We start from the raw sequence: 72089 nt of genomic DNA, 5'->3' as shown, positions 1-72089 counted from the left end.
ACAGACATCAAACCAACGAGCAACGCGCCTGGAAATCAGGGACATCCCGGCAGGACGCTCTGGTCCCACATCTGCATTTACAAAATTGGAATGTTATGAATACGTATATTTAAAAAACAATAAAAAGCATCAAAACATTAAAATTGTTTTCTTTTTACCTTCATCATCAAAATCCTCCCCCTCTGGGAGTGGCATATCCAAATCCCCGCAGAGATCGGTACCGCTGTAAGGCCAATCCTCTACTATGATCAGTTGTTGTCGTAGCCATGAGAAAAAGGCGGGCTTATAGGACATCTGTTGGCCCCCGGTGACCCTAGGCATTAACTCGCTCCAACAAACCATCCGTGGGTCTCTTAGCATCGACGGATCCACCTCAGCCAGCTGGTATTGGAACAACAGAACCCACTCCAAGAAGAAGGTCACTAGCACAGACCCGAAGCAAAACTACTTCAAGTTTCCCGCCTTAGCTTTTGATAGTTGGCGCTTGATGTTGATTTTCATAGGTTCCGCCCAGTTAAAGATAGTGGGCTCCGTGCAGTCAATAGCATACTAAAACTTCGACTTGTTGTTCTCATGCGCTGCTTGGGACATAACCACTCTGTTGATGGTTAACTGTAACACTCTCAACACAAGATCTTGAACGGTCATAATCTCGATCTTGCCACTTTTAGATTTGAGAGCTTCTAAAAAATGTTCCATAAATAGCATGTTCACGCTTTCCCTAATCAACCTCGACCCATATAGATTGACTGGCTCCCCTCTCCCGGACAGATCTATGATGAAATAAATTTCTGAAGTTTCCAACTCCAGCTCTTGGTCACCAATGATGAAAATTTCCCGATTCACGTCCTAGAGACTGATTAGGTACCGTAGAAACTTGGGTTGAGCCCGTAGACTTGGTGTAAGAAAGAATTTGAGGAGCCCACAGTTCCTCAAAGCCTCTAAGAAATTTGGGTCAGCTATTGCTTGCGTTCTTTCCATTCCACCATTTTTCACAATTTTCTTCCTGCAAAAACCATAAAATTAAGTCAATGATCATCTTTGGCCGGAAAAATTTGGATTCAAACGATCAAATTGAGCAAAAAACATGAATATTCTTTGCTCACGGCACTGGCGCAACTGTTTTAAAAATAGTGGTGCCGATAGCGCGCTTGGTAGTTTTCCTAACCCCCGATCGGCGCGGAACCATTCCCGGAAATTGCGTCGACCGAGGGCAAAAAAGTTTTGCCAAAACCTCCCCATGAAATCAAAAAAATGGATAAAAACAAGTAAAAACAATATGAAAATGGAGCTTAAGGTCTTGACTCTTACCTGCAGCTGACGACTCGGTGAATGACCTCACGGATCTCCCGCAAGATGCTCCGGAAAAATTAGGACACAAGTGGGTAAAAAGCTCTTCACACAAAGGTAAAATGGTAAATGGTAAAAAATAATTACTTTTGCCCCATTCTATTCATTTTTTCATGAAATATTAGGGTTTTTGAGTATTTTTTGACCTATTTTTCCTTAGAACTAGATAATGCATTTACCTTTCTTGTACAACGACAGGTGACGGATTGTCGATGATGGTACTAGAGTCGCGTTTGAGCTCCTTTCTCGGCTCGTAAAACTCAAATGAAAATATCGCCGAGTATTTTTCCCTTTTTGACTCGTAAAAGAGAATAAAAGGGGGTCTACTTTCCAGCTCTTTTCCGACTCTTTAAAACATGAAAATATTGTCGATCTCTTATCATTTTGAACTCTTTAAAGGCTGCGAAACGTCGTTCACCCAGTATACGTTTACCCCTTTTTCGCGCTGTGATGAACTATTTATGAAAAAGGTACTCCTTGACTGAAATGGTCAAGCGGTTCTCTCAAGTATTGTTTTCTACCTTTTCGGGCTCGAGAGACACAAATGTACAAAAAGGGACCATGTCGAGTTTTCTTTTTCCGTGTCTTTTTCAAACTCTCTAAACATGAAAAAGATATCGAGTTACACCTTTGTCGAACTCGTTAAAACATTTAACGACATCAGATTTGTCACCATGACGAACGTGAGCTTCTCCTTCCTAGGGCTCATTAAACTTACCAGGTCGGAATCGTCTGAAGGATGAACTTACAGTGCAAGCACATGCTATCCCATTCAAGCTTGCGATAAAAAATAACTGGGGTACCTACCAGAAATGGTGGGGGAAAATTGGAAATTCTATCAGTTGTGTTGGTAACTCACTCTTGAACATGACACTCTCTGTTTCGTGTCGGGTTGGGATATCCTCACTTCATCATTGACTTTCCTGGGTTGGGTCGTTCACTTTGCCTTCCATTTGATCTCTGCCACGTCATCATGACCACCGATCCCATGGATCCAAAAGCTGCCAAACTCCGGAATTTTGTCACCGATATGTTCAAGAGTTAGTCCCTCTGCAGTTACACTTACTCCTGATTCTCTGTATCATTTGAAATAATTTTCATCCCTTTGTCTCATGTCGATGATGTGGGATACATCATGGCCCTCCTTCGACACAGTCACTTCCTGTCGACTTCAACTCATTATCCAGGTTGTGATTTACACCGAAAAATCTCTCATAAAAAGTGTAGAAATTCTCTACAAATCTGACTCTGATACCATGTAGAAAATCTGATGTAGGTTAACCCGATAATGCAATATAAATCAAAGCAGAATACTATAACCTACTTCTACTATCAATTTGCGGAAGCTTAAAGATTGAGCTAAACAATATAACTAGAAGAAGAAGAATCAATCGCACAATACACATGAAAATACTTTGGGGAAAGCCTCAGCTAAAAACCCCACTATCTATATTATCATACAAGGTGGAAATACATAGGAATTATACAAAGCCTTAGCTCTCACAGCTAGCCAACTGTCAGTACAATCCTCATAGATGCTCACAGGAAATCTTGGATTCTCTCCAGCCTTCCTCTCTACCCTCCAAGCTCCTATTTCCTTGCGTTATTCCTTGTGGATGATCTTCACCTCACCAAGTGGAAAACCTCTCACACACACTGTCAAAACTGCGCAATCCTCAAGGAATGATTCCTTGACTACATGCATGAATTTTCTTTATAAGAAAACACATGCAATTGATAGTACATTGTCCTTGACTTTAATCCTAACTGGGTCTTTCTCAGAATAGACATGCATGAGTTTTTGATGAGGGAATCTTCAATTAACTGGAGTAGCACTAGTTGAGTGCATGCATACATCAACTGACTGTTAACTCACCATTAGTTTCTCAAACAGTTTGGAACTAATTTAACTGGACTTAACTCAGTAAACCGAGTTAACTAATTACAACTCAAATATAACTCAATCTTATCTCCTTAATTTAAGGGATAACTCTTGCATGACTTTAGAAAGACTTCTAACTTGAATTTCTCCAACTAATTAATTTAAAACAAATTAATTAATTATTTCCAAGTAGCTATTAAGATTAAATTCGATTTTAATTCACAATTTAATTCAAGGAAAAATTAAATTGGAATATTATTGTTGCCATATTTCAACACTCCCTCTCAATAAGAAAGGAATTATCTGCCACCTCGATCCTGTCTTTATGGAACTCAAATTTACACTTTGACAATGCCTTTGTCAAAATGTCAGCATCTTGCTCCTCTGTCGAAATATATTGCAGCAACATGATCCTCCTCGCTACACAGTCTCTGAGATGACGATACTGGATGTCGATGTGCTTGGACCTATCATGAAATATTAGATTCTCAGAGAGTTTGATACAACTTCGATTATCACAATAGATCACAGTTGGATCCATCCTCTGATCAAACAAACCAACTAGGATTTTCCGCATCTAGATGGCCTCACATGCTGCCTGACTTGCGGCCATGTATTCTGCCTCTGCCAAGTTAAGTGCAACCGACCTCTATTTCCCACTGTACCAAGAAACTGCTGTTGAACCAAGGTTGAAAATCCCTCTTGATGTGCTCTTCCGATCTGATGGACTCCCTCCCCAATCTGCATCAGTGAAGCCCTGTAGCTTCACTCCCTCTGTCCGTCTGTACCATAATCCATATTAAGATGTGCCTTTGAGGTATCTCAATACATGCTTTGCCACCTTCCAAAACATCTTGGTAGGCTGAACCATCGCTTGACTCAGCTGGTTCACCGCATAGCACAAATATGGTTGTGTGTTCACTAAGTACATCAGTGAACCCACAAGCTGCCTGTACACAGTAGCCTCTACCACTTCTCTTGAAGTAGCATCCTCCTTCCTCTAGTTACCTACTAGAGGAGTCTGCATGGGCTTGCACTTCTCCATGTGGAATCTCCTGAGTATCTCATTGGCATACTTGCCCTGAGACACAAACAACTCCCTATCCTTCTGCCACACTTCCATGCCAAGGAAGTAATGCATGAGACCCATGTCTTTCATCTCGAATTCTCTTGCAAGGTCCTCCTTGCAAGACATGATCAACTGATCATCACCAGTCAATATGAGATCATCAACATAAAGTACTATGATCAACAACTTAGCTTTCACCTCGATGTGGTACAGGTTCGCATCCGCTTCACTCTTTGTGAAGCCCAACTCGATGAAGTAGTTGTCTATCCTGGTGTACCAAGCACGGGTGCTTGCTTCAGCCCGTACAAATCTCTCTTGAGTCAAGACACATGCGACTCATGATCGAAAGTCTCAAAACCTTCTGGCTGCTCTATGTACACCTCTTCCTCAATCGCACCATTGAGGAATGCAGTCTTCACATCCATTTGATGGATCTTCCAACCCATCTGTGCTGATAGTGCCAACATAGATCTGATATATGAGTACCTTGCGACAGGAGCAAAAGTCTCATCATAGTCAATCCCCTCGACCTGTGAAAAGCCACGGGCAACAAATCTTGCCTTATGCTTCTCCACACTACCATCAACAACTTTCTTTACCTTGTAAAGCCAACGGGAACTCACAACTGACTTTTTCTCCGATCTCAGAACCACGTCCCAAACACTGTTACGAACTATGGAGTCATACTCCTCCACCATAGCATCAACCCAAATCGGCTGCTACACTACTTCCTCAAAGGAAGATGGCTCGGTCTCAACACATTCCCCAACAAGGGCCATGTATCCAGTGTACCTCTCAGGTGACCTCCTCTGTCTGTGCTGAGAATATGGTGCTCCCACATTCTCTCTCGCATCCTCCAACAATTTGTCAGCTTCTCTTGTGCGCTTTCGTCCATCTCTAGAAGACTCTGCTTGAGTGGATGTCTCCACTCCTGGAACCTCTACATGTGGCTACTCCACATCAGTCTGAGGCTCCTCCTCCTTAGGAACCAACAGTTCCTCCACAGCCTGTAGTTGGAGCTCCCTCTCAAGGGAAACTCACATGGCCTTCTGCTCATCAAACTTGAGATCTTTGCGAACCACTGTCCTCCGACTGGTAGGCAAGTACACCCGATAGTTGTGAGGTGTATCAGTGTACCCCACAAATATCCCCAACTTTGTTGTCGGCTCAAGCTTCTTCCATGCATCCTTTGTCACATGGCAATATACCGATGAGCCAAAGATCCTAAAGTGACCCACATCTGGTCTCTTACGGGAGAAAGCTTCCTCTGGTGTCTTCATCCCAAGTATGCGATGCGGGCTTCTATTCTGCAAATAGACGACTGTGTTGCATGCCTCAGACCACAAGTGAAGTGGTAGGCCTTGGTCATGCAGCATTTCCCGTGCTGCCCCTACAATAGTTTTTTTCTTCCTCTTTGCCACCCCATTCTATTGTGGGTTATGAGGTGCCGTCAACTCTCGTTTAATTCCTTCCGCTGCACAAAAGTCCTTAAACTCTCGAGAGACATATTCTCCATCTTTGTCTCTTCTCAAGGCCTTGATCTTCTTCCCTGATTCTTTCTCGACCAAAGCTTTGAACTCACAAAACGTTGTGAAGGTTTGGTCCTTATTCTGCATGAAATAAATCTAACATTTACGAGAATAATCATAAATGAAAATCAAATAATACCTTTGCTTCGCTATGGATGCCGTCGAGAATGGTCCACACAAATTAGTATGAACTTGCTCTAAGATAGCCTCTACTCGACTGTCTCAATCATGAAAGGAAGACTTGGTGTACTTTCCCAAGGTACAACCTTTGCATCTGTCAACTTGCTCAAGTTTACCTTTGGGAAGTCCTGTAGATATCTGCTGCATTATCTTCAAAGACCCATGATGCAAATGGCCCAACTGCCTATGCCACAACTCGCCAATGTCTTGGCTTTGCACCAATTCTACTTTCGTGCTCAATGTTGCATAATCATCTACCTCTAGTTTATAGAGATTCTTCATCTGAATCCCTATCCTCTTGGTCTAACCCGTGGCTATGTGTCTTAAGAACGCCTTTCCTTTACTAAAGACAACATCGTAGCCTTTGTCCTCCAACATCGTGACTGATACCATGTTCTTCTTCAGTACAGGCACATACTTCACATCTGTCAAGGTGATAGGAGCTCCATGCTCCCTCTGAAAAGCAACCGTGCCCACTCCTGAAACACTATACCTTCCGTCGTTACCCATCTCTATGCGCATTTTGAGGTCATTCTCCTCCAAGGCACTGAATAAACTTTTATCGTCAGTCATTTGGAATGAGGCTCCACTATCAAGATACCAGACACAACCCATCATCGATGACACCATGCATGCGATGAGGGTAAAGTCCATTTCAAACTGAGAGGCCAATGCCTCACCTTCTGATCCTTCCGAGGGTCCCTTCTTAGACTTCTTTGATGGGAAATTAGATGCATAATGTCCCATCTTGTGACAATTAAAGCATCTTACTTTAGACTTGTCACCCTTCTTCCCTCCATGAGAAGAATTCGATTTGGAATGGGAGGCCTTCCCCTTCCCTTTCCTTGCCTTACTTGCTAAGGCTAGATTTTCTTCATCATCATTCTTGGATGAAGAACCATCTCGTGTGCTCCTCCTGATATCCTCCTGCATAAGATCCGACCATAGTCATTCCCTATCTGACAGTTTCTCCCTTCCATTGATAGAGTCCTGGTAGCTATTCCAACTCTTTGGAAGGCCAAGGAGAGCGAGGCTCACCATATCATCATCGGCATTAGTTATTCCCACACTGCCAAGCTCATCTCTGCAAGTGGTGAGCTTGTTCAGATATGTGGAAATAGTATCGCCCTTCTCCATCTTGATTCTTCGAAGCTTATCCTTGAGCGCCAATTTCCTTTGGTCGCTATTGTTCTGGTAGAGGTCCTTCAATGTCTTCCACATTGAAAATGGAGTATCCTTCCCATGGATACTCGAGACAATATGGTCTCGAACTCTCTCAAGGATGATCTGTCTCGCCTTCACCACACACTTCTTCCACTCAGCCAACTCTTGTGCATTCGTTGAAGCTGGCTCTTTTTCTTTATCAATGAATTCCTTCAAGCCATTGTCTTCTAATACAACCTCCATTCTATCTTTCCATGCTATGTAATTCGAGCTACCTTCCAAGGCATACTCGAGTCTCAAGCCATAGAACGCCATTGGCCAACCTTGAAGTATGATATGAATTCGATTTGCACTTGCAACCCTGAACTTCAAACTTCAAATTCTCTTCTCAGTATACTGTTCACAACTCCGATACCATGTAGAAATTCTCTACAAATCTCGCTCTGGTACCATGTAGAAAATTTGATGTTGGTTAACCCGATAATGCAATATAAATAAAAGTAGAATACTATAACCTACTTCTACTATCAATTTGCGAAAGCTTAAAGATCGAGCTGAACAATATAACCAAAAGAAGAAGAATCAATCACACAATACACATGAAAATACTTTGGGGAAAGCCTTAGCTAAAAACACCACTATCTGTATTATCATACAAGGTGGAAATGCATAGGAATTATACAAAGCCTTAGCTCTCATAGCTAGCCAGCTCTCAGTACAAACCTCACAGATGCTCGCATGCAATCTTGGCTTCTCTCCAGCCTTCCTCTCTGCCCTCTAAGCTCCTATTTCCTTGTGCTGTTCCTTGTGGATGATCTTCACCTCACCAAGTGGAAAACCTCTCTCACACACTATCAGAATTGCACAATCCTCAAGGAATGATTCCTTGACTGCATGCATGAGTTCCATTGTCTTCTAATACAACCTCCATTCTATCTTTCCATGCTATGTAATTCGAGCTACCTTCCAAGGGATACTCGAGTCTCAAGCCATTGAACGCCATTGGCCAACCTTGAAGTATGATATGAATTCGATTTGCACTTGCAACCCCGAACTTCAAACTTCAAATTCTCTTCTTAGTATACTGTTCACAGCTCCGATACCATGTAGAAATTCTCTACAAATCTCGCTCTGGTACCATGTAGAAAATTTGATGTAGGTTAACCCGATAATGCAATATAAATCAAAGCAGAATACTATAACCTACTTCTACTATCAATTTACGAAAGCTTAAAGATCGAGCTGAACAATATAACAAGAAGAAGAAGAATCAATCACACAATACACATGAAAATACTTTGGGGAAAGCCTTAGCTAAAAACACCACTATCTGTATTATCATACAAGGTGGAAATGCATAGGAATTATACAAAGCCTTAGCTCTCATAGCTAGCCAGCTCTCAGTACAATCCTCACAGATGCTCGCAGGCAATCTTGGCTTCTCTCCAGCCTTCCTCTCTGCCCTCTAAGCTCCTATTTCCTTGTGTTGTTCCTTGTGGATGATCTTCACCTCACCAAGTGGAAAACCTCTCTCACACACTATCAGAATTGCACAATCCTCAAGGAATGATTCCTTGACTGCATGCATGAGTTTTCTTTATAAGAAAACACATGCAACTGATAGTACACTGTCCTTGACTTTAATCTCAACTGAGTCTTTCTCAAAATAGACATGCATGAGTTTCTAACGAAGGAATCTTTAGTTAATTGGAGTAGCACTAGTTGAGTGCATGCATGCATCAACTGAATATTAACTCACCATTAGTTCCTCAGAGAGTTTGGAACTAATTTAACTGGACTTAACTCAGTAAACTGAGTTAACTAATTACAACTCAATTGTAACTCAATCTTATCTCCTTAATTTAAGGGATAACTCTTACATGAATTCATAAAGACTTCTAACTTGAATTTCACCAACTAATTAATTTAAAACAAATTAATTAATTATTTGCAAGTAGTTGTTAAGACTAAATTCGATTTTAATTCACAATTTCATTCAAGGACAAATTAAATTGGAATATTCTTGTTGCCATATTTCAACAGGAAGTTGGCCAAGAGACTCCCTTCTAGTACCTTAGAGCTTGCATGCCCTAATGGCAAGTTCTTCGCGCTTGACGACAAGTTCACATCATTGGCTTTCGATCAAGTGACTTCATAGGTGTTCGACCTCAGTTCCTTTATTCACATTCCGTGGATTGTGCTGCTAGTACCTTGAGAGCCATTGTCATTATTGGTGGTTCCTCCCGCGCTTGTTAACGGTTCACCTCATTGACTAGTAATCAAGCGAATTTTTAGCATGTTCGATGTTAACACATCTATTCACATGTTGGAATTTGTACTTTGATTAGGTCGTATTGGAGCGCAAGACCCTGGGCTTAGATTACAAAAGTCTAGGTTGCAAGGCGATGTGACATGATCATGTTGATATACATGTTTCTTTCAAATGGATGGCTGTGACCATACCATGAGTTGTTATATGTGATCCTTCTCATTATTGGATGACTGCGATCATACCTTGGTTTCGTTATGATCCTCTCTATTGAATGGTTGCGCCCATTTATATGATCATTCTCTGGATGGATGCGTCCATACCACGATTCATGTATCATTTACCAGAGTTTTTCAGTGATGTATATGTATCTATGCTTGCTTGCAGGTTTTCCGACGACGAACTCCGATTCCCCACATATGCTTGTAAAGCATTTCACCCTTCACTCTAGTTCAACCTTCACACTTTAGGGGGCATCTGTTACACAACATTTTGTCATTGTCCCTGTACTCCCCGTTCCATGATCCTGGAGGACCTCTACAGTGAACCCCACATGCTTTCCTATCATGAAGAAACTCCGATCATGTCCTTCTTCATGATTAGAACAATTCCCTTTTGCATCATTTCGCAAAAGTCTTCCATTTTTCCCAGTTTACAAGACCAACGCCACTGACCCATTTCCTCCTCGCGCCGATTTGCAGAGCTTAAAACTAGCAGTTACGTCGTACGGATCGACTGAGCCCTTTCTCAGTCGTGTCGATTTGCAAAGCTTAAAACTAGTAGTCGCGCCGGACGGATCAACTGAGCCCTTTCTTAGTCACATTGATCCTCTTTTCGAAAGTTTTTTAAATATGAAGTCAAAGCTTCCAAGTCTAGAAGCTTCGTAACAGAAGTCTGGTAAATGGTTGGGCTGGATGGAGCTAAGGAAGTCAGTTTAGGCTCCTTTCCCCTATTAGGATGGAACTAACCCAAGAGATAAGGCCTTCTCCCATGATAATATGAACCATCTCCCCCCCATCCAAGCTATATAAACCTCTTTTTTTCCCAAGCAAAAGCTAGTTGGAATGTTTAGTTTTGGAGTGAGTTTGAATGATCAGCAAGACATCTATAGCTTGTAGCTTTCTAGTGTATGTTTGAGGGAGAATAGTGTGTTTGGTTTGGTTTGAGACTAAAGGGAAGAGGCCTTAAAACTTCCATTGTTGGGGATATCCATGAGATGCTAGTAGAAGTGTGGGAACCCGGATATGTTTGAGGAGACCAACAACGTCAAGGCATTGGTTGTAATCTCTTTGTGAATTTATATGAATACAACTATTGATCGATTTCCTACATGAAGCGTTATCTTATATCTTTATGGCTCAATGTTCCTTGACCTATTAAGTAAGCTGAATGAAATTTGTATGTATCATGTTTGTTGTTTGATTGTTTTAGGTATTCGAAGGAAGGAAACAAAAAATCGCTGGAGTGAGGAAGCATAATTATCACCAAGCGGAATAGTGTTCTAAGAGGTAGGGCCTCTTAATTGATTCTAGCTTAAGGAGATCCTCCATAGATTGTTTTTTTGTGGCTAGACCCGCTCTCTTGGGCTAGAGGAATTGTTTGTGTCCGCACTTGGAATTTATTTGCACCACACTCTTCTCCAAATTTGACAAGTTATAAAACTTGTGTATTATATATCTCGTGTATAGCGAGTACATGTAAAGTCAAATGAAGATGGCCAGGCTGCCAAAAATGAAATAGTTTCACAGAATATTAAACATTTTATGGCATGGAGTATTCGTTAATTTTTTATAATATCTTTGGAAGTGAGATAATTAGAATTTTATTTTATTTTTTTAATAAAAAATAATCATTTTTTTTTGGTTGTGTGAATTAGGTAGATTAAATATTATATTATATCAAAAAATATGATAACAAGTTATGTGTGTATGGTTGGTCTCCCACCAGCCTAGATCCAACTTAACTTCGGATCTATCAAGCACTGAGAGGGATCAAACCTCTCCAAGTGAAAACCATTGACTCTTTTATATAGAAAAGTAAGACTCAAGTAGAGATCACATCGCTTGACACGACACTTTTTTATTGCAATGATTGCAATGACTCTTAGGTGTGGAAGTTAGAAAGTTTTTCCCCTTCATTGTGACATTGTGCATCGCATAATTCATTGTGACATTGTGCATCGCATAAAGTGACATTGATGATGTATCCTGACATGTATCATAGAGAGATAATTTTCTTCTACATTCCTAACTCGTCCTTTCAACGTTATTTACACCTCTCAATACAATTGATAGTATTTAAAACATTTACATAATTTTTTTTCACTAACATAAAACACTTTTGAATGACAAGGTACATTAAAACAACCTTAACCTTTGATATTATTAATGGAAAGCAACACTCTATTAGATATTAAAACAAATCAATCTTCCTATAAACATCATAAATTTCATTTCCTTAATACAAATTAATCAACTAACGAACATTCTATTTTTTTTGTAAATCAATATTTAAATCCTGAACATCGATTTTAAAACTTAAAACATCACACATTTCATTCACCTTTTCCAGTTTGACCACCCTTACAAGGTTCTGTACAGTGTTGATTATTAATTTTTCATTTTCAGGCATCAATGAGACGCGCTTTTAAATATATCTGCGAAGGAGAATATCTACTCTCGCAGATCAACACATTTTCAGGCATCAATAATACCTATGAGACGAATGAGTCCATGTGCTCTCTTAATTAATTTTGAAAAATGACAATTTGATTGGTTTTGGGTCACCTTCGAGGATTAGCTGATTCATTCTGAACCGAAATTTGCCAATTTCCGCTGGGTTCAAGTCAGTTATGATTAACCAATATATTTTTGTGGTTGATATTGATTTACGTAATACCATGCTCGCTTGATATGGATAACCGCGATCTGATAATGAGCCGTTTATACGACGTTTGACGGCCTTTCAAACTTGAACACTGATATCAACCTACTTATCCAACATGGATAGCAAATATCCCCGATAACATCTATTCTACTAGTTGCAATATGCTCTGACTCTCGAAAATGTCAGTTTTCACCTTCTCGCCCATAATTTACAGAACCCATTTTGCCGTTTCGCCCTTACCCAATTCAAATTATCATGGCAGACGAATTACAGCTCAATTCAAAGAAACCGAAGAAGCTCCAACTCCTAATCCCAAACAGGAGGAGGAGATAAAACCCTTGCTAACCCCTGCTCCTCCTAAAATTCTATCTCCATCAATTGACAAAGACATCAAGAAAGTATGTCAAACCCTTACTCAGTACTTGAATTCAGCTCACCCAATATGGTTTTTTTTTTTGTCACTTGTTTATGAGAAATGGGCTTTCAATGTGTACGCATATGCAGGTGGTTCAGAAAACTGCTGGGACGTTTGCTCCCAGGGCTTCTACTGCACGAAAGAATCCTGCAGTTCCTGGATCAGCTTTATATACTATTTTTGAAGTTCAGGGTTATTTATCAATGGTGTTTGGTGGAGTTCTTGCCTTCAACCTTATCTTTCCTTCAAGTGAACCAGACATTTGGAGGCTTATGGGGATGTGGTCCATTTGGATGTTCAGTAAGTGTTTGTACTTTTTAGGTTTTACATTCATTCATTCACCACGTTTTCTTTCTCAGTTTTCTGTTAGTGTGTATGTTTTCTAGGGTTTACATGCATTCTTTAACCATGTTTTCCTTCACATGGGAGCATAAACAGCCAAAGAAAAAGTGACTTTTTTCGTCGATTGTCTCATTTGTATACGTTCCATTTGATTTATTATAAAATATGTTTTTGTAAAAAAACGTTATATTTCAAGCTTAAAGTGGCCGAAGAAATGTACAGCGTTTACAAAATTAGAAGGCTCAACCTGAGTAGATTATACTTCCAAACTATATTTTTCACTGTTTTGATTACGATATTATAAAGACCAAGAGATTCCATAGTGCTTACGTTTTATGATTCCAACATTCCAACTGATTCTGATTTTCTCTGCAAATCTGCCTCTGGGCCGATTCAGTAAAACTAAAGCAAACCTTCCTCTGAGATTCAGCCTCCAAGCTGTTGCTCTCCTCTTAACAACACAACATTCGGTAGGCTCTGTCATTTGTAGCTCGGGTATCACAAATTTCCGTGGCGGGAAATTTTGACTATCTCTTCCTATGCCTACTAATTGATTTACAAACGCACAGACCTAACAGATACTTGCAATAACTATCAAGATGTCGCAAAAAAAACAGATAAGACAGCCCTATTTACAGCTATAGCAACACAGAAATGGAATTTTTTATATATATTAGGATAGATCCATATTAACCTTGGATATATTAAGCACCAACAGAGATAACAAACATGTGCACAAACCTTTCAGTGATTAGGAGTGCGGGATTAATATGTATATGTGCTGGTTTATTTTATTATATTTGTCTATTCTTTCTTCTTCTACCTTTTTTTTTCAAATGTTAGATATCAATTTGTTTTTTATTTTTTATTAGTGTGATGGGATACATACACATCTTACACATTTCATTCAACTGGGCTGTGAGAGCACGTCACTTTCTCGGTGCAGTCAGCCCAGAAACGGTCATTTCGTTCTCCAGAAAATTACAATCACAGTAATGAAAAAACTTAAAAAGAGATACTTCACTGTTCTCTCTATCTTCTCACCAATTTTTTTTTAAGAGCTAACTAAGATTCTTCCTGGAAAATTTTCACAATGAAATCTACTCCTATTTTTAGAAATGAAGTGATGGGTTGCAAATCTATTCCCCATATATCTCGGCAAGAATAAGTTATAACAAACAACCCCACTTGGTGTGTGTTGGAGTAATGGGATTATCGTTCTGGAATAGCAGACTAAGCTTTAAAGCCAAAAAATTTCCAGTGTATCAAAAGGCCATAAAACATAACAGAAGTTACTTCTTGATTTTTCTCCATTTGAATCAGAACATCTCCTGTGCTGGTGAAGGAGTCGTAAATCTTTTGGCTAATGGAGGCTGCAGTTACGAAACATTCCCCCTTTTCCTTGTCCTTCCTGGGTCCTGCTGAGATTGTATGGGACCTGCACTTACCTGTAATCCCTCCACAACAAAGGTCTGGAAAACCTCTTCTCCGTTTGGTGAGACCTTTGGGTCATTGGTCATTATTCCTTCCTGGTATGTGTCCTTGAAGGTGGGAACTGTGCCCTTTTCCCTGTGTCCCCTTCTCCTTCTGCGGCCTCTATCTCTATCCAAGGCTGCTATGCTTTTTGGCCATGAGTGAGAGCTGCTAATCTTTTTCCCAACTCAGTGGAAGTGTGAGAGGAGGATCCGTCCCTATATTGCCTGTAAATCTCTTGTTTCATTGATTTCAACACAAGTGGAGAAGTTACCATCCCCTTCAAAAGTCAGATTGAGGACGGATCAAGCAACGACCTCTTTTCATAAATTTGAATGAATTATAATCCAAGGATGTGTAACGTGCTAGGGCAATTTTTCCCTTAGGGTTTCCCGTGACAATAAGACTTCTTCCTTTCCTATGACGATGCAATTCAATACAGTGATATACCTTTCAATGAAACAATGCCAAGTCCTTTCAACAATACAGTGAATTTAACATAAAAATAAAACATTAATAATTCCAAAACTTCAATCAATGAAAATATAGTGCCACAATATTCCAACGGGCCCCACCACATTTAGTCCAAATCAAAATAGCGCAAGTTCAAAAATTGAACACAACAACATGCCTATGCCAGCGGCTCTTTCAACTGGACTGAAAAGCAACTAGGCTGAGAAATAAAATTGAATTTCTTCAAGAAGACGACCAATGTCTGCAACCAGTGATCGAACTGACTAAATCCTACAGCTACAAAAACCCTTCTTCAGACCAACGATGTGTTTATGCTTTAGTTACACTGCTTCTGTGACTCCACAAGCGCCCATGTTCTACAATGAGTCACGATCTGCTGCAGTAGCTGTGTCCAGGGGATTCAATCTATGGCAGGGATCCTTCAAAGTGTTATGGACATGGCAATTTTTGCGACCTATTTGAGAACTGAACCTCAAGGATTCACTTACGGAAGAGTCTTTTCAGGAAGAGGACGCAATAGGTAACCACAGGTTGTCCAGGACACTTCAAACTGATATCAAAAGGGTTGTTTAGGGCTCGAATGATGTGCCACATAATGCCCTTTACCTCAAGTCAATCGTGTGGGTTTCCATTCACTGTAACTCGCACCCCCTTAGATACTGTAATTCGCATACCCTCAGGCTTTAGAAATTCACATGACCTCAGGAATTCATCCAACTCAAGGTTTGTGTCCTGCTCAAACTTTAAGTTCAAAGAAAGACTTCGCCCTACTTCAAGAGGCTTTGATGCTCTTCTATGGAAAGAAACCTCGTGCCAAAAAACCCTAGCTGAATCCAGAGCAGAGCTTTGCTTCTCCTTAGGATACCAAATTCTCGTTGTTCCAAATGCCTCCTGCACATTAACCAATTCCTAACTCACAAAATTTGTTGCTCAGCCAAAAACTCTTGTGCCAAGATAGATAATAGAAAGATGCCAACTAGGGTGGAATCTTTCACCACTGAAATTGACAAGACAGAAGGGGTCTTAAAACCCTTAGAGCAATGCTCAAGAAAACAAATGAGATGATCTACAATGCTGCTCCAAAATGAATTCATCCCTCTCATATTTATAGATTTCCTAGATGGGTCTCTTCTTCTAAAATAATTGAGTAAACTTTACTTCAAGCCTCAATTTTGGGTTTCTTTGCCCAACAGTGGGAATTTTTGGGGTTTTTTTCCCCTTTTTTGAAGGACTATAGCCTACGGGGATTGATAGGCTACTTCGTCCCATTCATCCTCAATTCGTAGAGGACGTTACAGTCCCCCTCGCCCGAAATTGCTTGCCCTCAAGCAATTGCAAATTTGGGTGTTGCAGAATATGTTTCCCTTCCCATGTTGCGTCTTCCTCTGGTAAATTCTTCCACTTGCTAAGGTATTCTGGAATTACTCTTCCTCTTAACTTATTTTCTCATACAACCATGATTATCTCTAGAATTAACTCTAGTTGCCCTTCTTCATCTAAGGGTGGCAGTTCGACAGATGTGGTAACTTGCTTCCCCATGGCCTTTTTGAGGCACGACACATGAAATGCATTATGGGTTCTATTATCTCTCAAAACCTAGGCTTCAACTTTTCAACGCCACTCTTCTTAAGGGCATACTGTTGATAGGGCTGTAATTGCAAGAAGATGAGATCTCCTACCTCAAAGCTGCGTTCTATTCGATGCTGATATGTGTACAACTTCTGTTGATTTTGAATATCCACTGCATGTTTTCCTTGAGTACTTTGAGAATGTTCTGACTTTCCTGTATCCAATCCTTAGCAAAAGGTGGCTTGCTCCACCCAAAAATCCTGCTGATAAAGGATGGTGCATAATACCCATATAGAGCTTGTAATGGTGACATCCCAATAGATAAGTGGCAGGTGGTGTTGTAACAATGCTCCCCAAGGTACAACCACTTGATTTATGCTTTCTGTTGACCTGTCACATAGTTGCGTAGGTACCCTTCAATCCACTTATTCACGATTTTTATTTGACTATCTATTTGCAGATGATAGCTAGCGCTAGGGGTTAATTCAATCCCCACCAGCCTGAAGAGTTCTTGCCAAAAAGCACCCATAAACCTGCTGGCGCAGTCGCTAACTATATTCTTCGACAGTCCGTGTAGTCTGAAGACTTCTTGGAAAAATAGTTCCACTGTCTATTTAGCCGAGTAATCCGATGAGATTGCAAAAAAGTGTGCAAATTTGGTCTACCTGTCTACCACAGTGTAAATGCAATCTTTACCTTGCGCTTTGGGTAACCTTGTATTGAAATCCATCGAGATGCTTTCCCATTTTTGTTTGGGAATAGGTACAGGCTGGAGAAGACCTGCAAGATGCGTATGCTCGACCTTATTCTGTTGGCATGTCATGCATTTCTTGACGTATTTCATCACATCTTTCTTCAGACCCTTGCAAGAAAACATTTCCCGAATTTGTCAATATGTCTTGAAAAAACCTTGATGTCCAACCAATGGGATGTCCACTGAGGAGCATTATTTTATAGAGTGAGTGCCCCAAGTATGAGATATCATCAGAAGCCTTCTTCACCACCATACAAGATATTCTTGTGAGCAGATGGGACAAGAATTGCACACCTTTACATTGTTTGACTTACTCATTGAGCCCAAAATACCACAACCATGAGTCGCTGAATGGTGGACCTTCCCGCAGATTCCCTCCTCACATGGATGGGAAATTTCACAGGGGAGGAAAGATGCATTGAGGCGGATTTTTCAGGATAGAGCATCCCTTAATGAGGTGGAGGATGCCTTTGCAGAGTTTTTCACTGGCACTGGTCGATTTGCAGGATATGATGTGATTAGAGACAGGGGGGCTAAGAAACCCTATTCTTGGTGGGCAACTCGTGGGGCAACAAGACCTCCTCTACTACAGTTAGCCATGAGGCTCCTCTCTCAGGTGACTTCATCCTCTTGTTGTGAGGGTTGGAACACATATGGGAATTTGTATAATGTCAAGAAAAGCATGCTTGAGCAGTCAAGGGTAGAGACAGTTGTGTATGTGCACACCAATCTTCATCTTATTTACAGGAGGAGGGATGAGTGATTGAAGGGAAAGACAAATATGTGGAATGTCTTTCTCGATGATATGGGTTTGGACAACAGTGTTGAGTTGGCATTGGCCAACTTGGATCTTAATGAGCCAGTGTTAGAGCCTGTCACTTTTGATGATGGTGATACTGTAGAGGGGTCATCCTCCACACCAGTAGATGTAGAGATGACATTGGATACAGAGGAGGAGGATGCAGTAGAGGAGAGCAGTGGTGACCATGATGATGAGTACAGTGATGTTGATTTTGATGATGAGGATTGATGACTCATGAGCTACCTACTGCCTTGAGGCTTGTAGTTGTTTTGTATTTGCTATTTCTATTTGCCATTGGCATTGCTACTACCTATGTAACACATTTTTATTTTGATGACTTAATGAGAAAACTACAATATCTTGTCTTTCTCCTATTGGATCATTGATGAATAATTGTATTTGTATGGATAATGTTACTTTGTAAAACTTACATCTAGATGGAGATCTATGTTTGAATCAATGAATTTGTATCATGAATGAGAATTTGTGTAAGAAGTATCTAAATTTTAATATATATATTTTTAATAAAATAATATATAACGTGTCCCGTTACGGGGGGTCAACGTGTCCGTGTCTGACACTCGAATCCTCGTATCCTTTGTGTCCTGTGTCCCCGTGTCAGGTGACTTAGCTTTTAGCATTATATTTGGAGATTCCTTGGCACTCACACTTTGCCCCTTTGACCTCTTTTTGCAATCTTTTGTTGGACATTAGTGAAATCATCTTATCTATATACAATTTTCCTTGCTTGAGTTGCCTCAACCCAAAATTAGAAGTTGAACAATTTTCCATAGGAAATAAGGACATCATACTCATCAATGAATTGTGTAGCCATCTTTATCCCTTCAGTAGAAAGAATTGACTTCCACTTGCTATTTTGGAGAGTGACATACAAGCGATATAGATCAAGAGAATAATGTTGAGGATTTGTAGGAGTTGCTTGTCATACGTTTTAGTACTGAAACTGATCTCATGTTCCATTTCACATAATTAAGGATTTTTTTATCTTCAAATTTTTAAGATAAGAGAAAAGATCAATAAATTCCTTGAGTAAACTTTGGAAATGCATGTTTCTCAATAGGAAATTGTCTCTTCCAAAGGGGTTGGATCCAATGGTGAAAAGCAAGGAGTTTTTCATCATTAGGCAAGGTTCAATTCACATGAGGGCTGCTTACTCTAGAAGCCATGGGGACACCTTGAGGTAGTCGTCGAACTTGTGGCTGCACCTAGAGAGATTATATTAATAGTCTCATGACCTGTGCACACATAAGTGGATCAAATTCCACTCGCATGTCCTTCTCTTAAAAAATGCCCAAAGTTGTTGGATTCAATGGTGAAAAGCAAGGAGTTTTTCACCATTGGCAAGGTTCAATTCTCGTTAGGGCCATTTTACCTTGGAAGCCATGGGGACACCTTGAAATAATGGCAAACATGTAGTTGCACCTAGAGCGATTATATTAATGGTTTCTTGATCCGTCTACACATAAGTGGATCGAAGCCTACTCTCATGTCCTTTAAAAAGTAACCCACAAGATGTAGAACAATTGGCGACTGGGTGTTCTGTTAAGTCGCTCCTTGTGTGAAGGCTGCCGGTCCAAAACATTGTGTGTACAAAAAATCCAGCCATGTTATGGGTTGGTGGGGGCCCATGCCAAGGGTGATCCTTGGGTGAATTTGACGGCTTAGATGCCCTTGGATCACTGTTTCTTAGCCAAAGGCTGGTCCTGCAAGTCATGACCAAACTAGCCAAAAAAAAAGGAAATTGTCTCAGGTTTCTCTAATTGTGTTGTCTTCCTTTAACATTGCTTTGACTTCTTCATTATGTGTTCCCATTATCATCAAATGTAGAATTGTCTTTTGATGATTTTCATTCCAAAATCCATTCTTCTTACAATCCTTTAAGTGCATTATGAAGCCCAATTTCAATCTCAAGCCATTATCCCTGAGAAACCGGATAATTGACATTCTCCTAATTGAACTTTCTAAGAATGAATGATATTCTTGGAATGTCTTCGAAATTTTGCTTCATGTTGATGAATGATTGCCAAGTGCCTTTTGTTTTAAAATACTTCCTTTTATTTTAACCTTTATGATAGGCTTTCCCTTTCGATACCTTTCGATCCATAACAGATGTGTGCTTGTTTCACAAGTGTTGCAGTTGTACTTATCCATGCATTCCTAATTATAGAGACTGTAGAGGACCAAGAATCTGTAACTAAGCAATTTTTTAAAGTCCCATACTCGGAACTGCAATAGATGTGAACCTCTAGTGAGGGTGGACCTTGCAGAACAAAACTCTTGTTCTGCACCAGAGAATACAGTCAAATGGATCCTTCAGATTTTTTAAATGATATGACAACCAAGAAACTGCAACAAAATCTCTATTAGAGTACAGTGAGGATTGTGGTCAAGGTGAATTGTTGATGGGCAGGGAAGTACTTAAAATATGTTGTAAGAAATACCGCAAAGATGTGAAATAAATTGGTACATGGTGATTTATGAAGATGGTGACAGTGAAGAAATGAAACTGTGTTACATCCAGATGGCAATGGTATTAAATAGCATCAGCTCCACATTGAGGACATAGTCAAAACTTTCAAAGTTCAACAATCATAATCATGAAACTCAAATAGAGTGGAAGAATAAGGAGGTGTTTAAGGGAAAGAATAAATTAATAAAGATGTAAAAGAAGATGCTGTTTACAGTTGCTATCTATATACTTTGCCGCTGTGAGTGCCTATTAGAATTTTTAGCCATGCTTTTATTTGGGTGGCCATTCTCTCGTATATTTTGAGTGTTGAACATACTATTTGAAGCTATAAAGTATTCCTTTTCTTTAATGTTTGAAAGAGTAAACTGAACGCTCTAAAAATATATGAGAGAGCATCTTACATAATGGCCATCCAATTAAAAGATTGGCTGAGAATACTAATTCAAATTGTCACTCAGATCTGAGACACAGTCTATGGGCAGCTCACGAGCAAGCAGTCTTCCTTTACATTTTCAATACGTTACTCTTTGCCTCCACACCTTATTTTTCTTCTCCTCCCTTCGAGTTTTATCATTTTTCTGTTTATCATTGTTAACCTTTTTTAGTTTTGATAAGCATGTCCTCCCTGAAAATTTGATGTCATGTGTTACCATTACCCTCTGTTGGTCACACAATCCCATTTCTTCTCTGCCACCATCTCCATAAATCACCATATTCCAATTTATTTCGAGATCTTAATTTTTTGTACCTTCCCTCTGTCATACTTCCTGCCAAATTTTTATGTTCTTCCCTTCTTATCGATCCTTCACCTGGGCAATAATGTTCACCAGATTCTCTGGTACAGTCTTCTTCCCAAATTTCATGGCTCCAATGGCATTTGAAAATTATGGTGAAGGATCTATTTGGTTGCAATGTAAACATGTCTAACACAAACAGATTGTTTTCCATTGACTTTTGTAAATGAATGTATCTTGAGCCTTTTACATTGCGTACCATAGATATAAAGTGTCATAAATTGTTCTATTGTCTACAACTGGTTTAAAAGCTTGCTGTGTCTCGGCAGATGGTGTGTAATTTCCAGATGGTAATGGTACTGATTGACATCATATATTCATTGAGGACATGGTTACCAAAACTTTTAAAATTGGCAACTAGGGCCAAAATCCACCTTGGACAGCTCATATGATGGATATGATATTTTTATTGGATTCCTCTTTCCGAGAGGGGCAAGATTGATCTAAAGATCATCCTGTTTGGATGAGCAGAAGTGAGATTTTGAATTTAATTCTCACACGTGCAAATTGTCAAGGTCGGCCAGAAGTCTGATGTAGGCTCATGATGCCCCAATAGATGTGTCTCCGCCCCTCATCGAATTGTATAAATAAGAGGGACATTCTCCTCATTTGGATCATCACTCAATACATCTCTCTCTCTCCTCTCCTCATTGGTTCATACAACAAAGGAGCAGCTCTTCTCTCTTCTCATGTTGACTTGGGTTGACCGAAAATTTCAGGTAGAAATTGCAGGACTGTTTTTGGGCTATTTGCAGGGGCATTGACCAGCGTTGACCGAGGGTCAACTCATCTACTTCGATTGTGGATTTCAGGCAGTTATTCCGATCTTTTGAGGCCGCATCTCCTGGCACAAGAATCGAGGCAATTGGAACAGGTTGACCTGCATTGACCGCATAACTTTTGACCACAACGTTGATTGTGTTGAGCAAGTTTGACCGAGATTTTCAAGACTGTTTTGGGTTGATTTTGACTGGTTTTGGAGGCCGAGTTGACTGGGTTTGACCAAGCTCATTTGGAAGAGATTCTCTGTTGGTTTGACCGGCGTTGACTTTCTGGTTAGGGCATCCCGTTGATTGCTGCTTGGCTGGACTGTTTTGACAGTGATTGGGTAAGTAAATTTTGTATAGTTATTCTGATCTTTTGAGGCCGCATCTCCTGGCACAAAAACCGAGGCAATTGGAGTAGGTTGACCTGTGTTGATCGCAGAACTTTTGACCACAATGTTGACTCTGCGTTGACCAAGTTTGACCAAGATTTTCAAGACTGTTTTGGGTTGATTTCACTGATTTTGGAAGCCGAGTTCACTGGGTTTGACTGACCTCATTTGGAGGAGATTCTTTGTTGGTTTGACCAGCGTTGACTTTCTGGTTAGGGCATCATGTTGATTGCTGCTTGGCTGGACTGTTTTGACAGTGATTGGGCAAGTAAATTTTGTATGATGTACTCTCTCTCTTTGTGCTGAACTTTTGAAGAATAATAAGAAGATTTGATCAAAGGGTTTTCCCCACATTGGGTTTTTCCTTGGCATCCGCCAAATATTGTGTCCTATTGTCTTGGCTTGTCTTCTGTTTATTGTTTATGTTCTATCTGCATTTACTATCAATGTTAATGTGATTGCTAATTTGGAAATTGATATTGGGCTAGTAAGAAAAATCGAAGTAAAATGGTCTAAAGCATAGAACATACCATTGTTATCTAAAATTAACATGGAATCAGAGCTCAGGGGAAGACAAAGCCCAAGCAAGAGTGAGAAAAGCAATCACCAAGATTTGTTGGTCAAGGACAAGATTCAATGGCCTCATCATATTCAAATCTGATGACAAGCTCAATGATAAGTCTGATTATCATGCATGGAAGATGTCTCTTGACTTGACTTTGGAAAAGCATGATGCTATGGATTATGTGCAGGGAAAGATTGTTGAACCTCCTTCAAATGCACCAACTGCCACTAAGACAAAGTACAAGAATTGTGAGGTCAAAGATAAAAAGATAATCAGGGATTCTATTCACAAGCATTTAGTTGCTTACATCTTCAATCTGGGCACATCTAAGGAGATGTATGACAAGTTGGTTAGCATGTTTAAAGCTAGCAATGCGAACCAAGTCCTCTTTCTTAAGAACAAGTTGAAGAACATAAAGAAGGGATGAGGAAAAGATATCCAATCCTACTTCATGAGGATTACCGAAATAAAAAATGATCTTCTATCCATTGGAGAAGTTATTGTTGACAGGGAGCTCACTCGCATTACCCTTGGAGGTCTCCCTCGTGAATGGGATGTGTTCAACACTACTATCCTCAACAATGATAGGATTTCAGGTTTTGATGAATTGTTGACTAGATGTACTCAAGAAAAAGCAAGAATAATGGAGAGAGACATGCCTTCAAATAGGAATGATCCTACTGCATTCTCCGCTCATGCTAAAAAGAAGAACAATGCTGGTTCAAAGAAACAAGGTCAAGGAAGATAGGGATTCAAAGATGGAAGAAAGGGAAGATGCTTCAATTGTAACAGGTTTGGCCACTATGCTATGGAGTGTCCTAATAAAAGGGATACACCTCGGGATGATGATAACAACAACAACTGCAACAATTTCAGAGGCAACAACAATCAAAGGAATGGTAGGTTCAACAACAAAGGAAAGAGGAATGCTCCCGCTACTCAATATGGAAATGGTCGGCCTCCCAAAATATCAAGAAGCTCCAGGAATGATGAATCTAATGTTGTAAATAACAAGCAAAAATAATTTTATCTTTTATCTGCCCTCTCTACTGCCTCTTCTTCGGATACCTTAGATAATTGGTTGATTGATAGTGGTGCCTCAAGGCGTTTCACTGGGTGTAAGGAGGTTCTTTCAAATTTGATAGAAAAGGATACAAATTTGGAAATCATTCTTGGAGACAATGCCACCTATCCCGTGAAAGGAACTAGGAATGTTACCCTTCAATTGAATCAAGGTAACACCATTCATTTACAAGAAGTACTATATGTACTCGATCTAAAGAAAAACCTGGTATCTATCTCAATGATGGAGGACAAAGGATTTAAGGTGGCATTCATTGATGGAAAGGTACGTGTTTGGAAAAGAAATTTCAATGAAGCATTCACTCTTGGATTCAGGGTTGATAGCCTATATCAAGTTGGAGGAAGTCCACTGGGAACTATGTCTTGTAACACATCTCTTCAATCCGAATGATGGCACCGAAGGTTTGCTCATCTTCATTATAAGATTCTATCCGTTGCGAGGAAGATGGTGACAAGTATGCCCGAATTTAAAGTAGAACATGAAGGTGTTTGTCAGGGTTGTGCCGAAGGAAAACATACAAGGGGACCATTCCCCTCAAGTGATATTAAGACTACTGGCATTTTGCAATTGGTTCATTCTGATCTATCTGGTATGTTGCTCGTGACATCTTTGGGAGGATATTTGTATTATGCTATTTTTGTGGATGACTTCTCTCGCAAAACTTGGATTTATTTCTTGAAAAAGAAGGATAGAGTGTTCAAATGGTTCCGCTCTTTCAAAGCCTTATCAAACAGGGAAGATGATCAAAATATTGAGGACTGATAATGGAACCGAATATGAATCAAATGAGTTCAATGACTATTGTAGAGATGCTGACATTAAGAGGGAGACTACTACTACCACATATACTTTCGAGCAAAATGGAGTTGTTGAAAGGAAAAATCATTCCATTATAGAAGCCACCCGTGCCATGCTTCATGATCAAGGCCTTCGGAAGTTCCTATGGGGATAAGCTACCAACATTGTCGTGTATGTTCAAAATAGATGCCCTCATCAAGCATTGGACTCCAAAACTCCCGAAGAAGTTTTCACCGGTAAGAAACCTGATGTTTCTCATTTTAGAATTTTTGGTAGCCCCGTGTATTTTCATGTGCCGAAAGAAAAGAGAAGCAAATTGGATGCATCTGGGAAGAAAGGAACATTTGTGGGCTACAGTGAAACTTCAAAGGCATAGAAAATCTATGTGCCTGGATAAAGAGAAGTGGAAATAAGTCATGATGTCACCTTCAATGAAGATGCTGCCCTTGGGAAGGTTAGAGACCTTCCCATTCCAAGGAAGGGCAAAGAAGAAGATATAAGAAAGCAGGAAGAACCGAAGGATGAGCTGATGCTCGATGTTGAAGGATTGATGGATCCCATTGATCCACCTCCCCATGAGCCCTCATCCTAAAAAAGGAGACCCTCATGGCTCAAGGACACTCTCGAAGATACTGAGAGACATATTGCACCAAAGGGGACATTTCGAGAAGGTTAGAAGCCGGATAGGTACCAAGGGTACTTAGTTTCCATGAGCACCATTGTTCAAACTGAGCCTTGAACATTCGAAGAAGTTGTGAAGCACCAAGTTTGGAAGGATGCTATGAACAAAGAGTATGAGTCGATTATGAAGAATGATGTCTGGGATGTGGTCCCTAGACCTAAGGACAAATTTGTTGTCACCTCGAAATGGCTCTACAAGATCAAGCATGGAGCTGATGGAAGTGCTGAAAAGTTCAAGGCCAAGTTTGTTGCTCGAGGCTTCTCTCAAAAGGAAGGTGTGGACTATGATGAGATATTTGCACCAGTTGCCCGATATACCACCATCTGTTCGATCATTGCCCTTGCTACCTCTCAAGGATGGAATTTACATCAAATGGATGTCAAGACCGCCTTCTTGCATGGCTCACTTAAGGAGGAAGTCTATGTGGAGAAACCTGTGGGGTTCGAAGTTCAAGATTGAGAGACACATGTATGCAGGTTGAAGAAAGCCCTCTATGGGTTGAAGCAAGCTCCCCGGGCTTGGTATGAGAGGATTGGCATGTATTTGATGGAGCTGGGTTTTATAAGAGGTGACGCTGATCCGAACCTTTACTTCAAGGTTGAAATTTATAGTGTTACTTGGGAGCGGGAGCAAAAACGGGTGCGGGAGCAACATTTTTAGAAGCTCCCAGTTTGGGAGCGAATCCCGGAGCGTTTTTTATATAATATTATATTTTGATACATATATGTCAACAAAAACATGTAGAATGATGAATTAGATATAAAAAATATAAAAAAACATAGATTGAACCATATAACAACAATCATCTAGAAGTTATAATCTTCATCAACCATGTACACAAGTTAGTAACATAGTAACATACAACATATTGAGTCTCATGACTCATCAATTTAAAAGTTTCAAGCTTTCAAAATTCAATATATAACATTTATCATCATTGATCACCAAAGTTGTACTTGTAAGCTAAGTGTAACCATTACAACAAATAATATCTAACATGAAATGAAATGTTATAAAATGAAATGAAATGAAACAACTTTCAACTTTCATGAAGCATCATATTCATAATTCATTATTAATGAGTTATAATTGCCAACTTCAAACTTAAATTGTCATATATTGTTTAAAAAAATATCATAATAAATATGAAAGAGTCAATAGTTATAAAAACTACTAGAAACTAGAAAAGACAAGTAAATCTATTATCTATTGCTTATGCCCGGGCCTCTTGGCACCACGAGAAATGTCTAATTTTTTAGTCTTGTTGGAAAATCAGGATCTTTGTCATTAATATCACCCTCTAAGCATTAATTCCAGAGGTATCTTTGTCATTACCTCTGTATCTGTATATGGATCTTTGTCATTAATATCACCCTCTAAGCATTAACATAAGATAGAAAAAGCATAGCATGCCAAGTCAAGATTTTGTTTGAGTGATGCGTACATTTTTAGGAGGGTCATGATAGAGGAGTTCGACAACCAACGTCACTAACATCAAGGTACATAGAGGGATTTGTGCTCTTGATTAAATACGAGTTCCATACCCTAATACATGACAAAATTCAATGGAAACATTGCAATCTCCCAATCTTGAAATCCTGAAAAACTGATAAGTCTGCTGGATTTTGAATAAAATCTAAAATTCTACTTTCTCCATATGAAATCCAATGAGGTCGGAACCACTCTCAAACATCCTGTGTCATTTCATGGTAATGTTAAAAATTTAAGTAAAAGGATGAAAATGAAGATTAAGGAGAATGTCACTTTTACTTTAAGAATTTTACAATACCATGAATTTCATATCAATACTAGGGCCATAGGCTTGATCATTAAGTTGCCCCACTCAAAACTTATTTGTTTCTTTGAAAAAAAATTGCATTTGAAACATTACTGCAAAAAAATTTGCAAAAAAGGCTAAACGCTCCCGAAAAGGCAGGGAATGTTTTTTTTTTTAGGGAGCACGTTCCCGAGGTGCTCCTGCTTGGAGCGCGAATTGGGAGCGGGAGCGAGAGCGGGGGGGGCGCTCCCCTGCAACTCTGGTTGAAAATGATAGACCTCTCATCTTGGTACTTTATGTAAACGATCTCCTTTTGACAGGTGCAGACCCTCTCATTTATCAATCAAGAGGGAGTTGGCTTTCGAATTCAAGATGAAGGACCTAGGATTGAGGCACTACTTCCTAGGCTTGGAGGTCTGGTAAAAGCCAGGAGATATTTTCCTTTCTTAAGGAAAATACATTGTGAAGCTACTTGAAAGATTTGGGATGGTGGATTGTAAGTCTGTGACTACTCCGATGGAACTCAACTTCAAGAAGCTATGTGAAAGTGCATCTAGGCCCGATTTGGGAAATCCTTCTAAGTATCGTCAACTCGTTGGGGCCCTGATGTTCTTGGTGAACTCTCGTCCGGACATATGCTTTGCAGTGAATACTTTGAGTCAATTTATGGTCGAGCCTCATCACATACATTGGATTGCTGCTAAGAATCTCTTCAGATATCTCCGGGGCACAATCACCTATGGACTGAGATACACTGCCGGGAATTTGAGGCTCCATAGTTATTTTGATGTTGACTGGGCTGGCAGTGTGGTGGATCGTAAGAGCACATTGAGATGTTGCTTCTCTTTAGGTTCAGCTTCGATATCTTGGATGAGAAAGAAGTAAAAATCAATTGTTTTGAGCACCGCTGAGGCCGAATACATTGCTGCAAGTATGGCCTCTTGTGAAGTTGTTTGGTTGAGGAAGCTCTTTAGTGAGCTGTTTGGGCATGTGCTAGATACCACAATGATCTATTGCGACAACCAAAGTGGGATTCGTCTTTCTGAGAATCCCATGTTCCATGATTGCTTCGAGCATATTGATATCAGGTATCACTTTATCCGGGATATGGTACAACGGGGAACAATAAGGCTCCATCACATTGGGAATGATGAACAGGTCGCAAATATTCTTACAAAGCCCCTGGGGAAGGTCAAATTCTTAACCTTCCATGAGAGATTTGGAGTCGTGGAAAGACCTTCTTATGAGGGTCTCGTTTGAATTGGATATTGAGCTCTGGGAGCTCTAGGGGGCTTGGGGTACTTCTTGGAGCTATGGGTGACCATAGGGTGAGTGGTTCACCTTCCCTTGTGATACCCCATGATGGTTGATATATGCATAGAATGAGTGGTTCACCTTCTCCTACCGATACATCTTACCCATGCAGTTCGGGACTCATGGGAAGTACCTCTCATCTGGCTAATGAGTTGGGAAATGAGGATAGGGACCATAGCACTATTGATGGACGCATCGTGTACTGCCGTACTCTGTATGCTAGGATGTTTGATATTGATCCATGATCAATTGAGACTGACTTCGGGTGAGTGGAGAGTGGCAAAGTCTTGTGACTCACACTCGATCATTTCTTCTTCATTATTTCATCATGGTTCAACAGAGCAGGGATGACAGAGATGGTACAATTGACGGATGATTTAGCAAGTGGATTTCTCCCTAGTTGAGAGGGAGTGTTAAAATTGGCAACTAGGGCCAAACTCCACCTTGGACAACTCATATGGTGGAGATATTTTTATTGGATTCCTCTTTCCGAGAGGTGCAAGATTGATCTAAAGATCATCTTGTTTGGATGAGCAGAAGTTAGATTTTGAATTTAATTTTTACACGTGCAAATTGTTAAGGTCGACCAGAAGTCTAATGTAGGCTCATGATGCCCCAGTAGATGTGTCTCCAACCCTCATCAAATTGTATAAATAAGAGACATTCTCCTCATTTGGATCATCACTGAATACATCTTTCTCTCTCCTCTCCTCATTGGTTCGTACAACAAAGGAGCAACTCTTCTCTCTTCTCACGTTGATCGAAAATTTTGGGAAAAAATAGCACGACTGTTTTTGGGCTATTTGCAGGGGTGTTGACCAGCGTTGACCAAGGGTCAACTCATTTACTTTGACTGCGGTTTTCAAGCAGTTATTCCGATCTTTTGAGGCCGCATCTCCTGGCACAAAACCGAGGCAATTGGAGCAAGTTGACCTGCGTTGACCACATAACTTTTGACCACAACGTTGACTCTATGTTGACCAAGTTTGACCAAGATTTTCAGGATTGTTTTGGGTTTAGTTTGAGTGACTTTGGAGGCTGAGTTGACTGGGTTTGACTGAGCTCATTTGGAGGAGATTTTCTGTTGGTTTGACCAATGTTGACTTTCTGGTTAGGGCATCCTGTTAACTGCTGCATGGCTAGACTGTTTTGACAGTGATTGGGCAAGTAAATTTTGTATGATGTACTCTCTCTCTGTGCTGAAATTTTGAAGAATAATAAGAAGATTTGATCAAAGGGTTTTCCCCACATTTAAGTTTTTCCCTGGCATTCGCCAAATATTGTGTCCTCTTGTCTTGGTTTGTCTTCTGCTTATTGTTTATGTTCTATCTGCATTTACTATCAATGTTAATGTGATTGCTAATCTGGAAATTGATATTGGACTAATAAGAAAAATTGAAGTAAATTGCTCTAAAGCATAGAACATATCATTATTATCTAAAATTAACAAAAAATAATGAAAATTAACAATCATAAACATAAAAATCAAAGGGAGGAGAAGAATAGGTTGGTGTTTATGCAAGTAATACAACAATTTAACAATAGAAGAAGGCTTCTTTCTCATATGTACTATCACACACTGCCTTCGCTGCAAGCAATGAGTCATTATTTTCAACCAATCTTTTATTTGTAGGGCCTTTATGTTAGATACTATTTAAGATACTTTTTTAGTGTTCAACGTATCTTACTTCAAAGAATTCCTTTTTATAAGACCCTTATTTGCTGGTTTTCATCTTATACTCTTGCCTCTATGACTGGATGTTTGCCCTTTGGTTCTAATGCATTTTTGGGGATCAATTTTGGAGGAGGGTCCTTAATTCCTATGCTTGTTCAGTTTTGTTGCAGTCTTTAGGGCCTTGGCTGGTTTCCTCTAGTTGTTCCTTTGAATTTTCATCAACCTTTATACGAGAATGACTTTGATCTTTCCAAGATTTGAGCACTGGGAATAACTGATTCCTCTTTTTCCAAGGTCACCCTTTAATTGGGAAGGAGTATAATTCCCAACGATCCTCTTCTGCCTCTAGTATCTGCCGTCTCTTGATTTGTCTAAACAGACTTATCCAAGTGTGGTTACTATAATCATCCTTCTTTGGGTCCTACCTCCAATTGCTGTGTGTTCTTTACCTTAGCATTTGTCTTCTATGTTTCTATCTAAGTCACCTGACACGGGGACACAGGACACTTAGGACACAAAGATTCGAGTGTCTGACACGGGCACGTTGACCCTCCAAAACAGGACACGTTATATATATATTAAAAATTAGATATTTCTTACATAAATTCTCATTCATGATACAAATTCGGACATAGATCTAGATTCTACATTGTAAATTTAAAATTTGCAAGTTTTACAAAGTAACATTATGCATACAAATACAATTGTGACAGATTCATCAATGATCTAATAGGAGAAACACTGGAAACTTCAAATTGCAGTTTTCTCATTAAGTCATCAAAATCAAAATGTGTTACATAAGTAGTAGTAATGCCAATGGCAAATAGAAATAGCAAATACAAAACAACTACAAGTCTCAAATTTCAAGGCAGTAGGTTGCTCATGAGTCATCAATCATCATGATCAAAATCAACATCACTGTCATCATCATGGTCACCATTGCTCTCCTCTGCTGCATCCTCCTCCTCTGTATCCATTGTCATCTCTGCATTTGTTGGTGTGGAGGATGACCCCTCAACAATATCACCATCATCAAAAGTGACAGACTCAGCATTGGCTCATTAAGATCCAAGTTGGCCAATGCCAACTCAACACTGCTGTCCAAACCCATATTGTTAAGAAAGACATCCCGCATCTTTGTCTTTCCCTTCAACCACTCATCCCTCTGCCTGTAAATAAGACGAAGGTTGGTGTGCACTTACACCATTGTGTCTGCCCAAGCCTGCTCTTCTTGACACTATACAAATTCCCATATGTGCTCCAATCCCTCTCGCAACATGAGGATGAAGTCACCTGAGATAGGAGCCTCATGGCTAATTGCTGTAGAGGAGGGCTTGTTGCCCCATGAGTTTCCCACCAAGAATAGGGCTTCTTAGCCACCTTGTCTCTAATCACATCATATCTTGCAAATCGACCAGTGCTAGTGGAAAACTCTGCAAAGGCATCCTCCACCTCATCACGGGATGCTCTATCCTGAAAAATCTGCCTCAATGCATCCTTCCTCCCCTGTGAAATTTCACCCATGTGAGGAGGGAATCTGCGGGAAGGTCCACCATTCAACCACTCATCGCTGTATTATTTTGGGTTCATTGAGTGAGCCAAACAATGCAAAGGCGTGCAATTATTGTCCCATATGTTGACAAGAATATCTTGTATGGTGGTGTAGAAAGCCTTTGATGATGTTTCATACTCGGGGCACTCACTTTGTAAAATAATGGTCCTCACAGATTCAATCGTGGAATCCCATCCCTCATAAACCTCTCCTAGGATGGTTTGGTCTGTATCTGCAAATCGTAGCAAAGCAATGATAGGGTCTATGATTTTAATAAGTAGATCTATCCTCTCCCACCAACCATCATCTAACATTGTGTCCTTCACTCTTTCTGAGGCTATTTGATCTGTCTTTCTTCAAAAAGACCAAAACTCTGAAATAGCCATGGCCCCAAGAGCGGTCTTGACCTCCCTCAACCTCTTCAACATGATGAATGAAGAGGCAAACCGTGTATTTGCAATCTTCAACAATGATAGATTGGTGTACTCCTTGTAGATTGTGAGGGCATTTGTATGATTTTGTACGAAGTTGCGGATATGCCGTGCATCCTCAATAATACTTCCAATCCAAAGCACATCAGAAGCAATAAATTTAAGTGCTAAATTCAAGGAATGGACAATGCAAGGTGTCCAAAATACTTTTGGATATTTAGCTTCCACAATCATGCTAGCAACCTTCAAATAGGTGCATTATCTGTAATGATTTGCACACAAGAATAAACACCTACATCTCCAATAACTTTAGTGAACAACTCACCCATATATTGTGCATACTTGTATTGTCCAAGTGCATCCATTGATTTCAAGAAAACTGGTCCATTCAAGAAGACATGTTGGGAATCACGATTGCCGTTAGACCAAAACCCGCAGGTATTAGTCAACGATCTCATCGCCAAAGATAAGGATCCACAAGAGGTGGTTAGTCCATGTCGCGAAACACACGGGGAGTGTTGTTTTATCTAATGTCCAACTATCTCCCCCCAATGCAAACCGAATGTGTATCAAACTTGTGACCTACACACTGATACCACTTGTTGCGAATCACGATTGCCATTAGACCAAAGTCCGCAGGTGTTAGTCAACAATCACATCGCCAGAGATAAGGATCCACAAGAGTCAGTTAGTCCATGTCACGAAACACATGGAGAGTGTTGGTTTATCCAATGTCCAACAAGACACCATGAAGTTGATGAGTGGGTGGCATGCTGGATCTGTTCATCCATCATAAACAATACTAACCCTAGATGTTGGCCATGTTGATTTAATAGGTTCAAGCATTTTGTCCATCTCTTTCTTTGCCTTTGTCAACAATGTGGTTCTAAGTTTCTCTCACCCAAGAGGCACATACCATGATGGAGCCCCTTAACTTAGAGCTCGACACATCTCAATAAATAAAGGTGAGCGTGCAACATTAAAGGATATGAACTTTTGATAGAAAAAAAGCAATGGTGAGATCAAGCTCTTCCCGTTTCTCTTTTTGAAAAATCTTGTCCATTGGACCAAGCATGATTGCCTTTCTTTTTACTGCTTGACCTACGCTCCCACCAAAACTCTCAAATGGAAATTTGTTGCTTCTTTTCCTTAAGAATGGAAGGGGATCATCATTCTTGTTTTTTTAGATGATGCAACCACCCTTGCCACACCAACATTGGACTCTTTTTCCATTTCTTTCCTCCTAGCTAAAGACACCTGTGTACATGTTGCAATTCCACAACTTTATAAGGCCAACAAATGAGCTTTCACACTGTAATAAGTGCTCATGAAATGATTGTTGCAATAGTTGCATTTTCAAGCAACATTGTCTCCTCCCTTCAACTTGTTGCTTGGCACTTGCTCTCTTGTGACATACTTCCACAAGGTATATTTGTTTTTTTTGAGCCTACTGTCTTTCTAAATTAATTCTTCCCCCAACATTTGAAGCTGTTGTTGTGTTAAATTATGGTATATTCTATGCTTAAGAGCAATTTACTTCAAATCTTCTTATTAGCCCAATATCAATTTCCAGTATTGCAAATGATAGTAAAATGCAGATAGAACATAAATGTAAACAATAGAAGACAAGCCAAGACAAGAGACACAAGATTTGGCACCAGCCAGGGACAAACCCCAATGTGGGGAAACCCTTTGATCAATTCTTCTATATTCTTCAATAATTCAGTAGGGAGAGAGATAGTACAATATCACAAATATGTGATTTTACGATGAACGCAGTACAATCCTAATCAACAAGGTCAAAGCTGGTCATACAGCTCCCAAATGACCTCAAGTCAACCTAGGAGAACTTGGCCTTCAACAACAATAATGGGCAGCCCAAAACAGTCAACAAAATGTGGTCAAACAATAATCAATGCTTCAACAAATCTGCAGTCAACCCTAACCAGTCAACATTGGTCAAAACTGTGGTCAAACAGAGGTCAACGTTCGCTGATTTGAACTGCGGCTTGCATGGTAGAGGCTCCCCACACTAATCCGCAGTCAAAGATGCCCTCACGTTGGTCAACGCAGTCCTCCAAAACCTTGGTCAACCTAAGTCAACGTTGTTGTACCTCACTGTGTCCTACTGCACCCAAGTCAATGCTGCTGTACCTTGCTGCGTCCTCTTGCACCCAAGTCAACGCTGCTGCTCCTTACTGCGTCCTCTTCCTTCCCACGTGAGAGAGAGATGCTCGTCCTACGCATACCCAAGAGACTAGGAGAGAGAGGAATGAGATGGTGAGATGAGTGTGATAATGCCTCAAGGTCTCCTCTTCTTATATGCCACGTTGAGGATAAGATGGGGGTGTAAAACACTATTTTACTTGCGGGCTGACCTTGACAAATTGTCAAGAAATACAAATAAATTCATATCTCCATGAATACATGTTGGAATCGGATGATTGTTAGATCAATCCTACACCTCTCAATGAGAGGAATCCAAGAAAAATATCAGCTGCCATAAATAAGGTGACCCACATGGAGTTTGGCCCTAGTTGCCAATTTTAACACTCCCTCTCAACTAGGGAGAACTCCATCTGCTAATCCATATGTTTGTCTGTATTATCTTTGTCGTCAAATGTACTGCTTTGCACTGCTTTGCTGAACTATGAAGAAGAAGAAATGATCGAGAATGTATCATACCATCCTCTACTGACCCGAAGTCAGTCCCAATGAAGAGAGTGTGTCATACCACTCTTACTGATCCGAAATCAGTTCCAAATAAAGAGAGTGTCTCATACCACTCTTACTGACCCAAAGTCAGTTCCAAAAGAGAGTGAGTTATATCACTCTTACTGACCCGAAGTCAGTTCCAATTGATCCTAGATCAATGTCATCCTAGCATAGGGAGTATGGTAGATACACGATGCGTCCATCGGTACTACTATGGTCCCTATCCTCATTTCCCTACTCATTGGCCAGATGAGAGGTACTTCCCATGAGTCCCAGACTGCATGGGTAGGATGTCTCGGCAGGAGAAGGATGAACCACTCATCCTGCCTACATGTCGCCACGGGGTATCACAGGGGAAGGCTGAATCATTCACCCTATACATAGCGCACCACTAGGGGAGGGTGAGTCACCCTATGGTCGCTCGTCGCTCCAAGAAGTACCCCAAGCCCCCCGGAGCTCCCAGAGCTCAATGTATGCATCATACAAGACCCTCATAAAAGGGTCTCTCCACGATTCCTAGTCGTTCTCAGAAAGTCAAGAATTTGACCTTTCCTAGGGGGTTCGTTAGAATGTTGGCGACTTGGTCATCAGTCCCAATATGATGGAGCCTTATTGCTCCTCATTGTACCATATCCCGAATAAAGTGGTACCTGATATCGATGTGCTTGGAGCGATCATGAAATACGAGATTCTCTGATAAACGAATCTCACTTTGGTTGTCGCAGAGGATCACGGTAGTATCCAATGTATGACCGAACAACTCACTAAAGAGCCTCTGCAACCAGACAACTTCACAGGATTCCATACTCGCAGCAATGTACTCAGCCTCAACAATGCTCAAAGCCACCGACTTCTGCTTCCTGCTCATCTAGGAAATCGAAGCAGAACCCAAAGAGAAACAACACCCCAAAGTGCTCTTTTGGTCCACCACAATGCCTGCCCAATCAACATCGGAATAACCATGCAGCCTCACATCTCCGGTGGTGTATCTTAGTCCATGAGTGATTGTGCCCCGAAGATATCTTAGTAGATTCTTGGCACCAATCCAATGCGAGTGATGAGGCTCAACTATACATTGGCTCAACGTGTTGATTGCAAAACATATATTCGGACGGGAGTTCACCAAGAACATCAATGCTCCTATGAGTTGACGATACTCGGAAGCATTTCCCAAAACAGGTCCGGTAGCACTACTGCATAACTTCTTGAAGTTAAGCTCCATCGAGGTAGTCACGGGCTTGCAGTCTACCATACCAAATCTCTCCAATATCTTCACCACGTATTTTCCTTGAGATAGGAAAATTTCTCCTGGCTTTTGCTAGACCTCCAGCCCTAGGAAATAGTGCATCAGTCCTAGGTCCTTCATCTCAAATTCAGAAGCCAACTCCCTCTTACATTTGTGAATGAGAGGGTTTGCACCTGTCAGAAAGAGGTTGTCAACATACAACACCAGTGTGAGAGGCTTATCATCTTCAACCTTAAAGTAAAGGTTCGGATCGACTTCACTTCTAGTGAATCCCAACTTCATCAAATAGCTATCGATCCTCTGATACCAAGCTCAGGGTGCTTGCTTCAACCCATAGAGAGCTTTTTTCAACCTGCATACGTGAGATTCCCAATTATGAATCTCAAACCCCTTAGGTTTTTCCACATAGACTTCTTTTTAATCGAACCATGCAAGAACGCGATCTTGACATCCATTTGATGTACGTTCCATCCTTACGAAGCAGCAAGGGCCATGATCGAGTGGATGGTGTTGTATCAGGCAACAGGTGCAAATATCTCATTTTAATCTACACCTTCCTTTTGAGAGAAGCCTCGAGCAACAAAGCTAGCCTTATACTTTTCAGCACTCCCGTCAACTCCATGCTTGATTCTGTAAAGCCACTTCGAGGTGACAACTGTTTTGTCTTGGGGTCTGGGTACCACATCCCAGACATCATTCTTCATGATGGAGTTGCATTATTCATTCATAGCCTCCTTCCATACTTGATGATTCACGACTTCTTTGAACGATGAAGGCTCATTTTGAATGATGGTGCTCATAATGGTCAAGTATCCCTGATACCTGGTCGGCTTCTTACTTTCACGGAAAGCCCCTCTGGGTGCAATATGTCTCTCGACATCTTCAAGAGTCGCCTTAAGAGGGGGGTCAATTAGATCCATAGATTCTTCCACATTGGGCATCGTCTCATCTTCCTTCTCATCCGACTTCCTGGTGTCAGCTTCTTTATCTTTCCTAAGAATAGGAAGATTGTCAACCTTGCTAAGAGCCATATCTTCGTCAAAGGTGACATCATGACTTATCTCGACTTCCCTTTGACCAGCCACATAGATTCTATAGCCCTTAGAATTTTCGCTATAGCCCACAAAGATTCCCTTCTTTCCAGATGCACCCAATTTGCTTCTTTTCTCTTTCGGCACATGAAAATATACGAGACTTCCAAAAATTCTAAAATGAGAGACATCAGGTTTCTTACCAGTGAACATTTCTTCGGGAGTCTTGGAATCCAATGCTTGATGAGGGCATCAATTTGGACATATACGACGATATTCGCAACTTCGGCCCATAGAAACTTTGGAAGCCTTGGATCATAAAGCATGGAACGAACAACTTCCAAAATCGTACGGTTCTTCCTTTCAGCCACACCATTCTGCTCAGGAGTGTATGGTGTTGTGGTCTCCCTCTTAATGCTAGCTTCTTTGCAAAAGTCATGGAACTCATTGGATTCATACAGGATGTGTGCTGTAACGCTGAGTTGTGCCACTGAAATTACCTTTTACTCTAGTAATTCACAGAGTTTATCCCAACGTTGTTCGCTTGGGATATTCATCTTCATTAACTTCCTGTATACTTCGTCAACTTCAGTGTACCTGGAAAATGTTGGCCGGGTGATGAACAAATTCAGAATTGCATATTGAATGTCAAGATCATATGATAGTGCTTCCAGGAACGCCTTCCCTGTCATGCTGAGTCTTCCGGCTGTAACCTTTGAGCTATCTCTTGCCTTGTTCATAATCTTCTCACTGTAATCTGGCCACATGCTGAGCTTGTCGTTAATCACTAATAGGTTTGGAAGTCCTTTCTTGTAGAGAGGCTCCAGCTTGGCAAAGAATCTCTGTATACCTGTGTTCATGTTTTGACCCTTCTCTTCAAGTTGTCTCATCAGATTCCTTTTAGTCAACACCTTTTTGACTTCCAAAATTGTTTCAGTCCTGTCTTCAATTTCTAATTCTTCCAATTCTTGACTGTTCTTGGAATTTAGAAATTTGATAAGCTTCAGTGGCTTCATTTGGTTTATCTCCTAGCTGCTTTCTAACCTGCTCAATGGCTTCATTCGACCTTTCAATAAGCTCTTGTTGTTCAAAAATGATTTGGATTGAAGGCCAAATTTCTCCCATGTCTTCATTAATCCTTTTCCAGATATTTTCCTTCACCTGTGCCAATGTAGTGCCCATGGCACAATCTTTTCCATTTTCTGTAATCTTTGGGACAATGTCTGGGACTTCTGTGTTTCTGTCAAGTAGGCATTTTCAAACCTTGTACTCTGCTCCTGTAAAACCTTTATCTCCAACTTCAGTTTCTTTAGCTCTTCTTCTTGTATTGACATATTTTCCATAGATTGAGCTAACTTCACTGAGTCATCCACAACTAATGTGGGAAGTACTATTGAGGATGATGTTCCTGTTGTAGTGGTTGCTGTAGGTACACCTGTTTGCAATAAAGATGCAATAGGAACTGCATCTAGAGGAACAACTGCAAGCTGTGAATTCTGTTCCTTTTCCTTTATTAGCTTGTCCATTTCTGCTTCCATTGCTTTGATCTGGGCACCTTGCTCCACTAGAAGTTTTAGCATCTCTTCCTTTTGTAACTCTGTCTCTCCAAGTTCCTTGGCCTGGGGGTCTTCTGTTGCTGGCAGCTTCAATTGCTTCTTTAATGCTGCAATGTCAACATTCTTTTTTCTGATTATTTCCTCTATAGATTTTGAATTGTCTGGATCAAGGCCTGCTTTGACCACCATTTCCTCCAAGTATTTGATTTTGGTATCTTTGGCAAGTGAGGATATTTTCTCCAATTTGAGTTGAGACTACACATTATTTAGAGTAAGCTGTAGTTTTGAGGCAGTGATAGTAGTCTGTGTGAAAGTAGAATACACCATCTCTCCTACGCTTGCCTGTGCATATCTATTTGATCCAAAGGATGGACATCCTTTGCCTCAAATTCAAAAGTGGTCTGTTTGAAATTTGCTGCTGACTTTGGTTGAGAGACCTAGGCTTGCAAGAATGCCATATGCATTCTTCCTTTCTTTGTATCATATGCTGAGATGAGTCTGTGCTGAATGGAGGAGGATTGCTTTCTGAACTGAGCTGATATGTTATCATGAATGGCCTCATTCCTTTGCTTAATTTCCTTGTATCTTTGAAAAATGTCCAACTGTCTCTGCTTTGTAGATGTTTCTAGTGTTTGAGGGACAGTAGCTGGAATATCTTTTGTAACTAAGGAATATGATGGAGATTCTGTAGTACCACTGTCCAACTTGAAAGTCTTCAAACCTGAGAGCACAATAGTGTCTTGTGTGTCCTCCAGTGAAAGAAATTCTATTTTAGAACTAGAGCCTACTTTAGTATATATTTTGAATTCCTTGGCTGAGACTTCAGTGACTGGAGAATCATCCTCTCTTGCTCTCTTATCTGTTTTCTCTTTGGGTATGGGAGTCTCTGATGCTGTGCTAGAAAGTACTTGCTCCTCGGCCTCCTGCAATGTATTTTCCACCCAAGTGTGCTGGTTCATATACTTTTCTATTTCAGGCCTCTGAATGTGCACATATGGTGTAGCCTTTTGTTCCACTCTCAACTTGGAAATTACCCCAAAGGGGTCATAAGACCAAGTGAAACTGAGAGGGAAGTTCATTTCTTTCAGTAGGAGCTCTGCTTCCTCTCCTATTGCTCTATTGTTGTAGATGAAGGGTCCTACTTGTGTCTTGATTTGGAATTGCGATTTCTTCTTAGCTGCCACAAAATGGATGTTATTAGAATGAATTATTTCCCTGATGTATTCCAAGGCAAATATTCTCATTCGCAAATATTCGGGCAGTTTGTATGGTGGCAACTCTAAACCATACACTCTAATCTATGTGAATGATTGGTAAAGGTACCGATCCCCTGTTTTGACTTGTTCACTGAGCTATAGAACCTTCTGAATTTCTTCACTGATCCTTGGAATCTGCTGGCCACTTAACAAACAAGTGGATGGATATACAAATTGGTCTATGAACTCTGAGAAGCTATATTCCTATGATTATTTTCTGACTAAGGAAGTCCAGAAAACAACTGACTATGGTTCGCCTTGCATATCAAGTTTCTGCACTGAGAATGGAAACTTATCTGTTTGGGAAAACATAAGCATATACATAAGAATTGATAAATATTTGAAGGAATTGTTCATGAATTAAATTTGATAAGAAGTTACCATAGTCAAAAGTGACTGATGGTCCTTCTTCTGAAGAAAGGGTGGATAGAAAGCCTAGAATAGGCTCATCTACCCACTCATCTGAATAGTAACCAAGAATGGAAGACAAAACAAAAATAATCTGTCTTGTCCTTTGAGGGAACATAGAAGAGGGATATGGGGGATTTTTCTTAGGGAGTTGAGAGTCTTCAGGGAGGAAGATTTCAAAGATGGTAGCTCTTTGGGGGAAAGTTAACTTCTGGTAAATTTCTCTGAGAGCTTCAATGGAGAAAGGGGAGAGGGAATCACAATGGGGAACTTGCAGCATTTGATTAATGCTGTCAGCTGTGATGGTGAAGAGAATTTCACCATTTGGGGAGATAATTGCCCTCTTGCTTGCAAGGTAAGAGGCTTGGCATCTTAGAAAGAAATATGGAAAATGATAGGATTGGGGAACAACAAACAGAGGGAGTTTGGATTTCCAAAGGTGTATCTCATCAAATTGGTCAAGGAAATTATCCCGAAACCAGCAACGCAATTCGAACAAGTCGAATTCACACTGTGTTTCGGTGATTTTGTAATCTTTGTCTGCAAGTGGGGTATGGTCTAAGTCGATAGGGGGAGTGAGCATCGGATTGATTACGAGGGCAGTTTTAGGTGCCATGGTGGTTGCAGAATGGAGAATTGAAGACTGTAACAGTAGGAAATTGCTGTGTCCAATAATGGCGGGAATTCAGAGTGGCAGACCTCTGTCAATTTATGAATGATAGGCAACAGAAATGCTGCGGCAAGATTAGAGCACAGAGGGGCGGGAGCACTATTGAATGAGCGAGGAAAGAAAAGTGTAATCGCAGTGGTGAATTTCATATTTATTTGCTGCGAACTGGCCTTAACTGTTGGATTAACGGTCTTTTTAGGGCATTAACTCTTGTAATGGCGTGGGCAAACAGATAGGGGATTTATGGAGGTTACAACGGTCTCAGACGTGGCAACTAAGCATTGGCAGATGAGTGGAGCAGGATCGTTGGCGGGAGTGACAGCTGCGAAGGGACGTGGAGACGACGTATGGCGGGAAATCGAGGTAGACGGGATGGGAATACCACTTTCGGGGGGGGGGTGGTATCCGGTTTATGGGGAGGGGTCTGAAATGAGCTGGTGGCGACATGTCGGGGGGCGGTAAACCACTTTTCAAACCCCCCCCCCCCCCCCCCCCCCCCCCCTTGTTGTTAAGCGTTATCACTTCGAGGGGGGGGTCCGAAAAATGTCGTGGGCCGTTGGATTTATGCGGTGAATGATCAGGTGGTCATGAAGTGTGGGGAGGTTAACACCTGAGGGCCCCACCATATGTTTCGGGCGCATGAACATAACCCAAGGTCCAAAACTTTGGATAAGGGAATACTTCAGACTTATTACATAAAAATCTTCATTTTCCTATTCTAATGCTATCTGAAAGCAAATGTGGGTGCATTTGAGTATGCAAACCCCTTCAATTTTTATTCTAAGAGATAAAGACTATTTATTTCAAACACTAGACTAATCTAATCAACTAAATTAATCCAGATTAAACAGTTGGATTAACATTATTCACCTATTTCTACCTATTTACTCTTAACCAAGATTAAACTGTTTGGTTAAGTTATTCACTCTAACCTAATTAACATAAATTGAAAACAACTTAAGCATGATTAAACTATATGTCTCAAGCGGAAAGGGTGGCATTTTAGACAAGCTGCACACAATTTCACAAATTTATTATTTTACAAAGCCAGAAGGCTAGTAGTGGCACTTAAGCTAGCATCACTTTCATGTTTATTCATTTTTGTGGGGTTCATTTATCATTTCATTTCTTTTTTTCATTTTTTTCTATTTTTTGTATTTATACCCTCTTTTCATTTTTTATTTTCATTTTTCTATCTTTTTTTTGGAAATCATTTGCAGAAAGCTATATTATTTACAATCTGAAATACTGAAAGCAAATAGTCAATGGTCATTGATCCTATAAATTATAGGACCCTAACAGGGTAGATGGAGAATGCACTAGTTGCAGATACTCAGGGATCTAGGCAGTTCGATTTCCTAGTGGTAGATTATTCAACACTGAGATCGAGCTAGTGATCGAGCAGCAAGGGGCAAAGCGGCGACATAGTGATTTTCTGGAGAAGTTTCCAGTTTCAGAGGAGTTAGAAGAGGAGGCCATAATTATTCTCCAGGAGGCTACGCAGGGACTGCACAATGCCTCAAGAAGGGCAGTTCGATTTAGTTGTGGAGTGGGTTGTTTCAGGGGCTGGATGCAGGGAAAATTTCCAGAAGGCCTCGTCAAAGACTTCCGGCCATAGAGACAGGCAGGATGTCTGCTTCAGAGAGAGTTTCAGGCTGAGCATAGAAGGGATTGCGCAGAGCCAGCACAAAGGTTGACACAGATCATTGCAGGGGTCAGTTTTTGAGCCTAGACTGAGCCGAAATTGCTTGGAAAGGAGGGTGAAATTCCCTTAGATATTTTGCCTGGTATTTCTTTCAGATAGAAACGCCAGTTTGGCGTCATTTCATTGTACTTAGAATTTTTGTGCATAATAATAATAAAACCCTCATTTGCTGCACTGATTTTCCCGCATTGGGTTTTTCTAGGGACGATTGAACAAAAATAATGGTGTCAAAATTTTATGTGTGCGCTAAAATCTCTCAGTTTCCAGTTTGCTATTTTTCCGCAGTATTTTTATGGTGAAAATTGCAGTTGTGATTTCATTCGTTGTTTGCTGTAGCTAATAAACTGCATAATTAAATTTATAGTTGGAAGAATAATTTTCAGTTGCTCTAATAGATGAAATTTTCTCATGGACCATGCACCTTAAGCTTAAGGATATCTTCTTCCATGGTTAATCAATCTATTGATGTCTGGATTATTTTTGCTCTTCAAGAAACCATTCTGTAAAGTTCCTTATAAGTTTTCCCTAGACTTAGGGTGGAGAATTTCATGATGCCATTTGTTGAGGATTGCTTTGTTGTGTTCATCAGGGTTACTCTGTAAGGAGTGTTCTTGCCTGTCCTTTGCTGCTGCCACTAATAGTCTGAGTTGCAGATATGGCTATCGAACCTTAAAAACCTAATGCTCACCTATCATCTTATATATTGTTAAAATTTAAAACTCATTAGAGTTCCCTCTTTTTTCTCCTTTTTCTCTTAATTTTTGCATCATAGCTTTCATTTCTTCTATGCTTGCGTTCTCTATTCTCCTTTCTAATTTTTCTTTCTATATTCAATCACAAAGAAGGAAAACTTTGTATTGATTTATGTCAATGGATGCTGATGTTAAAACTTGCTGATTTGAAGAAACTCCTTTTATGTTTGCATAAAAATCTTCCTTTCGCTTGATTTCTATTAGTGTTGGGGGGGGGTTTCTTTATTGACAATTTTCCCCACACTGCTCCCCTCTTTTCTTTGTGACAATTATGTATTTGCAAGGTCCTTCCCTCAACATGCATTCTGTTTACTTTAGGGAGGATACTAGACTTGACATTATCATACATAATCAACACATAGATCAAATATGCAAGTCAGGGTGATAAGAGGGAAGCTTTTTGTAGGAACATATAGAAACAAAGGTCCTTGGCGTCTCCCTTGAAACATGCAATCATATTTACACATGTTAATAAATAGTTAATAACTTATGTTAGATCGTAGACTTCTGTGATCCATAATGTAAATAATAATGTCTTTAGGATTAATCACATCATTAGGATTTGATCGACGTTTCAAACCAACTAATGTGGTTCATCCTCAGGACAAAGGTTGAAGAAAGTTCAAAATTTGTTTTATATTGCGCTGAGATAATCCACGTCAGGGACAGAGCAAACATTTATCAAATATGCACTGATGATTTGGCTGAGTGAGGTCATGTGATCTGCTGATGGTTATCGCCGCTGAGAGGTAATACGGGTAAAATTCATGATTATATAGTGAGTTTTTTTTGCAGATTTTATGTTAGTTCGTTATCATGACGTACTCTGACACGTCCTGAGATTTTTTACCCAATTTGGTAATATTTGTTAGCCCACGTCTTGATTGATTTCATTTCTTACGCCTCATGAGAGTAAGTTGTTAATCTTCCCCGAAGATCAAGCGATCGAGTTGCAAGCCTGTATCTTGTGTTCTCGTCTGGTGGTGGAAAAACATGGGAAGAAGTGGGAAACTAAATAGGAGCGAACCCAAGGCTCCCAATTTGCTTGAAGTGTATCCGGAGATCCAACAACAGTTTCAGGTAGCAGGATGGGTGGAATTTTTTAGGGGGTGTAGTGATTTCCATGACGAGGTTGCCATAGCATTTTCTCAAGGATTTGATGGCTAGCAGGTGGTCGTAGGAGGAATTACCTTTCAGGTAACAAAGGAATTGATTGCTGAGGGTACAGGTTTTCCTACGAACGGGGAGAAAGCCTTCAGAAGCCATGTCTTAGCTGGAGTTGATGTACCTTTCTTTTTGAAAGATGAATTTAAAGAAGCAAATTGGAGAGCAGGGGTGCAGAGGTCCTGACTAAAGGATGAATGGCACTGTCTTTTGTGAATAACCCAATCATATTTTACCTATGAGGGATGCTACAACCAGGTCAATTTGTACCACTTCATATTCTTGGCTCACATTGTAGGTCAGTTGAGAATTAATACCCCTTATTTTCTGTTGGAGAGCTTAAAGCACATGTCTACTAGAGTCCAAGCTTAGAACAAATGCATCATCTCATTTTATATACCATAAGAGCCTGATAAAACTATTAATTAAAAGTCAATTAAGAAGCGCTGGGAGAACTTGGGAGCATTTTTTGTTTTGGGGAGGGTTTCAACCTCAACCTGCAAAATCAAAGAGAGGTAGGAAAAAGGGAAGTAAAAAGAAAATCAAGCAAACCCAAAACCTTGAAACAGGGACTTCATCTTAGAGAACCTCTTTTGTATAGAAGAGGAGTAAAAAAAAAGGTAGAAACAACCCCTCCTCTGGTTCCTCAGTTACCTAGGGTTTATACCAGGAAAAGTGATAGGCTCAAGAAAATGCAGGAGAACTCTCCTCCTACTTGTTGACACCTAATCCGAAACGGATGGGTGAACTGGACAGTCATCTAGAAGATGAACTGATTTGTTTTATTTTTGTATATAAACATGAGTTAGTTAATGAATAAGATCATCAGTTCTCTCTCCCGCTCATTCTGGAGTTACCCTGGCCTGACATGGTATCAGAGCACAGGTCCCAGAAATAACTCCTGCCTCTGCCAGGTTTCTGCTGCCTCATGAAACCTCTGTCCTGAGAGACTGCGCATCCGTGCCTCTGTCCTGGAGACTGCGAATTTTTTTATAAAACGTTTGCCTGAATTCGCTGCACCTCTCTGCGCTGCCTCTGATCTGACATATCTGTCCATATGCCAACGCATCTTCCTGAATTGTCCTCTGTCTCTCTGCGCATTCATTTATGCCAACGCATCTGCCTGAAACGTTCTTTGCCTCTGTCGCTGCCCAGAGATTGAGCTTGGTCGAAACTTGGACGTGCTATGTTGAACAGTGAGACTGCAGTGTGCATTTTGGGTCAATTGTGTTTGAATATTGAAGGCGTTCGAATGCATTCAATCATTTCTATGGTAGGAATAGTTCTCACTGGCAAGGAGAACTATTCTGAATGGTCCCGGATGGTAAAACACACCCTCATCTACAATGAGTTGTGGAAAGGAGTGTGTGTCGGAGAAGAAGACAAAGACCCAGTGCAGCCTACATCAGACAAAGAACTCGCCATTTGGGAAAACAAGAACAACAAAGCCTATGCATTGATCGCAGCATCTGTAAATGAGGAAGTAAGTCGTCATATTTCATCCTATTCCACTGCCTTTGAAGCTTTACAAAAGCTGAAAGAACTCTATGATACACATTCTGCACTTGAAGTTGTTCAGCTCATGATTAAACTCTTCACTCTTGAACTGAAAAATAATGATCCTCTTGCTCTTGCATCTGAAATAAAGTCTATAATGCATGATATTAAATCCACTAAGGTTGAGCTGGATATCTCTCTTATTGCCTTTCTCAAAGCACTCTATCCTACCTACTCCAATTATCTTGAGTCTTTACAAGCAAATGGAAATCTTAAAGATATAACCTTTGACTCTCTTGTGAAAAAGTTTGCTGAAAGAGAGAAAGCCTTTGGAAAACAGTCCCTGCATCTTCTGAAGAGACTGTTTGCCTTGCTCACAAAGAAAAGCATCCTGCTCAAGATTCTACAAGAGGAAGAGGTGGACGAAGAGGAAGAGGAAGATACTTCAGAGGCAGGGGGGGCAGACATTCTCAAGCAGAAAAGGCAGATCTGCATTGCATTCGCTGCAAACGAAATGGATCACATGATGCTTCTACATGCAAGCTACCATGGGACAAAGTTGAGCAGAGAAGAAATCAGCAGAAAGGTAAAACTGATGACACAGACAAAGGTAAAGCACCTGAATCCGCTCACTATATTGAGGCACAATGTAACATTGGAGTAAATGAAGATTTGTTTAATGCTTCACTTGCTTCTTCGAAAAATGACTGGTTGCTTGATTCAGGAGCAACCTGTCATATGACTCATAGGAAAGATTTCTTTGAAGATTTCACTGACAATGTTGATGGAGCAGTATACTTTGCAGATCAGTCAAAAATCAAGCCATCAGGGCTTGGCACAATCAGGCTTAAACTGCCTGGTCTTCCAGACTTTCTTCTGGATCATGTTCTATATCTCCCACAGCTCAAGAGAAACTTGCTGTCCCTGGTCCACATCTGCCAGCAAGGTCACTCCATTCACATGTTTGATGGCAAGCTTGAGGTAAGAAAGGCATTTGACCACTCACTTGTCATGAGGGGTATAGAAGAAGAAAGACTTCTTAAACTGCAAGGAACCTCTGCTCATGCACAACATTTCTCATATATTTCTCATCATGAAGAAGGTGCACTCCCATCAAGTTTATTATGGCATGCTAGATTTGGACATTTAAACTATGATAGTCTCCGCTTGTTGAAGAAAAATGGTGTTGCTGGTTTGCCTACAATTCCTAGAAAACATAAGCAATGTGATGCTTGCATTCTAGGAAAGCATAGCAAACAGTCTTTTCATGATTCACATTCAAGAGCACATAGGAAGCTTGAACTCATTCATTCAGATTTATGTGGTCCAATGCCTGTTTCTTCTGCAAATGGAAATAAATATATCATGACATTTATTGATGATTACACCAGAATGTGTTGGGTTTATTTTTTGAAGAACAAATCTGATGCTTTTCAAACATTCAAGAATTTTCATAAATGGATTGAAAATGATGCACAATCTCATATTGGGTCTATTCGCACTGATAATGGAAAATAATATACATCAAATGAATTTGAACACTATCTTCGCCAACATGGGATTAAACATCAAACAACTGTGCCTTATAATCCTCAACAGAATGGTGTAGCTGAAAGAATGAACAGAACAATTTTGAATATGGTACGATCCATGCTTTTCTTCAAAAATGTAAAGACAATGTTTTGGGCTGATGCTGTTCTATGTGCTGCATATATAAAAAATAGATGTCCATCTAGTGCTATAAGAAACAAGACTCCTTATGAATTGTGGTATGGACATGTTCCTTCGGTAAAACATCTCAGGATTTTTGGTTCCACCTGTTATGCTTTAATACCAAAGGTACATAGAAACAAACTTGGTGCTAGAAGTCGTAAGTGTATCTTCCTGGGGTATTCAAACACATCTAAAGCATACCGCCTCTATGATGAAGTAAATAAAAAGTTTTTTTTATCTAGAGATGTCATTTTTCTTGAATCATCCAAATCTGACAGTGTTGTTGAGCGGCAACTTGATCGCTTGGATAGATTCACAAAACCGAAATCATTCCAAGAGTTTGATAATCAGATTCCACATCTTGAAGGGGGGATTCCTATACTAGATCAACATGTGGAATCTCCTTCTGAAGAACAATCTCCCCTGCATGACACTCCAACAACGGATGATGCTTTAAGTGATGTAATTGATAGAATTGGGAGACTTAATCTTGATTCAGTCCCAACTCAATCAACAGAACAGCCTGGACCATCTCAGAAAGGTCCCCCAAAGTGGCTGACAAAGACACTTGAAAGTGTTCATCCTGATGAAATTGGAAAAACAGGAACCAGAAATACAAACCGACAAGATGGAGTTGATATAGATAACTCTAATTCACCTGTTGATATGGATGTTACTTATGATTGTGAATTGAACTTGTCTACAGATTTTGAACCAACTTCTCATGATGAATGGAAAGAAGCGATGCAGAAGGAGTATGATGCCCTCATAAAGAATGGCACTTGGAAGCTGGTTGATCCTCCATTTGGAACCAAACCAATTGGCTGCAAGTGGGTCTACAAGAACAAGTACAAAGCTGATGGCTCACTTGACAAGCACAAAGCTAGGCTTGTGGCAAAAGGTTTTGCACAGAAGGAAGGGGTTGATTATGAGGAAACTTTTGCTCCCACAGCAAAATGGGCCACCATTCGGACACTCTTTGCACTAGCTGCTCAGAACGGTTGGAAAGTCCATCAAATGGATGTAAAAACTGCATTCTTGAATGGAGACCTAAAAGAGAATGTTTTTATGTCCCAGCCTGAAGGATTTGCTGTGAAAGGACATGAACACAAAGTATGCAAACTTGTGAAGTCCTTGTATGGCCTCAAACAAGCACCACGAGCCTGGTATGAAAAACTAACTGAGCATCTTCTGAAACTCAACTTCAAACATTTTGATCTTGATGATGCAACTTTATTTGTCAAGAAAGTTGGCAAAACAGTTGTATATCTTGTGGTATATGTAGATGATCTTTTAATGACAGGGAACAATGAAAGCTATATTGCATCCATAAAGAAAGAATTAGGAAATTTTTTTGAAATGACTGATTTGGGCTATGTTCATTACTATCTTGGCATTGAAGTAACCCAACATCCAAAGTCCATATTTCTTTCTCAAAAGAAATACATTGGAGATTTGTTAAACAGATTTGGCATGACAGAGTGCAATCCCCTTTGTACTCCAATGGAACAAAACTTGAAGCTCACATCTATTGAAGGAAAGGAATTTGAGGATGCAACAAAGTATAGACAGCTTGTAGGAAGTCTCATCTACCTCACTACTACCAGACCAAACATTTCATTTGCTGTTGGAATCCTCTCCAGGTTCATGCAAAAGCCTTGTGAGGGACATTGGTCTGCTGCAAAAAGAGTTCTAAGGTACTTGAAGGGAACTCAAGACCTTGGAATCAAGTATACACAGGTGGACGACTTCAACTTGATTGGATACTCTGATTCAGACTTCGATGGAGACAAAGAAACTGGGGTATCTACTTCAGGATATGCTATGAGTCTTGGATCAGGAGCTGTCTCCTGGAGATCACGCAAACAATCAGTACCAGCAGATTCCACAATAGAAGCAGAATATGTGGCAGCAGCTGAAGCAACGAAAGAAATTGTGTGGCTCAGGAAAATTCTTGAAGATTTGCAAGTAAAACAAATACAATCAACTCCACTCATGATTGATAACACATCTGCAATAAAGTTGGCCAAGAACCCAAAGTTCCATGATCGTACTAAGCACATCAATACTAAATATCATTTGATCCGACATCATGTTGAGGCCAAAACAATCCATCTCCGTCATTGTTCCACAAACGAGCAAATTGCGGACATCTTCACCAAAGCGCTTGGAAGAGAAAAGCTTGAAAGATTCAGAACGATGCTTGGACTCACCAAAATCCCTTCAGATTAAGGGGGGGAATGTTGACACCTAATCCGAAACGGATGGGTGAATTGGACAGTCATCTAGAAGATGAACTGATTGGTTTTATTTTTGTATATAAACATGAGTTAGTTAATGAATAAGATCATCAGTTCTCTCTCCCGCTCATTCTGGAGTTACCCTGGCCTGACACTACTGAAACCCTACCCACAAACATTTAGCTGACAGAGAAGGCTAAGGGAAAAATGACTGAGCTCGAAACTAAAAAGACCTCATTTGAGAAGGAACCCACCTTGGCTGAAATGTTTAAAGGTGGAAAGAAACCTCACACCAGGCCTTGGAACAAGCTAAGACTAAATATAAAATTAAAACAGAACCCTGAACTAGCCAAGGAGGTCATAGATGTGGATAAGATTCCTCTAAGAGACATGATCATAAACAAGGAGAAGGCTACTAGCTCAAAAAGGCCAAAGAAAGCAAAAGATTCAAAGAAGGGAGCTACTATGGAGACTCGGAGGAGTAAAAGACAGAGGATGACCAATGTGGATATTTTGTTAGAGGTAGCTAGCACCCTTAGCTAAGTTGATGTTTGATCATTCAGTTTTGATCTCTCACTATTAAAGTGAAATTTCGATTTATAGACTGACAGCTCGCTTATCAGTGTTTTTCATCGACAAAGGTAAAAGGGCGCTGATAGTTTCATTGTCAGCGAAATTTTGGCAAAGCATATAGATAAAAGCACTGACAGTCGGCCTGTCAGTAAAATTGGCATTTTCTAGTTTGAAAAAGAAGGGGTGACAGAGCACAAATTCCAGCAAAGAAGGCAGAATATCATTTGCTACTTTTGACCCTGTTTTCCAGCCGTATTTGTAGTACATTGTTATGTTTAGATACAGATAGGTTTGGAAGATATTTTATATGCATGTATTTGATAAAGTACATTGTTAGTTTTAGATTTTGTAATTAAGGATGAGCTAGATTTATGTTTTAGTTATAGTCTTTTTTATAAAGACTATTCTGAAGAATGAAAAAGTGTTGGAATTTTTGGCAAAACCTTTCGTGCAGTGTATACATTTGGATATCAATATAAATAACTGTGTTCAATGTTATTTGCTCAGATTTACGAAGAGTCTTGTGTAATGGGTTTCTTGTCTGTTTTCTAGTGTTTGTCATCTCTTATGTTTCGTAATCTTATCCATATGTCTTCTACATTTTGGAAATCAAGTTATTAAAACTGAACTTTGCTTGTCAGCTTAGATTTATTATTTCCAAAGTGTTATATGTTTTCAGCTTAAATATCTTCAACAAAATTCACTAGTTGCTCTGTTTTTGGTGTTTATCTCTATCTGCTTCTATCACAGCTAAATGAGAAATTGTCTAAGAAAGTTGTTGCTACCTTGCCTTTGTAGTTTGTTCATATAGCCTGTAAGCAGTAATTTGTTGTCAAGCAGACTCCATGCCCAATGGTTTTTCTTGCCCTTTCCATACCAATGTTGTTTAAAACCAATCAGATCTAGTTGATGTGCTGAGTACATAACCAGTCGGATTTGACTGAGTTATAGAAGGGATCCCCCTTTGAATTGAAAGGGCCAGCTTTCGATTCAAAAGATTGGCTAGAGGTTACCTTAGAGTTTTTCCCGCAGCCACGGTTTTTTCTAAGTGATATCACCTCCGAACTACTCTTTTTCTCCTTTGCTATGCAGATTGAACTTGCTTGAGATGAGTGTCCAAATGAGGCCGAACTGTCTTGAATTTGTAACCTTTCTTGAGGGTCAAATAGCCTTGGGTCGACTTGGTCTTGGACTTATTCATGGCTTTTACATGATAAAATAAATATTTTTCTTCATTACAATGAATCCAAATAGGACTATGACATGTGACCAATATTATTCTTTATCCTAGAAAGACCTAGAAATTCCTAGAAGACCTAAAAGCATGAAGAACATGCTTTTGACTCAAACTTGAGTATGAAATCCATACTCCAAAATAAAATATAATCTCTCTTTCTTTATAAAGAATATACAATGCCATGATTACAATTACATGATAATGAAGACAGAACCTAGTTACAATTTTCAACAGCCGCTAGGCTGACGTTGACTTAGTCAAATGCCAAGGGCAATAAACTTCCTAGCATTTTCTTTTTATTACTATGCAGACTGCTTGCATTTCAGATCTAGTGTCTACTGTGATGTGATTATATATTACTTCAGAATTTTTCGGACTGCAACTCAATTTTGCTAGTTTCAAGTGTTTTGTTTTGTCTCATTTCTGTTAAATTTGTACTTTAGTGTAGATGATGGAGATTAAATTCTTCCTGCAAAACATTTTAGTAATATTTGTGCTTATGATTGGTTGTCTCTATTTTGTTGTTGCAGCAATTCCTTCTCTACGAGCACGTGATTGTTCAAAGGAGGAAAAGGAAGCATTGAACTATCTTTTCCTTCTCATACCACTTATCAATGTTATTCTGCCATTTGTTTGGAGATCATTTGCTGTGGTCTGGTCAGCAGATACTGTGGCCTTTTTTGTGATGTATGCATGGAAGGTATGCCATTGTGTTTCTGTTTATTATTAGGCACTTTGATATCAAGAATAATAAGTTTGTGTAGTTTTCCTCAGATAAATTGTCTGTTGCTTGTACAGTTGAAGTGGCTTCAAAAACTGGAATGAAATATCTAATGATTTGGGAAGACCAGGTATCTGGATGAATGCAATGACTGAGGATTGCTTGAGCAGAAAGAGGAACTTATTTATTTCCTTTTATAGATTTCTCTTATAATGCCTTGGTGATTCTGTTACTTACAATGCCTCCATATAAAGTCATGAAGATGTGTATGATTTGAAGAAAGAAAAACCGTTGATTTCATTTCTGGAATCAACCTTTGGCATGTAAAATCTTAAGTGGCCATCTATTTTTTTCGAATGGTCATAAAATGTAAATTCTTCTCAATATGTGTTGTCATGCTTTCCAGGATTGAACTCACCTTTAGTGATATCTTTTTGTAACATACGTTACTTATTAGGCCAAGAGGAACATCTACGTCCCCCTTTCTTTTGCTATGTCGCGTTCTTTAACATCTTATTTTAGAGGATTCACCCATACTCAGAAGCAAAAAGAGTACACCTTTGAAGCACACTATGCTGCTTAAGTTCAAGCCCCTAAAGAATGCCTTTGAATGGTGCAGTAATTGCCTCAATCAGAGTCCTCATGAAAAAGTTATGCGACTTAAAAGTTGACCTTCCTGTTTTCACCAATTCACATTTGTCAACAAATGATTTGTCATTCCTTTCAAGTATTAATTACATTTTCTCATCCAAAGTTTCAGATTTCAATAGTGCCAAACAACAGGACCTACCCTAAGCTTTGGCATTGACATTTCCATCCCCATTTTTAGGAGTATGCTAGTTATTTCTCTTTTGATTATTGAGCTATATCGAAAATATTATAATTAGAAGCATATGCTTATTATGGTCCCCAGCTACCAAATAAATTTGAAGCAAATAAAACATGAAGGCTGAACCAAAATAATGAAACTATCTTGAGTTTAGGAAGTGGTTCCCAATGAAACGAAAATGTCTCTAATAAATTATTAAGTCTTAGGGACATGTCTCAAGTTGGTTTCATGGTTCAATGTGACCTATATAACTTAATGGCGGGTTTAGAAATAACAAAGTCATTTTGCAAAAAAGGTTTTAAATCTAATCTATGAGAAAGCCCTTCGACTTCCTGATTGTAACAGATTATTAAATTTTTTGTAAAATGACATTAACTATTGTGGTCCATCTCAAGCCCATGAAAGAGATCCAAAGAGATAGAAAAGGGCGACAATAAAATTTCCGAAGGAAGAGAAGAGGAGACTAACATATTAAAGCGACTGATTTTTGGAGTGTGTCATTCCTCAAAGAGAACCCATACACCTGATGGAAAGGAAGCCCTACCTTGTTGGGGTTGCAATATGCCATTATGTCACTTGTATCATTACATATTTGTTTTACATTCATGTCTCTTGCTACCATAACCAACTAGTTTTTGTAAGAGCTTTTGAACTCAATTTGCATACTTCATTTCTATTAAACACATACATGGCAGCAACAGAAGATGAATGATAAAACATGAGAGTGTATCTATTATTAACAAATGATATACATTTATAGTACATTCACATGACCTTTGGTTTCATATTCCAAGGTCTCTTGGACTTCTTTAGATTATTCAACTTCCACACCAACCCTTAGAGGATTAGGTGTCCAACATTCCCCCCCTTAATCCGAAGGGTTATGTATGAGTCCAAGAAGAGAGCTGTAATACAAAATGTGCAAAAATGCATGGCAGCACTAGGCTGAATGTGCTCTCTGAAATGTTGGTATAAGGGAGGTGGTTTAAGGATGACCACTAACACTGGAATGCTTAGTGCAGTTCCCAAAACTCTTCCAAGTCTGGCATGAAGCTCAGGTCTTCTGCGAGAGGAAGTGCTCTTGATGTTTTGAAGAGGGAAACCTTCAACCAATAAAGGGAGGTCTCACCCCGCATAAAAGGGTTCTCGTCGTATAGATATACATGTCAATAACTCTAACAGAAGTATGTGTGATCACTAACACAATGACCTACACCATATCTGCCTTGGCATCACAATCCTATAATATATCCAGTGCTAGCACTGTTAACTTGTGCCCACGAGCACAATCGTAGATGCCACCAATCTGATATATGCCCAACTATTCCTTGACGAACTTGGGATCATATGATGTTGTAATCAAAACCCTAGATTCTCATACCAATGTCATCAAAATATCACTCTCTACCATAGGTTGTTATTACAAGATTTACCAAAATACAATTGTGGATGACTTTGTCATACGTCAGCACAAAATATTGATGCTCACAAAGATGTCTTTGCAACCAAGGCTTTATATGTTTGCATTAATAGGTCTACTTCAGCAAAGTGATAGAACAATGGAACCCTAACTTATAACTTTGAAACCATTAATGCTAGTTTACTTCAGATGTACAATAGTACTTCAAATAATGAAATCTTTATACAACTGACCTTATAGCCAGACTTGAAACGAAGACCATGTGACATTGTTGTAGTACTTGACAGTGTGCCTTCTTCAATTGATGAATTACACAAGAAGCATAAATACTTCTTCAATAATGACATGAAAAACCTTACTGTTGATATCCACTTTGATTTGCAAGCTGTCCACCCTTCAAATTGTTTATGACTGAATGTGTCTCAAAATAAGTGTGTCAAACTCTTGTCAAAATACCTCTACTTATGAAGTCTTCAGATGTATGCAAGAATCTTCATTTGTTGTTAAAAGGGCTGCAAAGATCAATACAATTTGTTCCAGCAACCAATTTTAGATGAACGAACAGCCAGTATTTTGAAACCCTATTCACTGTTTGACAATGATGAAATTGGTAAAACCAAGCTATAAGGAAATTTTTCAATCTATGTTCCTTCAAAACCTTGTTTCCTTTTTATCATTGAAACCAGGACTCTTATTGCAAGATCAATTTTCACAGATGGCATCCAAGATTTCTATCATTAAATGTGGAGCTCTGGATCCTTGTTCAGAACAGATATAGTAGTCACATGATCAGGCTGAGATAGATGTGTATATTCTTCAAATCAACTTCATGTTTCAATGATAATAAGGTTCAAGATATGCAACCAGAAACAACCTACTGTAGGAATAAGTCTAGAACGAAATTGTCTCAGATAATGCCTGGACCTTTTGCAACAAAATATTCTGAGAGAGAGCAGCAAGAGGATCACAGTTATGGCTCCAAACCTTCAACCATAGACCGAAACAATTTAAAAAAAAAAAGGCAGATGTAATGTCCTCAAATATATGTCATGGGTTACTAATTTCAGTGCACAAAAGTTTGATTGCTTATTTGCTGGTACAGAGACACATAAATGGAACCCTTTCAAAGCTTCTTCATTGTTCTTGTTTTTTTGTCTGACTTGCACAAATGAAGGCCTTGGTATTTCAACAGATCTGCACCCCAATCAGTTAATATGTTTCTCATTAATGTGCCCTAAAAGAGGGTCGAGAACACATAGATCATAATAGACCCCAAAAAATTGCAGACGTCCTCCTCAGGAACAACAAAATAGCCTCAACAAATTGTAGACTTAAATTATTTTCCTATTATGTACTAAAAACCCTTATTTATCAAAAAATATATGCCAGAAAGAATTCCCAAGGTGCTAATCTTCAAGTTCATAAACTATACCATAAACCCTTGATGTGTTGCAAGCTTCTCATAAACTATACCATAAACCCTTGATGTGTTGCAAGCTTCTCCAAGATAATTGACCAGTGAGACTTTCAAACCACAAAACCTCGACCTCCAAATTATTCTTTGATCCACAGGGTTGAAGTATAATTCAAAGCTCATTTCCATCAGATAAGTATTAAATTCATGATATATTGGAGGATCATAATGTCACATATTTATAAAGTTTTGGAGGGCATGTTAGATGATCCAAAAATACATAAACTTTAGTTTAATTATTTAGATATAATATTCAATTATCTAGAATATTTAATTAGATATTGGAGACATTTTAGAATAGCTAATTGTTGTAAAAGATATGACATCTAGAAATGTGTCGTTTCTTAGGAACCAATTTAGGAAAATAGTTAGGAGTGTTGTTATGAGAGCATTAAATGTAAATTGACACTTGTAAATAAGTGATCCATAACAAAATTAGGTTAGGAAATTAGCTTATTTAAATCATGTTTCTCTTCTTGCAAGAGAGTTGAATGATTGTGTGTAAACTTTTGCAGGTTTTATGTAATTTTCTTTTCCTTATTAATAAAATTTGTGTGTTTGAGGACACTTCTACTATTATTGTGGTATCAAAGCTTCAATGATGCAGATGATGTGAAGAGGAGATTCCAACTCTGCAGGGTTTTGGAAAACTCCATCAAATTGTTCAGTGGTTTAATGGTATGAAAAATTCTCAATTCTATTAAGGAAAATAAAATTTATTTTTTGAATTAGTGATATTTGATTTTTTTTAGCAAATTTTTATTCCCCAAATTGGAGAATAAATTTAAAATATGTGAATTAAGGCACACAAAATGCACAAATCTTCCTCTACCTGGTCTTGGAGACTTAGATTTTTATGTACTCTTAAATTTGTTTAAGCTTCAAATTACAAAAGGTTTGCATCCTGGAAAATGTATGTGTTGCATATACAAGGGCATGACAAATTCAAGCAATTACAAAAATCGTGTTTGTTCTAGGTTGAAGATGCATAAAGCTCCTCAAATATTCAAAAGGTTTGCATTCTCCTATGGTTGTCGAATCATTTTCACTAGAATTTGTTGCATATGATGCAGAACCAGTGCCTTGTATGCTTTGGTCAAAAGGTTGATTTTTCATTTTACCTGTCATGGCATGTTTAGTTTCGGCAGTAATAGGGTACATAGCGGCGTCCCTAAAATCTGTTTCAATCATAATCTCCTACGGGAATGATTTCAATGCTTCCATTTGACAGTTGAAATCAAAAGGTGAACATGACAGTCCCTATTGATTTGTGATGTTCTCTAGTGTCTCTGCATACGGACGTGGTCTTTGAAGTTCTACTTGAAGTTTTGCTTCTAATCTGCATGGGTATTGAATCAAGGCGAGTCATCGTGTGGTAGTTGGATTATTTGTTGAGCCATGGTATGATGAGCATCCACGACGAGGTTGTGTGTAAGCACAGTGCCATTGTCGTTCCACTGCCACACATGCATTTTCTCGTGGTAGATAAGGCATGTGATACGTTGAGGGACAGGGCAAAGGCATACTATGAGAGTGTTGTCAAATACGGTAAATCGGCTGGGTTGATTGTTGTTGGCTTGTAGGGGCCTAACCCAAGTTCAGAGTTAATTAGCCAAACATATCCCTGTACTACTGGCCCTTTCGGCAACAGTCCGCGGAGTGCGGATTGTGGTCTTACCCAAAGCAGTGTGGGGGGATGTTGGAACCAAGTTTCCGCACCCTTGAGATGTCTGAGGGGTTGATTTAGTCCAATTGTGAATACTTTCGCGCAGGTTACTTCGCGCCCTTCCCTGGCCTGCGAGGCCTTCGCGGCCTGGTTATATTTGTCTTTGCGTAGCCCTAACCAGGGGCTGTGGGGCTTTCACGTTGCTAGAGCAGCGATCTGCGCTATTTCCCCAAGTCACCCCATGGATCTTACTTATCTTCTTATAACAGTTAGTTATTTCTGCATAAACAGATACCTTATATTATATTCACTTATTTAGCACATTCATATAAGTTCGCGCAATAAATAAATAGTAAACTTGCAATTCATACCCAATATATTTCAATGCATAAAACATGAAATGATACACAGAAATATGGTAAAATTTCTCTTTATTAATGCTTCAAACGGCTACAGAGTTAACCTGCCCTGTGCGTTCAGCTGCAGGAGTTCGTGCACTCAGCCGCGGACTACTAGGCCTCTGCGCACTCAGCTGTAGAGCCTTCTCCTACTTTATGACCCAAAGACACGACTCTACATTTCGACTCAATGCTTCATGGATTGATTTCCTCCGTTGTCTCTTTACACTTAGAGCCTCGCTTTATTTATACAATCCCATGGTCCGCGGACCATGGGTAGATCTCTCAAACCAACATTACTTTACAAAAATGAGAGTGGACAACCCTCAGACTCATTTACCATCTTCGCGCTCCACGCCCACAAATCGCGGAGTCTTTACATTGGACTTAGTCAAAACTTGGGTTTTAAGCCCCAAAACTTGCCTTGGGGGGATCCCACACCCAACAATTGCATTTGAATAGGAGAACCACAGTTTCTACCTCTTAAAGCAAGACGTGGAGTGTGCAGAGACACATATTCAACACATTGCCCGCTTTGTTGAAGCACGCAATTGACTCAACGCGACGAGATCATTGATTTATGTATGTAATTCATTTGTAATTGTCATTTTTCTTCAAATAAAGCTAGAAAGTGAGATTCATACCATCTTCAATCTAATCTGAATGTAGATTTAAATTCAGAAAGTTGGATACAGACTATCTTCTACCAAATATGTTTATGGATATTCGGTCATGTAGCGTAGTTACAAAGTTAAATATTTAGTGACAAAATCAACGATTGATTTCGTGGCAGAGCTTCCAGTGATGAACATAAAAAATAAAAAAATAGTGATGACATCATAAAAAAATTAGGATATATGTAAATATGTTTTAATGCACTTTAGAGAGATAAGTTTTATTTTTTAGTAATTTTTTTTTGGGAGTGATAAGTGATATTGGGAGTGATAAGTTGAATTTTGGGAATTTTTATAATTTTTGGAGTAGTCACTTTTGTAATATTTTTGTACATTTGAAGTAATAAGGTGTAAATCTCTTTTTGGTATTGAAGGAGTGATTAAGTTGTAATTCAAAGTAAGTTTTACTTTGAGGGGGGTCTATAGTCATAGAAGTTAAATTGCAAGAGCATTTTAAAAAGTCAAAATTTGAAGGCTTTTTGTAAAATTTTAAAAAAGTTGAATAAATCAAGTGCAAAGCTTAGTCACTTTTCTCTTCAAACGACTATACGAGGGTCAAGGCCAAGCCCCAATATATCAATTTTTTGTGTGGCGTTGTGCATGGTGTGTTGTCCATCTTTTGTTTGTAGTGCATGATCCATCTTGGTGCATACATTTACTTTTGCAATGTCCAAGCTGGTAAATTTATTTTCTAAATCTAAAAAACTTAAAGCGCAAAGAATGTTAGGATATTCTGACATATAGGAAATAGTTAAGTATATCTTCTTCTAGTGTAGAGTTAAGTAAAGTGTGTTTCTTTACTATGTACTTTTGTAATTTACAATCCGACAGTTCATTCTTTCCTTGGTATTACCGACATTTGATCCGTGGCTTAACACCCGATTGGTCTATGATTTCTATTTAAAAAGCATGGAGGTTCATTTGTAGGGTAACCGTTCATGAGAGAAGCTTATGTAAATTTTCATTCTTTTATTAATAAATTGTCTGAAGTGGCCGCGTTGGCTCAGGTCGTGGATTTTTTCTCTCTTTGAGGGTTTTAACCACGTCAACAATACTGGTGTATTAATCTGTGATCTGTTTGTGAGTGGTGTCCTTTGGTGTTCTGTCTGAGGAACTTACCCTGTAAATTGCTACATGGTATCAGAGCCAAGTTGAGGGTCGCATCTGTTGGTTATCCAAATCTGAAGCTGGTAGAACTGCATCAGACAATCATTTCCTAGATCTACTGTTTTTGACTGCTTTTGGGTTAAGAGGACTACTCTATTGTGTTAGGAGCATCTATTCTAGTGAGGAACCCCTTTCGTTTCACGCGAAAAGGTTTTCGGTAGCCCTAGCTACGTCATTTTTAAGATTTAGAGGTATACAATGTTTATTTGCAGTTTCTAGTTATTTTCTCTCTGTTTATTTAAGTTTATTTAGCTCTTTTTTTATTACCGGATATATACCTTTCATTTCCATGTATGCTCTTTGCCCCGCGACTCTGTGCGATCTTGGAAAATCAGAAACAGAAAGGAAGGATTTTTCTCATGCGTATGCTCTTTTCCGTCACGCCTTAGTGTGATCTCGGAAAATAAAAAACATTGAGGAAAATATTTAGTTTCTGACTAAAGCTAACTTCAAGCCGCAAGGTTTGTTTATTTGTATGTTTGTGTTGGGTTTTGTGTTTTTTGTTTTGTAGGCAAAAAAAGAGATTTTTCAAGTAAGCATGCGCCTCAAAGCTGCAGTGACTTAAAAAAAATAAAAAAAATTACTAACCTTTTAATCTAGCTCACTTGGTTCAAAGCTACTCTATGAGAATAGAGATCTTGAGTTCAAGTCTTTCTTTTTGTTGAGCTAATAAGATTAAGTTTGGAAAGGGGGTAGATTTTTTTTTTTAAATATAACATTATCATTCATTTCTGCATGTTCCTGCACTTCGTCGGCATCTTCAACAACTTTTCTTCAAAAAGCTATAACTTCTTCATCCGAAAGTCGTTTTCAGAGCCGTTTTTTTTGAATTAGCCTATTTTTTCGAGATCTTTCCATTGGAACACTTATTTTCAGCATCTACAACTTTAGTTTCTATTAAAATGGAAAGTCCATGCCAAGTTATTCTTGATAGCACCAACTACTTCAAATGGTGGTCCTAAATTGTGGATTTACTTAGAAGTAAAGATCTTTACAGAATAGCCTCAGGCTAAGAAACCAAACTGAAAGATGAAGGTAAGGCAGCGAAATGGGAAAATAAGCAAGATGAAGCACGTGGGTTGATAGGGATGTCTATTTCTCTAGACCTCAGATTCCATATCACAAAACTTGATACTCCTAATGAAGCAATGAAACAAATCACTAAAGTTTTTGGAACTAAAAATGAACTTAGAGCCCATCAACTCGAAAATGAGTTGCTTACATTGGACCCCAATAATTTGTTTTCTATAAAAGATTTTTTTGTCAAAGTTCAAGACCCTTAGACTTCTCTTGGAAGGTGTTAAGGTTAAGAAAGAAGATGGTAATCTTATCTATTCCATTTTTATTAAGTTGGGACCAACGTACTATGTGTTTGTTTCCACCTTCCATTCTACAATAGAAGCCTTCATTTCTCAAGGACAAGACTACAAGTCCCCTTCCTTTGATGCCTTTTGTGATTCTTTAATAAGAGAACAGGAAAAACTCTTACATCTTGGTTTTCTTAATCTTGGAAACTCTTTTAAGAAAGCCTTAGCTGCTCAACAACAACCAAATTCAAAGAATCCTAAGAAGCTGTATCCTAAAAAGAATGGTCCTATACCAAACAAGGGTCCTAAGCAATTTCAATCTAAAAATGAAAAATCATTTCAACAAAATGATAAGGCAAAGAAAAACAAAGGGAAGAAGACTGATAGACATTGCCACTTTTGTAATCGAGATGACCACTTAGAATCCAAATGCTTTAAGAAGATGGAAGCCTTGGAAGTAGCAATGAAGAAGCATAACATCCATTTGGAGCACTCTTCAAGTTCAACTTCATCTTCAGGAATAACACTTTCTGCATGTGGTTGTCAAGCATCTCGGTCTGGCTATGCACTAAATGTATCTTCTTTTTCTCATTCTCATGAGTGGCTCATTGAGTCTAGAGCTTCTTATCACATGGCAAAAAACAAAGCCATGTTTTCTTCTTTAAATGATTGTATCACCAAAAGTATATATGTTGGTGATGATAGATCTCTTAATGTTGCAGGGACTGGAATTGTTCATATAGACAATGGTCAATTCAATGATGTATTATGTGTTCCAACCTTATCCTGCAATCTTCTATCTGTATATCAGATAACTCATTCAGGTGAAGGTAAAATCGTTGAATTTTCACCTCACGATGTTGTAATTAAGGACCTAAGAGATCCTAGACAAATTTTAGCTACTGGCATTGCTGATGATTCTACAAGGTTGTATAAGTTTAACAACTTTGGGTCATCAAATCTTCCCTCAGTATTTGTTGCTCATAACGATGAAGTGAGCAAACTTTGGCATGAGCGATTTGGTCACTTAAACTATCGCTCCTTTTAGAATCTATGTAAAGAAAATATGGTGACAGGTCTTCCAATGGTATCTTGCAGAGATGGTGTTTGTTCCGGATGTGTACTTGGAAAACATCATTGGGATAGTTTTGAAAAACGCGTCTCTTGGCACGCCTTAGCCCCTTTACAACTTGTGCATAGTGATTTATGTGGTCCACTTCCAGTTGTTTCATTCTCTGGCTGCAAGTATTTCTTAACTTCATTGATGATTTATCCAGACGCACTTGAGTATACTTATTAAAACTCAAGAGTAAGTATTTAGCATGTTCTTGGCCTTTAAGGCCTTTGTTGAAAAACAATCTAGACATCAAATTCTTAATCTAAGATCTGATAATGGCGGAGAATATGTTAACAATAAATTCATCAACTTTTGCACTGAGAATGGAATTCAAATGCAACACACTGTTCCATATACTCCACAACAAAATGGTGTAGCTGAAAGGAAGAATTGCACCTTAAAGGAAATGGCTAATTGCATGCTTCAATCTAAAGGCCTTAGTCTTAGTTTTTGGGCAGAAGCAATTAATTGTCCAAATTACATAGTAAATCACACTCCTACTGAGGTTTTAAAGAACATCACTCCAGAAGAAGCATGGAGCTCAATCAAACCAGATGTAAGTCACTTTCGTGTTTCTGGAAGTGAAGCATGGGCCCATATTCCAGATGAGAAACATAAAGCTTTAGAACCTAAGATTGAAAAATGTATTTTTTTTGGATATTCTGAAGATGTCAAAGAATATAGACTTATTCCACTTAAGTCCAAAACTGTTATCATTAGAAGAGATGTAAAGTTTGCTGAAAATATATAGGCCTACGAGCCTAGTTCGGTGGATGTGCCACCTATCTCTATCTCTTCTACTTTTGAAAACATTTCTTCTTCAGATGATGAAAGCGAGGATGAAAATCCTCCCCCACATTCTCAGGATCCCCCTTCAGCTCCTCAGCTTCCAAAATGGGTTCGTGCTACTCAGGATGCAGCAGGTGCTCTTGCCGGTGATCCTACAGATCAACGACGTACACATTCTTAGTTCGATAGAGCCTCTTCTTTACTGGCTCAAGCTTCAACAAATTATGATCCTAACACCTTTGCAGAAGCTTCAGGCCATCTAGATTGGGACACAACTATGAATGAAGAATATCGTTCATTATTGGCAAATGATACATGGGATCTTGTTACTCTACCAAAGGGATGAAAACTTGTTAGATGCAAATGGGTTTACAGAACCAAGTATGGACCAGATGGAAAAATTGATAAACATTAAGCTCGTCTTGTTGCTAAGGGTTTTTCACAAGTTGAAGGCATTGTCTATACTTAAACCTTCTCCCTTGTTGCCAAAATGAACTCTATCCACCTTGTTCTTTCCCTCGCTGCTTCTTTCAAATGGGAAGTCCATCAGATGGATGTTAAATCTGCCTTCTTACATGGGGACTTGCATGAAGAAATCTATATGGAACAAACTACTCGCTTTATACAAACAAACTCCAACCTTGTATGTCGGCTTAAGAAATCCCTTTATAGTCTCAAGCAAGTTCCCCGGGCTTGGTATGCCAATATGGATAGCTTTCTTTTAGAAACTGGCTTTTCTAGGTGTCATTCTGATAATACTGTCTACACCAAGAAAGTGGGCAAGTCTTTTATCATTCTTGTTCTTTATGTTGATGATATTATCCTTACTGGTAGTGATCCTGTTAGACCCCTATAATACTAGTGATTACCCCATTATTATTGTAGTTGTATCCCTTATTAATATTGTTGTGCCCCTATTGTCCCCATATTGTTATTATTGTGCCCCATAGAAACCCTCTATTGTTATTTTTGTGGCTTTATATTATGATTGTTAGGTCGGCTGGGTTATATTGTGACTCCTTAGACTCCTATATATAGAAAGGAGGTTTTGTCATTTGAAACATCCAAGAATTGCTTATTTATGTAATGTAAAGGAGGTTGCCCCCTCGAACAGGCTGAATTCTAAGGCGTGGATCTCTCTTTTCTATCTTTTTGTGAGCTGGTTTCATAACATTTGGTATCAGAGCTTTGGATTCTAGGGTTTCACTGCTCCAAACAGGTCATCATGGCATTTTCGCTATAACTTTGTTTCTGCGACGTTCAGAAGCTAAAAAAAAAACCTGTTTGAAAAGACATCGCGCTGAATCTCAGGTCCAAATTTCAGAGCTTTTCGTGCTATATTTGCGGAGATATGATCTAAGGAAGTTGATATTTTTGCAGACTCCTGAATTACATTCCAAACATGTGACCTGGGGAAAATCATCATAACTTTCTCTCTGAGCATCGGACTGAAATTTTGTAAGAAGGTACAAAAAGAGGATGGACTGTAGTTTCCTTGTATATATTTTTCAAAGCCAAAGGTTGAAATAGTGACTCGTGGCACGTCGTACAAGTTTGCCCTACTGAACTAGTCTATAATCAGGTCACTGTGGGATATTTGACATAACTCTTCCCTAGAGAATCCAATTTAGATCAGATTGGGGGCATTGGAAAGAGGATGTAGAGGGCTATCGTAGGTTGCAATTTCAGAACTAGATGATTCGAAATTACAGAGATACATCAGATTCAATATCAAGTTCCTACAAAGTGAAAAAAAGTGTGTAGTTTTTTTAAATATTTGCATAAGCTTGGTCTGAAAAATTAGTTTGAAGGAATTCAAAGGGCATAGTAAAACATTATTATGGGTAATTGATGACCTGAGGGAATAAAATGCAAACACCTAGTAGACAACCTGAAAGCTCTAGCATGACTCATGAAGAAGATGAAGAAATGCAACATGATATATCAAAATTACGAGACCAAATGCAACAAGTGTCACTTGCACAAAAAGCATCAGAATCTAAGGTGGATGGTTTAAAGAAAGATGTAGAAGCTAAGATTGATGGTTTAAAGAAAGGTGTAGAAGCTAAGATGGATTTTTTAAAGACAAGCATGGAAGATTTGAAGACAGTGATGGAAGATTTGAAGACAAATTTGACAAAGTTTCTTCAAGGAATGCTTATTAATGGTGAAAGGGTAGTAGAGGAAACTCATAATGAGAACAAAAGAAATGTTAATCATGATTTCATAGACTCTATTGTTGGATCGAAGACCCACCATGTTCCAAAAATCGATATGAGAAAGTTTGATGGCAAGGATCCAACAACATGGATATTATAAAGGGAGCAATGTTTCGATCTCAATAATGTGCAAAACACATAAAAGGTACGTATTGCAACTTTATATTTGGAACCAAATCAGTTTGTATGGTATCAATGGCTTTGCTCTCGTAAACAAATTATTACTTGGGCAATTTTTACGGAAGAATTGACAACACATTATGATGATACAAAAAGCAACACTTTTTTTAGCCAATTGATAAGTCTCAAACAAAGGGTTCAATAATGGAGCACATTGAGGAGTTCCAAAAATTGAACATAAGGGTAAAAGATATTTCAGAGGAGCATAGAATTGATGTGTTCATTGGGACTTTAAAGGATAATATCCAACATGATGTTCACATTTGGGAACCTGATTCATTAGAGAAGACATTCAGGTTAGCAAGAAAAATGGAAAACAAAATTATGGCAACCAGGGAGCATACCACTCACAACTATAAAGAGGGAAGTGTTGTTGCCCATATTTTTCCACAACCTATAAGGTTGACACCACAAAAATTGGAAGAAAAAAGAGCAAAATGACTTTTTTACAGTTGTGATAAAAAATACACTAAAGGTCACAAGTGTGCTGAGAAGAAATTACTTTATATAGATTGTGAAGAGGAAGAAGAAAATGAGCAAAAAAGGTCAAAAGAAGAGGATATACTCCCGGAACAAAGCCTAAATAAAGAAGAAATGAATCCAACCATATCTTGTAATGCATTGGCGGGAATTACCACTCCTCAAACCATCAAGATAGAATGACAAATCAAGAAGAAAAAAGGTAATAGTGTTGTTTGATTCAGGAAGTACCCACAATTTTATTCATTGTAAGGGAGCAAAAGAATTGAATTGCTTCTTATATCTAGCACCAAAGTGTCAAGTGATGGTTGCAAATGGAGGAATAATAAATTGCTCTAAAAAGTGCCATAATATCAAGCTATCCATGGGAGAATATGTATTGACTAGCCCAATGCTTTCCATTCCAATAGGAGGTGCTGATGTTGTACTAGGATTCCAATGGCTACAATCCTTGGGTACAATATCTTTTAATTTTCAAGAACTTTTCATGAAATTTTATGCGGAAGGAAAGGAAGTTGAATTAAGGGGTATTGCAGGGAAACCAGGAAAGATAATCAGCTCTAACGATATGACAAAGCTTCTAAAAAAGGAACAAAGAGGTGTAATTTCACAATTATGTTTGCTAGATGTTTCCACATCGGAATCATATATTTCTTCAGATCTCCAAAAAGTCTTGGACAATCATTCCAAGGTATTTGAGATTCCCAAAGGTCTCCCACCTATTCATGATCATGATCATGCTATTCATCTGATTCCAGGAAGTGTTCCTCCAGACATCAGGCCGTATAGATATCCCTATGCCCAAAAGAGTGAAATTGAACATATGGTTGCAGAAATGCTAGAGGCTGGTATAATTCAACCTATACAAAGTTCTTTCTCTGCTCCAGTAGTATTGGTGCACAAGAAGGATGGATCATGGCGCATGTGTTCGGATTATAGGGAGCTCAACAAGCTCACTATTAAAGATAAGTTTCCCATTCCTGTCATTGATGAATTATTGGATGAATTGCATGGATCAATTTGCTTCATCAAATTGGATTTTCATTCAGGATATCATCAAATCAGAATGAAGACTGAAGACATTCTGAAAAAAACATTTAAAACTCATGAGGGTCATTATGAATTTTTGGTCATGCCTTTTGGCCTTACCAATGCACCTTCTACATTTCAAGGTTTGATGAATTCCATTTTCAAACCCTTCCTTAGAAAATTTGTGTTAGTATTTTTTGATGATATACTAATCTACAACAAGTCTTGGAAGGATCATGTTGAACATGTTGACAGGGTGGTACAACTATTGGAGGAGAAACAATTATATGCAAAAAGATCCAAATGTTTCTTTGGAGTACAAGAGGTGGAATATCTGGGTCATATTGTATCTCATGAAGGAGTTAAGGTAGACCCTAGCAAAATTAAAGCCATTAAGGAATGGAAAATCCCCACATCCATAAAGCATCTGCGAGGATTTCTCGGGTTGACAGGGTATTATCGCAAGTTTGTTAAGAATTATGGGAGAATAGCAGCACCTCTAACAACATTATTGAAGAAAGATGCATTTTCATGGACTCCAGAAGCAGCAAAGGCCTTCGAACATCTTAAAGAGGCAATGTGCCAAGCACCGGTCTTAGCTACACCGGACTTCAAAAAAACATTTATTGTGGAATGTGATGCTTCAGGAAATGGAATTGGTGCTGTTCTAATGCAAGATGAAAGACCCATTGCTTTTGAAAGTCGTCCAATCAAGGGAAAGTTTTTACACAAAGCTATTTATAAGAAGGAAATGTTGGCAATACTACATGCACTTAAGAAATGGCGACCCTACCTAATGGTAAGACACTTCAAGGTAAAAACGGATCATGATAACCTTAAATACTTTTTAGAACAAAGATTATCCTCGGAAGAGCAACAAAAGTGGGTCACAAAGATGTTGGGTTATGACTTTGAAATCATCTACAAAAAAGGGAAGCAAAATGTGGTGGCAGATGCATTCTCAAGAAAGGATGAGGATGTGGAAGCATTGTTGTGCGCCATTTCTATTATCCAACCCGATTGGATAAACGAAGCAAGGGAGGAATGGAAGAATGATGAAGTGGTGTGGGCACTTATTCGAAAGTTACAACAAGATTCCAGTACATCTACTACATTTAGCTGGAAAAATGATTTGTTATGGTACAAAGATTGCTTATACCTCTGTAAGAACTCCCAACTCAAACAAAATATTCTTATGGAATTGCACACTTCTCCCTTAGGAGGGCACTCAGGATTTTTAAAAACTTACCACAGGGTTAAGAAGGAATTGTTTTGGGATGGCCTTAAATCGGATATTCAAAAGTTTGTGGCGGAATGTTTGGTTTGCCAACAAAATAAAGTTGAAACAATTAAGACCCCGGGTCTATTACAACCTTTATTCATTCCAAGCCAACGTTGGGAGGAGGTTTCAATGGATTTTATCACAGGTTTACCTAAATATGAGGGAAAAAATGTCATCATGGTGGTAGTTGACAGACTTACCAAGTATGCACACTTTTGTGCATTATCACATCCATTTAAACCCAGTACAGTTTCTACTGCATTTATGGAAACAATTCAAAAGCTACATGGAAATCCAAAGATTATTGTAAGTGACAAAGATCCCATCTTCACTGGAAATTTTTGGACAGAATTATTTTCTTGTCTTGGTACTCAGTTAGCTCATAGTTCATCTTATCATCCTCAATCCGATGGGCAAACTGAGATAGTAAATAAACATTTAGAAGGATATTTTCGTTGCTTTGTCTCTGATAAACAGACACAATGGGTCAAATGGTTGCCTCTAGCTAAATGGTGGTATAACACATCCTTCCATACAACAACAAAAATGACCCCATTTATGGCACTTTATCGATATCAGCCACCATCCTGTTAGTGTCAGTCTTTCCAGCCTTCCTACAGTGATCAAATATGCTCTTACAAAGTGGTCTCAGAGTGTCAAGGTCAAATTTTGTCATTTCAGTGAGTCTTCAAGCAAAATTTGGTCACTAGGCATTAGGTCTAGAGGTTGCCCAAATGTCAGTCCATGTCATTATTCAGCTGAGCCTATCATCATTCAGAGGGTTTTCATTATCATGTCAGTGTCGAATGAGTCATTTCACACCTTGTTCATGCTTCAGTTGTGCCTAGGCAAGCTCATTTCCCTCTCCTAGGGTTTTGAAGCCAATTTCTCTTGGACGGCCAAATCATCGGCAAAACTTGTTTCCTGATGTTCATACACCTTCCCCTATCCTTAAAGTACCTTATAAAACACTTCCCATCCCTTAGATCCGCCAAATTTCTCATTTTTGCACAAACCCTAGTTTCTAGCTACAACCTGGCAATTTTCTAGGTTGGGCCTGTGTTTTGCCCTTTTGGACCCCTTCCCCTCACTCAATCACTGAGATTCCACTTTCCCCTGCTTCCTAACATCCCTCCCCACTCCCACAAATTTCCCCAAGAATTTAGAAGCCCCCTATCCCCTTCATTTCGCTCCATTTCGACAAAATTCCTTGTTTCACACATCGGGACAAGTGACACTCAAAAGCTGTTTCTGAGCAATCAAAGATGAATTTTGGGAAACTGAGAGAGGTTATTGTCCAAAACATGCCAAAGAAGAAAAACCTTCTTCACTTTTTACACAGGTGTCATGGTTTGAGAGAGATGTCAAGAATTCCGTTGCCTCAGGAGAATCAAAGACACCTCTGAAGTGACCTTGGGAAAATCAAGTTTTCTCCTAGCTGGGTTGGCCAAATGATTTTCTTGATGGGTAAAATGATAACTAGACATAAAGATCTTTCCAATGAGCTATCATGAGCTAAATTTGGGGTTGAGGAAGGCATTCAAAAGTTGACTGCAACAGAACTCTTCTTTCAGGCAGCCTCATTTGGCACTTTTTGACCAGTCTTGGGAGATTTGATTGTTGATAGGTCAAATCAACTCCAAATTGAAAAATTCCACTTGGGTTGGAAAGTAGACTCAAAGACCTTTCCAACGAGCTATCCTGTGCCCGATTCCGACACCGGGAAGGCCCTCAAACAAGGCTGTGAATGTGCGCTACCCGTTGAGAGGTGCGCTACCCGTTGAGAGGCTGCCCGCAGTGTTAATTTTGAACTGGCGCTACCCGTTGGGAGGTGCGCTACCCGTTGAGCTGTAAAAGCCAGAATCACCTCAAACTCACTCAAATCTTCTTCAAATTTGCAAATTGGGTTGAGGTAGGCTCTATACATGTTGTTTGATGGGTTGATGATGGTTATGGGTCTACATGCTTGCGATTATGCCTCCAAGAATACAAGGGAAAAAGATATTTGTAACTGTTTGTCAATGTGGGCAGAATGTTAGGGTTTTATGTTTGTTTCAAGGTTTTTTTGGTCCCATTTGATTCCCTCCCTTGTTCCCCCTTTTCTTCACAAAGTCATGCTTATGTCTCTGCCCTTATTATTTGCAAAGAAATGTAAATTTTCCTCCATGGCCTAATATGTAAACCCTATCCCTCCCCCAAGTCCAAAGAAGGTTGTCCGAGGCCCTCAAGAGGAAGAAGAAGACCAACCCACTCCGTATCTTGGCCGAGGCTTCTCTCACTCACCATGATACTCATTAGCCTCTTCCTAGCAGCTAGCACAAGAAATTTTGAAAGTTTTGAGGCATTTTTGGCATTTTTGGGAAATTGACAGGTTTTGGCCTTTTAACGGGTAGCGCCCCGTGCGCTACACTACATGGGGGCAACTCAGAACGGGAAAAACTCAGCATTTTTGGAATTTTCATGCAAAGTTACACCTACCTATGGATGGACTTCAGTTTTTATGGAGATTTGGGCCTCCAAAAGGTCAAAACACACGCAAATTTTGACTTTCTGCCCCTATTTTGAGTTGCAGAAAGCTGTCTTGGGAGAATTGAGTTTTGAGGGGTCAAATGAACTCCAAATTCAAAAATTCCGGTGGGGTTGGAAAGAAGACTCGCAGACCTTTCCAATGAGCTAGCTTGCACCTGATTTGGACACCGGGAAGGTCCTCAAACATGTCTCTCAATATGCGCTACCCGTCAGGCACATGTGCGCTGCATGTCAAGGAATTTTGCCTATTTTGACCAGTTCGGCCAGAAAAACACTGTTTTCACTTGGTTTAATGTTTTGGGCATGTAAATCATGGATTTTTATGTAACTTTCATGGCTCTAAGATACTTTTACTCTTCTTGATCACTTCTAGAAGTTTCTTGAATGTAAATGGTAAATATTTAATGCATGGATAGGTTTCCTAAGTTTTAGAGGCAAGTTGTTTTGACTGCCTAGGTTTTAGGGCTCAGTTTAGAATTGGTTGAAACAGCTCCTAGAAGGATGAGCTCGACCCCTAAAGGCAAGGGAAGAGGTTGGCTTGCCTATATTATGTATTTTCTCAATCATT

The 72089-nt window shown here is 39.3% G+C and overlaps 1 protein-coding gene across 1 annotated transcript; it reads left to right on the top strand.

The window, feature by feature from the left end:
• The first annotated feature begins 12252 nt into the window (after positions 1-12252).
• Positions 12253-53453, top strand: LOC149234077 (protein RESISTANCE TO PHYTOPHTHORA 1, chloroplastic-like). The gene is made up of 4 exons (XM_089461103.1): positions 12253-12727; positions 12834-13044; positions 52771-52940; positions 53039-53453. Exons 1-4 carry the CDS (start codon positions 12509-12511, stop codon positions 53063-53065), a joined length of 627 nt encoding a protein of 208 aa, XP_089317229.1. The 5' UTR covers positions 12253-12508; the 3' UTR covers positions 53066-53453.
• Positions 53454-72089: the final 18636 nt, after the last annotated feature.

This window comes from Pinus tabuliformis, chromosome 8 (assembly GCF_031772625.1).
Source record: "Pinus tabuliformis cultivar Carrire ecotype Pingquan chromosome 8, CPIR1, whole genome shotgun sequence".
In the NCBI taxonomy this organism is placed as follows: Eukaryota; Viridiplantae; Streptophyta; class Pinopsida; order Pinales; family Pinaceae; genus Pinus; species Pinus tabuliformis.
This window is presented reverse-complemented; position numbering and strand designations above follow the sequence as displayed.

Excerpts from the sequence above, each read along its gene's own strand:
- LOC149234077 (XM_089461103.1), top strand. The coding sequence starts at position 12,509 with ATGTCAGTTTTCACCTTCTCGCCCATAATTTACAGAACCCATTTTGCC. Across the intron at positions 12,728-12,833 it reads TTGACAAAGACATCAAGAAA|GTGGTTCAGAAAACTGCTGG; the intron begins GTATGTCAAACC and ends ACGCATATGCAG. Across the intron at positions 52,941-53,038 it reads TTGTGATGTATGCATGGAAG|TTGAAGTGGCTTCAAAAACT; the intron begins GTATGCCATTGT and ends TTGCTTGTACAG.